General features: G+C 39.7%; 3 protein-coding genes and 1 long non-coding RNA gene across 6 annotated transcripts; 2 read left to right on the plus strand and 2 right to left on the minus strand.

Moving 5' to 3' along the window:
• The first annotated feature begins 3,556 nt into the window (after positions 1–3,556).
• On the plus strand, positions 3,557–13,615 carry LOC147309795 (uncharacterized). Its single transcript, XM_086269553.1, has 3 exons — positions 3,557–4,172; positions 8,126–8,179; positions 12,246–13,615. The coding sequence occupies exons 1-3, from the start codon at positions 3,758–3,760 to the stop codon at positions 12,467–12,469; spliced, it is 693 nt and encodes a 230-aa protein (XP_086125679.1). The 5' UTR covers positions 3,557–3,757; the 3' UTR covers positions 12,470–13,615.
• A 6,874-nt stretch (positions 13,616–20,489) lies between these two features.
• rhpn1 (rhophilin, Rho GTPase binding protein 1) lies at positions 20,490–41,306 on the plus strand. 3 transcript variants are annotated; one of them, XR_015125631.1, is made up of 17 exons: positions 20,638–20,861; positions 21,052–21,151; positions 23,882–23,997; positions 28,569–28,697; positions 29,263–29,338; positions 29,713–29,790; positions 29,963–30,087; positions 30,548–30,714; positions 33,324–33,511; positions 33,594–33,750; positions 34,296–34,421; positions 34,572–34,766; positions 34,850–34,926; positions 35,019–35,165; positions 35,633–35,785; positions 36,263–36,570; positions 36,779–41,306. XR_015125631.1 is itself a non-coding variant. In XM_086268606.1 (16 exons), the coding sequence occupies exons 2-16, from the start codon at positions 21,062–21,064 to the stop codon at positions 36,473–36,475; spliced, it is 2,037 nt and encodes a 678-aa protein (XP_086124732.1). In that variant the 5' UTR covers positions 20,490–20,629; positions 21,052–21,061; the 3' UTR covers positions 36,476–41,306. The 3 variants fall into 3 exon arrangements, 2 of the variants coding, with proteins under 2 accessions (XP_086124732.1, XP_086124731.1); XM_086268606.1 differs by lacking the exon at positions 20,638–20,861 and adding an exon at positions 20,490–20,629 and having other exon boundaries at positions 36,263–41,306; XM_086268605.1 differs by having other exon boundaries at positions 36,263–41,306.
• Positions 41,307–41,836: 530 nt separating this feature from the next.
• Positions 41,837–47,264, minus strand: atpaf1 (ATP synthase mitochondrial F1 complex assembly factor 1). Its single transcript, XM_086268607.1, has 10 exons — positions 47,156–47,264; positions 46,280–46,537; positions 45,551–45,659; positions 45,289–45,351; positions 44,861–44,923; positions 44,716–44,766; positions 43,404–43,451; positions 42,963–43,058; positions 42,539–42,646; positions 41,837–42,395 (listed from the first exon to the last, which is right to left on the minus strand). The coding sequence occupies exons 2-10, from the start codon at positions 46,492–46,494 to the stop codon at positions 42,213–42,215; spliced, it is 936 nt and encodes a 311-aa protein (XP_086124733.1). The 5' UTR covers positions 46,495–46,537; positions 47,156–47,264; the 3' UTR covers positions 41,837–42,212.
• A 4,296-nt stretch (positions 47,265–51,560) lies between these two features.
• On the minus strand, positions 51,561–53,160 carry LOC147309798 (uncharacterized). The gene is made up of 3 exons (XR_015125743.1): positions 52,935–53,160; positions 52,364–52,678; positions 51,561–52,219 (listed from the first exon to the last, which is right to left on the minus strand). It is a non-coding gene; the product is annotated as an uncharacterized LOC147309798 (long non-coding RNA).
• Between the last annotated feature and the right edge of the window lie 18,704 nt (positions 53,161–71,864).

Here is a 71,864-nt window from a genome sequence, read left to right on the forward strand (position 1 = left end):
AGTGAGCATCTTGGATTTACAGAAGTTGAGAAGTTCTCTTGTAGCAAAACAACAGCAGATTCAAAGGTCATTAGTTTAAACAACTGTTCATAAATATAAGTTATTCTGATGCGTACATTTAAAAGGTCTGAAAGAAGACCCAAACTGTCACCCTCAGATGAGAGTAAATTAGGAACCATCAATGCTCGAGCCTGGCATGAATTGGAAACTGTTGGAAACCCAGTGTCACTGTCCACAGGGAGTTTTACTTTACTAAGACAGTGTACCACTGTACCAGTGGTAGAACAATTTGCTGTTGGCTTTGTTTCCCTTCCACCCGGACTCCTCTGTGCACAATATCTCTCTCTCTCTCTTTACCAGTCATAGTCCCTATGTACAGTCCCTACTCTTACATTGACATTCTTGCTTTTTCTTCTCTCTCGCTGCCTCCTAAATCACCTTCCCCCTTACCTCTTCTTTCACTTTCAGTCAACAGTATCACACTTTCCACCATATCCTGTTGGTCAATAGGGTCCAGTTTGGAAATCTCATTCTTAATTATCCGCAAGTTTGATTTGGCAAAGATCTTGTTAATGTCAGCTATCAAGTATGGTGGTGGTACTTTAATGCTCTGTGGCTGTCTTGCTGATATGATACTGAGAGATTGTGAATAGAATTTAATGAGGAAAGAAATGTTCAACTTCACCTCAAATCAACAGCTAAATAGTTAAAACCTGGACACATTTGTGTGTTCCACCAGGAAAATGATCCCAAACACAAATAGCTAGTTTTGGAATGGATGAAGCAGTCTAACACTAAACCTCTGGAATGGCCTTCTCGAAGCCCCAACTCAAACCCCATTGAAAATGTGTGCACTGCACTTAAAAGTAGCTAGTGATTGCTTGTGTTGGGACACTTGTTAGTCAAAGCAGTTACACTCTTAAGTGGATGAGAAAATGCAGTTTTTGTCACTTCCACATTGTTCTTTGAGCCCTGGAGATGGCCAATAACAGCAGGAATCTAAGATAAAAAATTTTTTATCTTGTGTGATCTTGGTTCATGGTATTTTAAAATGCATCTTTGCTCTAGTTTTCTATTATTTTGTTATTATATTGACTTGCTTGATTCTACATTGCACACATCACATTTAAAAGCTTCACTACAGGCAAAGTTAAAAGAAAATGACCTACTTTCTGAGACTGATGATGCTTGATGTTAAAAATCTTAAAGGAAATGTCACGCTCATTTGTGACAGCTGAACCTTTGAAGGCCACAGTGGCTTCGTCAGTGCCTCACTGGACATCATGATTGATTTAAGGGTCAGTGAGTCCAATACATTTCATCTGAGCTGATCTCTGAAGAACTGATGTGATCTTAATTGAGTCTGTTACATCTTCCCAGGAAAAGAGAAGGAAGGGACAAATACACAGGCCTCAGAGGTATAAGGAACATCACAGAGATAATTGATGCTCACAGTATTACATTGTTCCCTTCTGGTTCCAAACAACAGCACTGTTGTTTGACTATATCCAATTTGTTAAAATGTTGCAGTAGCATGACAACTGATGTATTTGATACCTGTATGTATGTATGTAACTATTGTGATACACAATATATTATATAATTACAGGTACACAAAGTCATCAGCTTGGTCTAGAACAGATACAGAGGTATGATAACAAGGTTCTGCAACTCTGTTCATAGAAAAACCTTTCGTGGTTTAAATATGCCAGATCTTTTTAATAAAGTAGTTTTCCTGTACACCCCTGGACCGCTTTCAGCACATCTGCTTTTTTTTTTTTAGATCACTTCACAGAATTTCCACATGTACAGTTTCATCACAGGCCTTACACATGAGTAGAGTGCAAAACATCAACCTCTATGTATGTCAGGTCAACCCTGCCTTCATGTCCAGAATGAACACTGGTGAATGCCAAACATGAGAACAGGAGTTTTCAGTGCTAGAGTCCATAGTGTTTAAAGCGGAAGACAGTGTTCAAGTTACAGATGCAGTTAGTGTCCTTTTTTTTTTTAATTTTTGCATTATACCAGCTCAGGGTGCCAGTGCTGACTTTTCACTGTCTCTGTGTGAGGAAGAACTTTGCAGCAAACAAATCATGGTGTGATATAGGCTATGATGCCATAGTGCCTTTATAAACCAGCAAGTTGTCAGGGGTACAGGAGAAGGTCCCACCATGTAAATTTCTGTTGCACTGATGTGACACAATTTGGGGGAGCAGCGGGGCACATAGTTGGATTAAATTTGGATACTAAGTGAAGAAATAGTTAGTAACTTCAGTAATGTTCAATGAATCTACTTCAGTTCCTCTAGTGAATGATTATGTTTTTTAGTTTGTATTATAGCGCATCCTCCACTCACTCTGAAAATAGTGCATTATTTCTGGGAATGTATTTCTCTCTTCCTGAATGGGAATGACAGTATCTGCATCACTGGAGTGTTATCATTCTTGAACTTCTCTACATTTGCTACTGGTCATAGGCAGTATATTGTTATAGACTTACATGCTATCTGTCCTAAATAAACTTTAATACGATTTACAAAGGCTTTAATGACACCCTAACTTTCCCTGTGCCACCATGTTTTAATTTTGTGTGAAATGTTTCCTACTTTTTTGAATAGACTGCAATCAAATTTAGTCCAGATTTGCATTTTGCTATCACAATGACTTGTAATCAACCCCATATCAATCGGAAGTATTGTTAAATGCTTTCATTTAGGGTATAAGCAGATCAAGTATATTTTCATTTGCCCTAACTCTCCTGTCTTTAATCAGTAAATATTAATATGCTAACAAGCTAAATATAGATGGTGAACATAATTCCTGTCTCCCACTTCCATCTCATGTAAATTAATATGACTTAAACTAATTTGACAACAAATCCTTCATCCTCAAAGCAAAGATAGACCATGTTTATTGTTTCTGGTTGCTATCTACCGTGAATGGTAATACCGGTACAATGGTAGTTAATCATCCACTTGCCCAGGGGCTATACAAGCCCCTTTTCTTCTTTCTGAAATAAGAAATACATGAAGGAATAGTTCTCACATCTTACTAACATCAGCAGTTATCACTGGATTTGTTGAATACTGAGTTAAACCTAGTAGTGAACAAAGATCTGAAACGCCAGATTGAGGAAGAATAAGGAAACTGGTATGAACTTACTTCTAGTTGTGGCTTCTGTAGAGAATCGCTCCATCCGGAGTCTGGAGGAAGAACGGACAAGTGCTCTGACACCAGCTGTAGGGCTACTGTTTATTTCAGATCCGAGAGAGGTGAAGAAGTGTCCTGCTGGCACCGTGCAGTCGTCCTTGCCGTACATAACGCAGGTGCAGGACGGGCTTTTAGTGTGTAACTGTCACCATCTGCGCACGTGAGAGGCACAGGGACGTGGATTGCTGACTGCGGACACTCTCTGTTCCTTTACTTGACGATGACTCTGCAGGCTGGTGCGCTCTGCTACTGCACTCTTTTTGTTTTACTTTAGCAAACAAACCAAAGATCGAATGCACTAAATTCCTTCTTTCGTGCGTAATAGCCGCGCGGTAAGGCTACGGTGACGCGTTTTGCCTTTCATCATTGAGAGCGGGGCAAGTTTTCAAAGGCACCGATGAGCTACTGTCGGAGTGAGACTTTGGCATCTGAGGGTACCTGTTGGAATTAAAAAAATATATATACAAACGTTACTTTAAAGGGAAACTGGATCGGTCCGTGTTCAGTGGATTTTTTGCGCCTTGGTGACCCTCTTGTGGTGTGGTATGACGGTGGAAACGATGTTTTCATGCAATACGAGTGCCATAAAGGACTGGAGCTACTTTCTGTCTCAGATATTGCCTTTGATGAATAAAACTACAGCCTCCGCTTTGTCGATGGTCAACATCGACAAGGCGGAGGCTGTGACGACCACTGTGGTGACATCCTTGCAGCCGGACGGCGCCATGAGCGCGAGTAATCCCCCTATCGACTCCAACCATACCTCGGGCATGGAGCACGTCTTTCAGTACTCGTACTCGGAGAGTGACCTGCTGTACACGGACTATCGGACACCGGAGAGAGATCCCATGCCTCTTCCCAAAGCGGTGCTCTATCTGGTCATGGCAGCGCTGGTAGTAGTGGCAGTGGCGTATGCAATAGTTGGACACCTGGTCAAAGATGTGGTGAATGACTTCGTCGGTATGTGGCACCTACTGTGCTTATATGTGTGTGTTGAGTGTACATTCAGTGCCAATGGGTTTACTATAAAGAGCGTAAAGCATGGAAAGGTGGTAAAAACGTTCATGTGTAATATCATTAGGGGAGACCGGGAATAGTTGTAACATTTTTCACATTTCTGTCTGTAAATTGGAGCTCTTTTAAGGTAGTGGATTCAAAATGTAATGCAAAGTATTTACATGTCTCTGCTATTAAATAGTGCAGCTATTTTCTCTGCAGCACAATTACCCATTGCCTGGTATGGCCTCAAACACAAAGAGTGAAATGTTACAATTAACCCCATAGTCTGGGTTAGTTGTAACATATCCTGGGGTGAAATGTAACACAATGAAATAAGGGTACTAACAAAACATTAACATGTAATCTTTGTTTATTCAACACATGAATGCACTTACATCCATTTATGTAGCTGTGTGTGTGTGTGTGTGTGTGTGTGTGTGTGTGTGTGTGTGTGTGTGTGTGTGTGTGTGTGTGTGTGACAGAATGCAGAAATCTAACTTTGAACATATTCCAACCCCCCAAAAAAGACAAATTATAAAATTTTCTGAAACTGAATATTTCATTAATTTTGGTTGGTCTTCCTCGAGTTTGGCCTCATTGGCTCAGTGGGCATTATAACCTACAACTCTTGCACCAATTTTGAACATAACAATGAAGCTGAAAAAATGTAGTTGTTCACCAGCATCGCAATTCCATTACTTTTTATCATGGCTTACCTTGGTGAGGTTTGCAGAGTGCTTCAGAAAGATGAGGAAATCTGTTTCTTGCACCCATCCTGATTTATTTCCACTACCAGTACTTCCTACTGGTCCATCTCTGACACAGAGGTCTGCATAATGTATGTGTGGGAACACAAACAGTGAAGTAATTGTGTTGCCAATGGCATTAACCGCATATACAAATGCGACCAGTGAACCTCTCTCTGCTGATGTCGTTGCCCCAACTTGTTTAATATAAGTTAAAGTAATAGTGTGGTAACATCTGCATTATTGTTACAACTGACCCAGACTCCTATAGCCATGAACTAGCTAACATTACAGCCAACGGCTAAAACACTAGCACTAAAGACTTACACAGAATATATCCCCATAGACATACAAATAACATAATTTGAGTTTGATGAGTTTAGCTGCAAAGCAGATAATGCTATTAGAAATTGAAATAAAGTAGAAAAACTTACTTTTTGGCATACAAATTACTTTTTTTCGTGTTAAATTGTCTGTGTTTGACGAAATGTGCTGATTTTTCACATGTGATAGCAGAACTGAGTTGGGCATGCACAGGATGAGTCACATCATTTGAAACTTAGCCCTGATTGGAGAAATTGGAAGTGTTACAACTGACCCACATTACAACTATCCCCGGTCTCCCCTACATGAATTTGTAAAAATAAATAAGTAAATAAATAAATAAGTGAGACTAAATTATCTCTAAATGTCAGTAAGACCACTAGAAGCCTTAAAGGACTGTCCCTTGAGCCCCCTTTGAGAGTCACTTTTCCTTATTCTAGAAGAACTGCTGCTTGAAAGTGACACAGCAGCACAGAAGAATCAAAATATCTTAAGGAATGCATGAAGGAAGTGACTTGGGGACTACCTGAAATAGCAAAAGTAACATTGTTTATTAAAGGAATATCTACAGGAGCTTTAGTGAGAGCACCCCCTGACACACACACACACACACACACACACACACACACACACACACACACACACACACACACACACACACACACACACACACACACCCCAACCCCCCAAAAACAAAAAATCCTAAATGATTGTAATGCAGATGTACAGTAGCTCTGCTCTCCTAGCCATTGACCTTGTGGAGGACAAACCACTGTCTGACAACTCAAAGCTGCTGTGTTTTTGGTTTTTTTTTTCTATTTTTGAGGAGCTTCCTGTGACTGATACATAATATATGAAAGAATGAAACAATGAGTCTATTTTTAGGGCACAGACACTCAGTGCTGTCTTGATCTGATAGTCAGCTTCTTCCATTAAATTGTTTAAAGAAAAATGCACTTAGTAACTAAGTGATCAGGACAGAGGAGGATATTAATCAAGCAGCAATAGGGGGCCCTAAGGGGAGTATAAAACACACACACACGCACACACAAGTGTGTGTGTGTATATATATATATATATATATATGTATATATATATATATATATATATATATATATATATATATATATATATATATATATATATATATATATATGTATATGTATATATATATATATATATATATATATATATATGTATATATATATATATATATATATATATATAAAAACACCCAGCACGCCCCTGCGGGCGGTTTATCCTTCAAGCTCGGGTCCTCTACCAGAGGCCTGGGAGCTTGAGGGTCCTGCGCAGTATCTTAGCTGTTCCCAGGACTGCGCTCTTCTGGACAGAGATCTCCGATGTTGTTCCCGGGATCTGCTGGAGCCACTCGCCTAGCTTGGGAGTCACCGCACCTAGTGCTCCGATTACCACGGGGACCACCGTTACCTTCACCCTCCACATCCTCTCGAGCTCTTCTCTGAGCCCTTGGTATTTCTCCAGCTTCTCGTGTTCCTTCTTCCTGATATTGCTGTCATTCGGAACCGCTACATCGATCACTACGGCCGTCTTCTGTTTGTCTACCACCACTATGTCCGGTTGGTTAGCCACCACCATTTTGTCCGTCTGTATCTGGAAGTCCCACAGGATCTTAGCTCGGTCATTCTCCACCACCCTTGGGGGCATCTCCCATTTTGACCTCGGGACTTCCAGGTTATACTCGGCACAGATGTTCCTGTACACTATGCCGGCCACTTGGTTATGGCGTTCCATGTATGCCTTGCCTGCTAGCATCTTGCACCCTGCTGTTATGTGCTGGATTGTCTCTGGGGCATCTTTACACAGCCTGCACCTGGGGTCTTGCCTGGTGTGATAGACCCCAGCCTCTATGGATCTTGTACTCAGAGCTTGTTCTTGTGCTGCCATGATTAGTGCCTCTGTGCTTTCTTTTCAGTCCAGCTTTGTCCAGCCACTGGTAGGATTTCTGGATATCAGCCACCTCCTCTATCTGCCGGTGGTACATACCGTGCAGGGGCCTGTCCTTGCATGATGACATATATATATATATATATATATATTTGGCCTGGGTATGTATGGCTAGTGAAGCTGAACTCAGCTTCCAAAAAAATCTGAATAATCACAGTTAATTCATGATTTAATGTCTGTGTACAGTTCCTAGGGCCAGATAGTTTGGGTAGCTTTATTTCCATTAACTAATGAAGTCATAATTTAAAAACAGCATATAAAAATTATTTATGATATAATCTGGATATTATTTCTTTCATAATCTGAATGCTAACATAATTATAATATTAACAATAATATGTATCGAAAACCTTTGACTTTTGGGTTAAGCGTGTATGCTTAATTTCTTTCATTAATATGGTAATATTTCTTCTAGAAAAATGAGCACAACTACTCTTTTCTTGTGATAATTTGTCTTGCTGTAAGGAAAATAGTTTGCAAATGTATATTAAATTCATATCTATACACTATAGCTATCACTTTCTTTTGTCACAACACAAAACATGCATCACCATATATTACTATTTTTATGTACTTTTTGTTCTGGTATTTCCCATCACAAATAAAACAGGTATTATTCAACATTTATCACTTTTTTCTTTGCATCCTTTGTATGCATTTTAAGTGTCACGAATTATACTCAGTAGTACAGCAGAACTGTACTGGTCTTCAGCACCACAGTGGCCATGTTGGTGTGTTTTCATTACCTTTTATTATACCTGTTGTGTTCATATGATTTCTGTCTTTATCATTTCATAACACTCAGAAGGTAGTGTGCGCCAAATCTTACACATTTGTTCTGTTGCTCACTGTTTGCAGGTGGAGGCAGGTCGATTGTTGGGGAAGGTGACGGTACAGACACCAGTGAACCAGGTAAAAAAAATGTCCACATGGGTCACACGCTGCAGCACTTAGATTTGCCACAGAGACACGCTGCCCCTCCTCTCTGTCTCCTTCACCTCACCTGAACTGTTCACCTTCACATGAACATTCAAACTGACACACGTGCACTAACACAAACAGAGTGTTTGGCCTCCTGGGTATTTTGCTGAGGTGTAAATGTGGAGAATCTGTGTTGTGCAGACATTTTCCTTCTCACCACAGGAAGGTTAAAAAGACTACAAAGCCTCACAGATGCTCTCAAATTTGTCCCATTTCACATCAAGCCCATCATAGCATGCAATTACCTGTTCCACGGACAGCACAGCTCTTGTCCAGAGTCAAGGAGGAATGTCAAATTTGTTCTCTTTTTTTTTTAACTAAAGCTCCAGATTTGCAAATTTGCCTGGAGAAGCGCACATTTTAAATGCTTTTTCATATTAGTATGGTAGAGTCCAGCTTGGTAAAAAAAAAGAAGAAGAGTCTTTTATGCTTTTGTAGCTAGCAGAGGCAGTGATACCTGCTCTCCATCGGTAAAGTTCATGTATTACTCTGCGTATTTAGTTTCAGAATGGTGTTTCAAATTGTAAATTGTTAAATGTGTTCTTCATTAAGCACATGGCTTTACCCCTGACTTCAGTAAATAAGTACTTAGCTGTCAATCTCTTGTTAAAAACTCGTCGTTGTGCATCAGTCTTACTTTTTTTAATATGACATCTTTTGGTGCTAGCAAGCACACCAGCACCAAAAAAAATAAAAAATGGTGGGTTAGTGATATTGGGCTAGCTAATATAAAATGTGTGCTACCTGGTGGCTAGCTAAAGAACATAAAAACAGCTACAGAGCATAAAAACAATTCAGGAATTGAATTGAAAAATTGAATTGAAAATTCTAATTTAACGGGAACATTTAGGATGAGCGTTAAATTGCTCTCAAAAAAAGTGCATATTGAGGGTCATGAGCAGAGATAAACACCATCATATAAGATAAGCATTAAGAAGCCTACAAAAACACACTAGAATTTAATCAAGAGAACATTTAAGATGCTGTGGGGTTTGGATTACTCACTATGAAAAAGATTTAATCCTTAGTTTAATGACTACACTAAAATCTTAGTCAAGCTGACAGACTCTTTTCTGAAGTGTTCAAATATTTGCTGTTATGCTATGAGCTGTAGTGTACACTATGGGTTTTTATTCAATCTTTGCTTAAAGACATGCTGCACACAAATTTTGATTGTGAAGTCACATTCTTACTGACTAGTGACTTGTGATTGATACCAGGTTAGTCAATGAGCTACAGATATTTCTCCATGGTATGACCAAGATTTATAAAACATATTTAATGTTTTATTCAGAATGCCCCAAAATTCACCATGTGGTGGTTTTAGGATAAAATGAAGGTTTAAAGCACTCCTGCTTGTGACTTTATTTTTCTGACCTGGAAGCTACGTCCATATTTTATACCGTCTCTGGTTCACTTTTGAGAATTCAAATACATTTCACTTACTTTGTCAGGTTTTAGTTGTCTGACATTTCAGCAGTTAATAGTACATAGTATGATGGGTTAAATTTGCATTTTCGAATTACAAACAAAAGTAACCCATTAAATAAAAGTTTTCCAATAAAATACTTTTTAATGGAAAATGCATCAAAATAGTAAAGGTCTTGTTGAATTTCAATATATAATCAAGATAATATTTACAAGGCCAAAAGGTCTTTTTTTTTCTACAAGTCTCACACAACTTGATTCACAAGCTTGAACACGACAACTCAATAAAGAGAGGGAAATGTCTTAAAAATATGAAATAAATATTTCCTCTCCTGTGATAAAACTTGTCTCTAGAGCTCCATCAGTCGAGATTTGACTCAAAGAAACATACTTTACAGTATCTGTATTCCTCTTCTCAGGTTCATGACACTCTGAAGTCTCCTTTCTACAGTTCCACATCTCTGCTCAGCTGGGATTTAAAGTGATGATGTATATCATGCTAAAACACTTTTATCTAACCACATATTGCGATGGATGCAGGATGGAGGTTTCAGTATCATTTGTGCAAATTCTTTGACATATGAATAGGAGGAGCTGGGGATAGATCCACTGACCTGATTGGTAGATGACCCACTCTACCACCTGGTCCACAGCTACCCTGCTGGCTGCTAAAAATGCAGGGCTTCCAAATAACACCTAAACTGCATCAGTTCAAAAATAGGCTTAGAATTTATTCATGATCAGATCAGATGAATCTAAATGTGAATTTTTAGTGTAGCATGCTGTTGGCTCACTTTCAGTTTTTCTCTGTCACTTTGCAGCAGAGTCTGAAATGCATGATTTAACAGGGGAATCTATGGGTCTGAGGAATCCCGCCCTGCCTTCTTTCTGTTCCTCACACTCACGACTGTCAGCTATAATCTCAGATCCTAATCTGACAGAACAATGATTGATGGGTTCCAATTCAAAAAGGCTCCACCACACATGATGGGGCTGCTGTGCAGTAGACATCTACCCCCAGAAACAATTTTATGGTGCTTTGCCTCTAATGGAATTACAGAGGCTGAACCCATCACGACTTTTTGTTAGATGAAGTTTACAGCCTTGTTCAGTGCACATTATAAATGCTCAGCATGCTTGTTTTTGCCCCGTTGCAGAATGTATGGGTCTGCAGTTTATGCTTCCCTTCCACAAAGCATCATCTGTGATGGTTTATCATAAACTAACCATGGCATGAAAAGTGCTTATTAGCTTCACTTACATGGAGAGTTCAAGTTTCACACCTCTTCCTGTGAAATTCCTGAAATTGGGTTTTGAAATTACAATAATAAACACAGCTGTATTTCCAGGATTATTTAAGTGGGATGACATACAGCAAGCCGTGGGGAGGGGATAGCAATTTGAGGTTGGAATTTGGGGATGGGTCGAGGAAATAAACTACCTAAAAAATGAAAATGAAAGACCTTGTGAGTTTTTATTGTTAACATTGAAGTGTCAGATTGAATAAACTCACCTTGAAGGGTAAAGGACTTAAGGAATGGTAGGTGGTTAGGCATAAGAGTGGGAATTATTTAACACTTAGCTTAGGAAAATTATTATGATATTATGTTGATTAATATATTCTAATTACATCCAAGAAAGTTTGTGTAAGGGTCTGTAAAAAACAACCATTGATATAAAGTATACCCGATGCATCTGTGGCTTGTAGAACCACCTTTAGCAATATTAACTTCCATCTCTCACATCATTGTAGGGGAATTTTGGTCTGCTCTTCTTCACAGCGTTGCTTCACTTCGTTGAGCTTGTTTTTACACGACTCTCTTGAGGTCCCACCTCTTTCTGTCCCTTTTCTTTATCTTTTCCTCTTATTCCTTCTCTTTTTTGCCTCCCCTTTCTTTTTCTAACCTGTCACTTCTCCCCATTTGCTCCAACCTTGTATGACGCCACAGATACTAATGTGAATAATAAAAGAAAGAGAAAAGGGAAAAGACTTAGAAGAGAAGCCTGTAGAGAGCCTATAGACCTCCTCTTGGCAAAGCAAATGTGTATGCCACAGCAGGCCATTAAGACCATGATTCTGCTTGCTAAAACTGCCAGACATAAGAGGTTTATTAAAACAAACAAAGAAAAAAACAGAGAATATGTTTATATTGAAAGGTTAGTATACATTTTTTAACTGAGTATTTATCTTTTATTTGTATTTAGTTAATTGCAATTCTGAGCTTTTTTTTGGCTTGCAAAGAGATTATATTCGGGAACTGGGTATATTTTTTAGATTCTCTTACTGTGTGCTCAATTAATTCATGGATCTTCCAGGAATAGTGGTGATTGAAGGGACTGTTCAGTAGGCGGTGGTTTTGCATGTGAACATTATCTTCTTCGGGGAATGTTAGGTCAGTAGCCTAAGTGACAGTATGACGTACTAACAAGTACAAGTGAGCCAATTTGAAAAATGCTGAAAATATTACCTGAAGTTAGATCAGTAAGATCCCTAATCCTTCCTTGTAGTACAGGTATCTGCTTTGAACTGATGCCTATCAAAGCAACACTATGACTGTCTCTATTTCAGACTGGGTGTTTGGCTCTCGCCGTGCTGCCAACCGCAACAAGACCGAGGTTAACTCAATCACCAACACCATGAATGAGATGAGTGAGAGGCCCCCGCTGGTGGAAATGAGCTACATATCCCTGAACCACACCAACCATCTGAGCTCCAACAGACAGGAGGAGGTAGTGGTCACCATAGATGAGACACTACAGCAGCAACCTCCAAACACTCCCTCTGGGACTTAACTGCAACCTTCTGATCTTCACTGAGAGAAATCAAGCAGCATCTTTGCTTGCTTTTTGTGTTAAAGTGGATTTACAAGTCTGACACAAATGGAAGCTTTATCCACTGTTTCTTCACCTGCAGGTGGCTGTGTAATGTTGGGCCAGAAGGTACTTGGAGGCATGAGATGCTGATGTTTGTATGTGACTTGATTCTTTTTGGCTGAAATGACAGATGAGGGCAGCTACAGCTTGTTTGGACAAGCAGCCGGAGAGACAACTGTTATTTTTTCATGCTTAGTCCTCATCGTGCCAACCCTTTTATTTCTCTAAGTTACCCCTCATCCATTTAAAACGAAAACACCAATGCAAACAATATTTAATCGCTCTAGATATACAACACATGGTGGTCAGTGCTTATTGTAACATTTCTGATAGCAAAGTGAAAAACTTCACCCTCATGAGAACAGTTAGATTAACACTTTTGTCATTTTCGCTGAGGCTGCGAGATGAGGTTTTGCATAATCTATATAAATTTGTATCTCTTTCTATATGATGATACTGTAATTACCAAAGGCAAGTCTATCCCTAAAGATTAAATAAAATCATTTGGTAGTTTCATGGTATTAGCTTGATGTAAGAGGAAACAAGTGCTAAGTCACCTTCAAGAGCTCTGATTATACCTGCTGTCAACTCTCAAAAAATGTGCATTGCTTTTAATGTCATTATTGGTTACATGTCACATGGAATGGCTTTTGTCAAAGCCTTTATTTACCTTTATTACCTCACTGTTAAGGGCTACATACTGCTGCTGATGACACTGCTCACAGACACAAATAATGGGGCTTATTTCTCCTTTGCATGTGGTCCTTATCCTCTGCACACATGGATCTACTATAAACAGTATCTTTGAAGGGTCTGTTCTACCTGAAAGTACTGATGTTAGAACTCCAATTTTCTCTCTCATTTATAATAGGTTTGAATAAAAGGTTCGAGGAACAGGCGTCTGGTTCACATCAACAAGATCTTAGTTTGTCCCTTCCCCAATCTGCAAGACTTTTTTTTTAAGAGTCTTGTTCCTCAAATATGTTAATCACACTGATCTGTGAGTGTAAAAGTGGAAAACAGTCTGCAAAAAAAAAAAGCAATAAAGCAAACAAACAAATAAAAACCCATGCTCTTTCATTTTTTACCATGCTGTTAATCGCTGTATTCCTTTCGGATCATTGAATAAATAATCATTGGTAAAAGTATTTGTTTTGGGTTTTGTGCTTCTTTAATATTTAATATTTAAGATAATAAAAAAATCTTTTTGTTATATAACAAAGACAAGTATCATATTATGAGTGAACATCCATATACATGCACTCATACAGTGGGGCAAAAAAGTATTTAGTCAGCCACCGATTGTGCAAGTTCCCCCACTTAAAATGATGACAGAGGTCAGTAATTTGCACCAGAGGTACACTTCAACTGTGAGAGACAGAATGTGAAAGAAAAATCCATGAATTCACATGGTAGGATTTGTAAAGAATTTATTTGTAAATTAGGGTGGAAAATAAGTATTTGGTCACCTCAAACAAGGAAAATCTCTGGCTCTCACAGACCTGTAACGTCTTCTGTAAGAAGCTTTTCTGTCCCCCACTCGTTACCTGTATGAATGGCACCTGTTTGAACTCATCATCTGTATAAAAGACACCTGTCCACAGCCTCAAACAGTCAGACTCCAAACTCCGCCATGGCCAAGACCAAAGAGCTTTCGAAGGACACCAGGAAAAGTATTGTAGACCTGCACCAGACTGGGAAGAGTGAATCTACAATAGGCAAGCAGCTTGGTGTGAAAAAATCAACTGTGGGAGCAATCATCAGAAAATGGAAGACATACAAGACCACTGATAATCTCCCTCGATCTGGGGCTCCACGCAAGATCTCATCCCGTGGGGTCAAAATGATCATGAGAACGGTGAGCAAAGATCCCAGAACCACACGGGGGGACCTGGTGAATGACCTGCAGAGAGCTGGGACCAAAGTAACAAAGGTCACCATCAGTAACACACTACAACGGCAGGGAATCAAATCCCGCAGTGCCAGACGTGTTCCGCTCCTGAAGCCAGTGCATGTCCAGGCCCGTCTGAAGTTTGCCAGAGAGCACATGGATGATACAGCAGAGGATTGGGAGAATGTCATGTGGTCAGATGAAACCAAAGTAGAACTTTTTGGTATAAACTCAACTCGTCGTGTTTGGAGGAAGAAGAATACTGAGTTGCATCCCAAGAACACCATACCTACTGTGAAGCATGGGGGTGGAAACATCATGCTATGGGGCTGTTTTCCTGCCAAGGGGACAGGACGACTGATCCGTGTTAAGGACAGAATGAATGGGGCCATGTATCGTGAGATTTTGAGCCAAAACCTCCTTCCATCAGTGAGAACTTTGAAGATGAAACGAGGCTGGGTCTTCCAACATGACAGTGATCCAAAACACACCGCCCGGGCAACAAAGGAGTGGCTCCGTAAGAAGCATTTGAAAGTCCTGGAGTGGCCTAGCCAGTCTCCAGACCTCAACCCCATAGAAAATCTGTGGCGGGAGTTGAAAGTCCGTGTTGCTCGGCGACAGCCCCAAAACATCACTGCTCTCGAGAAGATCTGCATGGAGGAATGGGCCAAAATACCAGCTACTGTGTGTGCAAACCTGGTAAAGACCTATAGTAAACGTTTGACCTCTGTTATTGCCAACAAAGGTTATGTTACAAAGTATTGAGTTGTATTTTTGTTATTGACCAAATACTTATTTTCCACCCTGATTTACGAATAAATTCTTTACAAATCCTACCATGTGGATTCATGGATTTTTTTTTCACATTCTGTCTCTCACAGTTGAAGTGTACCTCTGGTGCAAATTACTGACCTCTGTCATCATTTTAGGTGGGGGAACTTGCACAATCTATCTATCTATCTATCTATCTATCTATCTATCTATCTATCTATCTATCTATCTATCTATCTATCTATCTATCTATCTATCTATCTATCTATCTATCTATCTATCTATCTATCTATCTATCTATCTATCTATCTATCTACATGCGTGTGGAGTTTATATAAGCAGCTGACCGTGCTGCTTATATCAGCAGCCTGCTAATTGCTGCTACATATTCTGTTGCTCATGTTATACCTGAAATAAATAAACACCTGATAGAAAATCAGTGTCTCTTTATTGTATTATTTAAATTCACACATTTATTGCTAGACAAGATTAAAAAAAATCTTCCTCTAAAAGAAGCTAATTATTTGATCTGATTTGACAGCTCACACATCACAGACTACCCCGGTCTGAATTTTTCATCACCCCAAAGCACCTTCTAAGTTTGAAGTATTACAGTCTTCATGTGTGCAGAGGACAATCCAGCTTTGTACTCATAATGCTGCTGAGTGTAGCTGTTGTCAGGGGCCACCCCCATTAAAAGACTGGATGACACGCAAGCTAATGAAAGGGCAGCAAGGCCTGCCAGGCACCCTGCCCGCTCAGGTAACCTTCTGTTACAAAAAACTGCCCCCTAGCTTGCTCTGTGGGACCTCCTGTCACCTCAGTGGCTTTGTCTTAAGAGCTGTCACCTTGCTTCATTAGTACCACTTCCCAGTGAAGTGCTTTCAACCTCACAACCAGCACCCCTGAATGTGCTACCTTTAGTGTCCCTTTCCTTAGAGAAGACTAAAGTTTGTATGCAGTACCTTGTACAATTCTTGAGTCACCCCTCAGTGGTTTAAATTTTGCCATAAAAATGGTAAATAGGTGCAGTAATTTATGTGCAAAGAAGAATGGAAATACAGTATAACTGGCAAAACCAGAGTTTGTCAGATTCTAATGGCCTAGAAAGTCAATATCTGGTATGACCACCTTTATACTTCAACACAACAGGAACTCTTTCAGGTAAGCTTTCTTGTAATTTCTTTAAGGCATCATCAAGAACAGTGCTCTGGGCTTTTTGAATGAAATTCACAGCTCTACTTTGGATATTGGCTGCTTGTTTGTTCTGTTCTTTGTCAAGGTGATCCCACACTGCTTCACTAATGCTTATGTCCATGGCTGTGGGGAGAGCAGTCCACAACTCACAGTGTATATTATTCCATCCAGGCATGTTTTGTACCTCATTGGCACTGTGTTTTGAATCACTGTCACACTGAAAAGGGAAGCCTTTCTAGTTGGCAATACATGGTGGATCCTAATCTGATGGTACTTTTCTGCATTCGTAACTCCATTAAGCTCCTCAACACCACTGGCTAAAATGCAGCACCAAACAATGACAGAGCCACCACCATTCTTTTTTTTTTTTTTTTTTTTACAGATAATGGACTGATTCTTATATTCAACCATCCTTCCATTAAGACCACTTCTGGTGAGGCTTTGACGAACAGTACTGTAGATGGATTGGCTGAATTGTCAAAAGCATTTCTCAGGTCCTGTCTCAGGTCTTTTCCGGATTTTTCCCTATTGCTTAAGGACATGTCTTCTGATACTGTTCATCTGCTGTAGATTATTTTTAAGGGTTGCCGCTTTTTCTTTTGCCCTCCACTTTTCCAGTTTCCTCAGTGACACCCTGCACACCAACCAAATATATGCCAAGTTTTTGGTTCATAGCTCTTTTGGAAACATGTTGCTGGTGCAAAATTACTATTTTATGCCGGTCTGTGTTATTGGTGGCATTTAACTAAAGAAATGAGAACAAAAAGTTTATTTTTGCAGCAGGTCACTGCTAACAAATTGCTTAAAGCTACAATTTAAAATGTTCTTTTCTAAGTTGTCTGTTATGTGTGGACACATCACTGGTCCATCACTTAAGTTAGGTATCTTTTTATGCTTGAGTGATGCAGAGAACAAACAAACATACAAACAAAAATAATAAGGTACAAGGACCCGACTAATAGTGAATGAAAAAGCAGCTAAAGTCCACAAAAAGACCTTCAGGAAGCCTGTTGAACTACTGCTCAAGACCACTTAAAAATGTCCAAAAAGTCTGGTGGAACATTTGCACAGTACCTTTTTTTCTTTTCAGCTCAATTCCATTTAGCTTTATTCATATACCTCTTATTCACAACGACAGCCACCTCAAGGTGGTGTCTGAAATGACAGTTGTTCTGCCCTAATCCATTTCGGCCTGCACAGAATGTCCATTTCCCCCCTGCATGTGAGGACGAAGACATTTTTCACATCGACAGCAGGTCCTCCTCATTGTTTGCTGTGAAGGAGAGAACAACACTAAATTATTGACAGTGTGAAAATGTCACAGACGTTCCTATATTACTTGGCCATTGTGAGCAGAAAAATTTTTATTTCTACAAACTTTGTAAAGAACAGTGTACATGAATGAGCTTCATCACAGTGGTTTGAAGCATTTCTAAATTTGAATTGGCAGCTATTCAAAGAGTAAAAAGGTGCAAACTGAGCACAAAAGGTCAAATCTACAGATGGCAGGTTGTGTTCTGGATCCACAGGTGGACAGAAATTACTACCTTTATGTGTTGGCATTTGGATTTACTGAATGCAACAACATCACCAGCCCCCAACCCCACCACAGTGTAGTAACTGTAAAAATGTACATAGTTTGAACCATAGATACCTCCATACAAATAATCACAGAGCGCACAGAAAAGAGAAGTGTTTGCAGGATAGTATTTTACTGGCTAAAAGGGGAAAAAACTGCCCCCAAGTGACCAAAGTGGTACAAAGCAAGGAGAAGGGAAAATCTGATCAATCAAAAAAATCAAAGACAGACAGTGGAATACTTTAAAAAAGTAACCAACTATTGTATTAGAGCTTTTGATTTAGATTATTTATTTTTATTTATATTTATTTAGGTTTTTATTTCATTCCATGTAATAACAATTCACCACAATTAATGGAAAATCTGTTGTTTTTTTTGGTTATTTATTGGAGTTTGTTGTATATACGTAGCTTCTTCCTCACACCAATCATTTTCCCCTTTTTGTTAAAAAGTTTCTTAAAGCTGCATCATATCCATTGATGAAGTGGTAGTTCTCTATACTTTCTTGAATTCTCATGTGCATATATTGTCTACTGTTTACAAGAGCCTTTTAAATATGAGCTATGGAGACTACCATCACCTGTCAAGGCAAACAATTTGATTGGGGTAAAGTATATCCAGTAAATGGCAATATAACCACTATAGCTCTTTCACATTGTCCCACAAAAAGCCAGAGGGTTGGATTTGAGAAGCAAAGTGTGCATAGTCTTTTCACACTGTGTAAAAGCTCTATTCTGTTGCCCCAATGCTCTCAGCTACAGATTTTACAGCACCACTGGAGGTTGATGTAAATGTTACTGGAGCTGGAGCTCTCTTGGTTCAGGAAGAATGTCTTAATGTCTTATATACTCATATAAAAAGTTATCTGCTGACCAGTGTTATAGCTAAAATAAATAAATAAAATGCATCTAGCATGTCATTGTTTTGCTTATGTGTGTGTCTTTTTGTTTTTTTGTTTTGTTTTTGCCTTTGTGTTGTAGGTACTGTCCCTGATTCTGCATTTCATTTGTGCACTATACAGCTGGTATGAATGTGGAATTCAGTGAATGAATTTGAACATCATCAGCTTAACTTCAAATTCATCTCTGCTACCCTTTATGTAACAAACTCTGACCATGACTACAGCCACTGTGCGCTAGTCACACACTGTTCTTTGGTTTAAATCCATGCTGTTTTTGTTTGTTTTTTTGCAGCATGTTTCACAACTTGAAAAACACAATCGCACATATACAGACCCAGTATTTAAATACATGAGTACTTAAATATAAGCTTTACATTTCCAGTTTATCAAACACCACTGAGCAGTCCTTACCTTTAAGTCTAACCTCTCTTCTTCCTTTCTAGTTCTGGCTTTCTTACCTTGCTCCATGTCTAAGTAAATTTAACTCTATTTCTTTTCTCTCCCTGTGAAATACATGTCCTGACACAAAATAATTACACACTTATGCTCACTCTTCTTCTGCATGGCTAGCTAGATGCTGAAGTACCACAACTTATGGACACCCACAGTCATTCCAATGTAGTAGCAAAACAAACAAACAAAACAAATAAATAAAAACATGCCCACTTTAACCTCTGACTATGGCACACAATTTTGCCCCTTTCATCTGTTTTTATGTGACATCCTCTCGTGACTAATAAACAAACAAGATTGCCTTTCATGTGTTACTGCTTATTAAAAGCATTATTATTACGATTATTACTATTACTATTATTACCATTATTATTATTAAGCATTATTATTAAAATTATGTTTGTTCTTTCATTTTTGTATAAACCAATAACAGACAGAACAGTTATATTTAAAAAGCCTATTTCACTGATACACTTTGGTTGGTAACAATCTTTTAAAAAGACATCCGCTGGACGATGGTTTTAAGAAAAATTTATTTTGCCTTACGGCAAATCTGTGAAGGGTAAAGACCCCTCAAGGCCATAAACCCACCAGGAAAGTGCTGAAAAGCCTCGGTTTCCCGTAGACTACTACCCATCGAGAGGATTTGCCCCCTGCTGACTATTAGGAGGGATGCATGTTTAAGCCACCTTAGCACTGGCTTACCTTCCTTCCTGCATGTTTTGTTACATGCAAGTATTGAGCTTTTTACCCACTTCTTCTCTGCCGTGGCTTCTTCAGATATAGACTTAGCATATAAAACAAAAACTCTATCACCATTTACAGAATGAAACCCAACTTATTACATCATATTCAATATTTTTTTTATTTGTAACCTTGTTGTAACCTATGTTGTAACCTGTTTATTAGTGTTTCCTGTTGATGAACTTTACATACATTCTAAGTTAAAAAGTTTTTAAAAAGGCAAAAAACGCTGCCATATGACAACAGCAGAACAGAGCACGGAGACAATGAATAACAGAATAAGTGATCTAATGTGGAAAATTGTTTTCAGTCCTAGGTTGAGGCGGAGCTTCTGTAATCTTTCCGAGGCCCACACACAGAAGCCAAAGCCCTGCCGTTACCATAGAAACGACTCGCGGAGTATGGGAGATGCCACGAGCGACTCGCAATTGGTCACCTCGGATCGTTGTTCCGTCCCAACCTCCCCTATGATTTGTTTCATGTATTGCCCGTCTTAGAAGCTGCAACATGATTGGCTACCTTCTACATTCGCGGCCCGCCTCTGTGAGTAAGCGCTCCCAGCTGCACACACGTCGGGAAGAGTCGTGCGGACGACGTTGTACATTAAAGCGAAAGCTTAGTTGTTTTCAGGAGTAAAAAAGTTAATCTGCGGTTGACTGTTTTTGGAGTAGTACGCTTACTTGGAAATTCACAAAGTGGTGGGAAAGTTGGGAGACATGTAGAGACTTTTTGATCGCCGGTATTGTAGCTTGACGATGGAGGAGCCAGCGATAAGGCAAGGATTAATGTTAGCCAAATTAACGCTTTTTGGGGAGGATATTTTTGTTTTGTTTACGTTGGGATAAAACTTACGTTTTAAAATGGCGAGTTAAGCTAAGAGTCTTGTTCCAAGAGTGCGGTGGTGTATGAGAAGTGCGTCTAAACGTGCCTGAGTGTAATAAAAATGCTGACATGAATCTTTGCAGAGAGTTTGAGATGTCCCTGTCAGACGGTCCCTCTGACGACGACGACGAATTCCCGTCGACTTTACCCACAGATGGCAGCCACAGTGGGAGCATCCGCAAGGTCAGACACCCACACTCTTACATTCATTTCAAATAAAAAAAAAAATACTGGATAAGTAAAATTAGAATACAGTCCACGAGATGATGCTGTGTGGCTTCACATGGGGATCTTATTGGACCTGTAATTAAAACTAAAGAACATGAAACCTGAATGTCATCGATAATCATGTAAATTGGCAAATGTAAACTTTAACTTAGGGAACAAAGAAAGTTAGCAGCAGGGATAATACCCACATTATTGGGAAAAAGAGCACATGTTTTCGCTGACCACATTTTCTGAGTTTTGACATAGTGACCATCCCAATACATCAGAGAAGGGCTGAACTGATCTAGCTCTATATTTACATATACCTTGGTTTCGTGTAGATGTTCACAGAGTGCTGATCGTATACCACTGTTAAATTATTAGTCTGTAATTTATTTATTTTTATGAGACTGTGTGACATCAGGATCCCCTGAAACATTGCTTTCCTGACATTGTTAAATAAAATGTAACAAATAAGTAAATCACAGAATATACATTTACCAAACTGTTAGTTATCACTTTTACCAATAAAAAAATAATAGATGATATATAATCTATGCATGCTGTATTAACAGCAGTGTGTAGTTACTTTGCTTACTGTATGTATATAATAGTGTGTTGTACCAAAAACCTCTTGGTGGTTGCTTTAGTCATTAGCTGGGTGCCACGGTTGCAAGTAGTGTACCTGGAGGATTGTGACATGTCTGCAAACAATTCCAAACTACTTGCCAAGTTGTCTGTGAAAAGCAAGAAGCAAAATGAGTGAGCATTTGCCTTCCAAAAAAATTGCAATTTTTAAAAATGTGTTTCTTTCAGCAGTCAGGCAGAAGTTTCACTGTTGAAGGCGAATGTTCTTTGCCTCCTGTTGGCAGTTTTTCACATTTTCACAAGTTTCTCTAACGCTTGGAGAGTAAACAGCAAGTGTTTACAGACAGTCAGCATCTTCCGTGCACCAGTCTGTTAGTGACCAAAGCAATCAGAAGTACGATTTTCAGTCTTTGTAACCTGCCCTGTCGTGGGAGATCAGTTCAGTTCACTGGAGGGTTACTTGATGTGCGCATGTTAAACAAACTCCTTTACTGGGAGGTAAAGAGATATATGAAGAAAAAGAGAGAGACAAACATAACAACTATATACTGTTGAGATTCCTGGAAGAGGGATAGAGAAGAAGATGGAAGGAGCAGTAGGGCATAAGAAAAAGGGAGTATTCAGCTTGTTTACAGTACAGCTCCGCCATCTGTCATGTAACTGTACATTTGTTTACCTCAGAGTGTGAAAGTGTGCTGTACTGTATGACACATGTCTGGTTTTAGTGAGCACACAAATTACCAGCTGTGAGGCAGTTCTTAAAGTATTGTGAGCAAATTGCCTCTGTTGAAGCAAGATTTTAAAAAGCTGTTAAATCTTCAAACACATGTACAGATCCTGTTAAAGTTTTTTATCTTCTGAGAGAATGTATGTCCTCTGCTTTGTTGTGGCACAGTATTATCATGTTAAGCAGTCACAATGACCTTCACGTGTTGTCACGTCCATCATCTCTATGCTATACTGGGTTTGTAGTGCGAAGTAATTCTTTCAGACTGCTCTCCACTGGCAGTAATGACATGCCATGGTGCCATGGTAAAACTGGGGTTAGTGTCATGTGAAAACAGGAAGGCTTAAAAAAAGTAATTTCTCACTGCGCCGCAGTCTGTTTGAGATTTATTTTCGATATATCAAATCTTATCCCCACTGTGGCTGTGTCTCTTACGGTTTCTTTTTTTTTTTGGACAGGATAATTTCCATCGGGGAAAACATTAGTTAGCTGGTTGTAAGTCTGCCATGCTGCTTCCAGTACTTCTTACTCAGATCATACAGCATGAAGTAATGTTGTCACATTTGCACAGCTGTTCTGTGTTTTCTTGGGCAGACTGCCAAAATATATTAACAGCCACCAAGTATATTTGGTAGTCTAGTGTAGCTGTCTTTTTTTTAAGTTTTAGGTTTTTCAGCAGCTTCCATGATGGATTTACTGGTACTACATCAGTTTGCTCCGGTTTTGCAAATTCATTAACTCAACCAGCCCTGACCCTTCCACTTTGTGTTTCTCTAAGGCTCGATATCATTCAGCTTCCTCTCCAGACTCCAGTGTTTCTCATACAGGGACTTGATAACGATATAAGTGGAAGTTCACATGCCCTTACCATCGTGTTTCTTTACAGTCTGGTCCACTTGCCAGTTTCTTTTGTTGCTATCTTTGATATTAGTCAGCTGCTTGAGTTTCTCATCCTGTAGTCAACTGGATGGTTTTAAACTGGTGTCTGGAAGTATCTGTGTTGTTCTTAGAGCAGCAGTCCCCAACTTTTTTGCGCCACGGACCGGTTTATGTAAGACAATATTTTCATGGACCGGCCTTTAAGGTGTCGCGGATAAATATAACAAAAATAAAACCAGTACTGGTACCAAAAAAATAGAAGATTTAATCATAAAACATAATTGAAAGACCCAGGGAAACCGAGTTACCGATAAAAACGATAACCCCATAACCTTTACACCCTTATAACATACAGCATCATTTACGCTATTGCTTGGAAAAGGGTTTGCTTTCTTGCCGGTGAGTAGATTAATTAAGATAGTCTAATTCTGTGGGAAATGCAACTTTTGTAGTTGGTCATTCAGTAATTCAGTAATTCTTTTACCTCCTCCATTTCTTTATTTCATCTGCAGGGCTGTGATCCTTTGGCTCAGACTCAGCGCAGTAAGCTGCAGCATCGACGGGCTCGCATCAACCAGCAGATCAACAAGGAGATGCGTATGAGAACTGGAGCGGAGAACCTGTTCAGGTGAGACATTGCGACGGATCAGAACATTGCACGCACAATTTTTATTTTATTTTTAATTACTTTTCTGTTGTAATGTTACACGAGGGCAGCACGGTGGTGCAGTGGTTAGCACTGCTGCCTCACAGCAAGAAGGACCTGAGTTTGAATCTATCGTGTGTGTGGAGTTTGCATGTTCTCTCCAGGAACTTTAGCTTACTCCCATAGGTAGGGTGGTTGCAACCTGATATCACAATAGAACTTGAAATAGACACAGCAGTCCACGGTGTCCATTTCACGTACATGCGCACAGAAGTTGCAGTAACGGCAGAGGAAGATATTTTATTTCAAGCCAACATGAACATAATCGTGGAAAAGCATTTTAACAGACATTATTAACATTAACAGTTATATGTATATACATATTAGCTGCCTAGCTTAATCAATTTTGATGATTAAGGACCCTGGAATGTACTTCATACATTTTTCTCACTACCGAATTCGTGGCTTTAAATAGATTATTTCCTCCTTCTAGTAATGCAACATCTGCATGCGTGTCTGTTTCACAGTTTGGAGAGGCAAAAATGGACACGAATCTTCTTGGAAATAAGTGATGCAGTGCTGTAGTGTTGAGCTGCTTTTCCAATCCCATGGGTAAAAAATAGTGAAGCTTTGTGTTTGTCAGCTGTATCACAGTTGCTTTAAATATAATGTATATTCACTCATCACACAGCAACTTTTTCTGTTTGATTTTGTGAGAAATGCCATTCAGGTGCCATCTGTGTTGTCGTCTTTGTTAGTTGCCTCACATTTTTGGTTCAGTCGGTTGATGGGAAAAGGTCAGAGATCACTCCCATCCTAAAGAAACACACACACCAGCACCACCCAGTTTTACAGCTCTGTTTGTGTTCACTGTGTGTGAATATGGCTGTTTATGTGCTTGTGCTGGTTTATCTCCTCCCTGTTGTGCAAATATTTGCTTTTTTTGTATTAATGCTTTTTTCAAACAAAACAGTGAGTGAACACTGCATACTTTGGCAGCATGAGCACCACTGAAGCTAATCTCCCAACTCTCTGAACTGCTGGCCCTGTGTCTTGAAGCAGCCAGTTGTCATTCACACAAACCAGAGAGTTTTACTGGTGAGGAAAGTGAACGAAGTTAAAAATGAAATGTTCACATAGCATCAAGGTCTTGTCTCCGAGGACATTGGCATCATCTTTGTCCAGTGTCTCTCCATGGCTCTCCTCTATATTCTGTCTCCTCAACTCATTCTCAACACGTCCATGTTTATTGCCCACTCAGAGGTAAATTAGTACAGAGCCTCAGAGTATATGCATGAAGTATGTGGATACATTTGCTCTAAACCTCTGCCGTGGCAGTTTTAGAATGTTTAAAGTATGAGCAGACCACTGTGCAAAAGTCTCTGGAAAGACATGGGACATGCTGCTGCTCCAGGACTATTCGGGAGGAGGAGGAGGAGGAGCCACTTAATTAAAGCAAAGAGCTCCTTTCTGCTTCCTCAGTGGTGCCGCATTAAAATCTAATCTAATCAAAATAACCATGTTTTTAATTTAAGACAGACACTGTTGTCTCAGGACTTGTTTTTGCAACAACTGGTAAAGTTGAAAAAAAGCTTTCTTCTTTCTTTTTTATTTACTCTGTACTCTGTATTATTTTATTGTATTATTACGATGCTTCAAAATGCTCCCATAAGTTTAGTTAGTGTAGAAAACCACAGCTGGTATGAGATTAATAAATTACTCTTTTGATGCCCTATCTGTCGTTCTATTTGCAAATTCTTATTTCATAGTCAAGCCAGTTTGAGTGGCCTGACTGCAGTGGCTGTTGCTGTTTTGTTTTCTAAATGTTTCAAATGATGAAACAGTCCTTAAAGTAATTACTGTGTAACAGGGTGTTAATTTATTTTTATTTGTCTTTTCAATGTTTCCCTAGCTCCACATTTGACCTATTTAGGCTCTTATCCCGAAAGGTGATGACTCAGTTTACTGGATATAAAACAAGCACTCTCTCCCGTTCTATTGGGACGCCCGGTCACATAGACAAAGACCCCCACACAACCCGTCAGCCTGTAATCAGCTAGCTTTGTGTCTGCCCCCGTCCTGTTCCCATGCAGAGATTCCCAGCGGTGCTCTGGCAAGCTCATCCCCCACTTATTTGTCTGGTGCTGTCAGACCTTTTTTTTTCTGTCCTTCTTTTTCCAGTCAAGTGGAACACATAGACACATGAACACACACATACACAAAAACATGTAGCTTTCACTTGCACTTCACTTGTTGTGAAACTGTTGTGGAACTGTGTCATGGTATTAGTGCTGGTGTGTGGGAGTCGATGTTTGTGTGTGTTTGTATGTAGGGGGGTTTGGGATGCTAATTAAATACAGGGGAGGGGGTGTCACTAATCAGGGTTTGTGATTGGCTAATGAAGACGTCATGTTTTGTGCTGCATGTAGGAGCTCAGCTGAGGGGCTGTAATGTTGTTTAAACATCATCCCAGTGACAGGGGTCCATGCAGACCCCAGAGGTCTGCAAAATATCTCTGCATGTGAGATATTTTTCTTATCTCACAGGTGCTTTATATAATTTATTTCATTTATTTATTTAGAAAGAGGGGCAATAGATATTAATGAACATTTAAACAAATGTAAATATGCCAGATTATAGCCTTGTGCTAATTTCCATCTGCAGACCCTCTGGCAGGTTGGTGTTAAACACAAGTTAGTAAAAACATACAGAGACACTATTTACAGGTCATGTGACAAGGACTATTGCTCAGTTTTTTAATGACTTTGTCGATCAGTTTGTTCTTAATGATATCAAAACATTGTTTTCTGTTTCTGCTTTGGTTAGTGCTTTTAAAATAATTAAAATGTGTTATGGCGACAGGAAAAAAAACTTCTAACATTTAAACTTCTCTGATTCTTCATCTCATAAGCAAGAAATACTTGTGTTACCCTTCCGGAGCTGCAGCATGTTGTGTGTGTAAGTGGATGTGTGTGAAGGGGATATTTGGCAGCCTTTTTAATGCTGACTAATCAGATTGGCCCTGGCTTGATCCTACATATCGGCGTTTGTGTGTGTGAGACTGGGAGAGGCAGTGACAGATGAGGAGAGAGGTGAAGCTGAAGTGGTCTAACTGGAAAGCTTAACCTGATTTAAAAAGTCCTCAAAAGTGAGCTTCAGTTGTGTGTTTGAACTGAGATTGGTCATGTGTTAAAGGATAACATGGAAAAAATGCCACAAATTTTTCAAATTCAAAGTGATGTGAGTGTTCTGGTAACAGGTATATGCAACTGAAGCTGAAGTGCTATTTCAAGATAAACACTCAAACATATGTTTTTTTTTAGCTCTTTACCGCTCAGCCATAAAAGGCTGATGGGGTGTTGTAGTCATCCCTCCAGATGGGCAGCTGGGCAGGCTGGACACCTAAGTTTGTGATAACTCAAGAAGGAAGTCACCTAGGATTTTCAAATGCCATAGGTGCATCTACCAAAAACCTCGGATGAGTTTGAGTCTTAGTGACCTCAACCTAAAGGTCAAAGGTGAGGGGTAGTTTTCTGAAAAGCTTGTGAATGTGATAACTCAACAACAAGGCGACGTAGGAGCTACAAATTGATATCATCGATGTATCTCCTAGAAATATCTGAGGATTTTGAATCCTCAAAGTCGAGGTCAGAGGTTTAGTTTTCTGAATTTTTTTTGAATATGATAACTCCAGAATGCGACAGTGTATTCATATTCATACCACAGGTGCATCTACTGAAAATCTTGGATGAGTTCGAATCTCAGTGACCTCACTCTCAAAGTCAGAGTAAGTTTTCTGAAAGTCTTGTGAAATCGATAACTTGAAAACAAGGCGACGTGGAGTTTGTAGAAACATCTCCAAAACTGACACCAGATTTCCCGCTAAAACAAGATACAGAATAGATGGGGTGGATAGATGGGCCAGAGGAAATGTAAGTAAATTTGATGTTGCAGGCCTTTATTTTTTCAGTTCATCTAAACTCAACCATTTCTTCTACATTTCTGTGAATTTGACACAGTGCCCATTTTGATGCATTTCTCTCCTTCATGGATAGAATGTCTTTATGACTGCAAAGTCCCAATAATTTTGTGCACTGTTTAGGACCAATAATGGAGGAATTCTCTACCACTTTTCTAAACAACAACATTGTAAACTAGAGATGCTTCAGATTTCTGGGAACATTGTGTACCCCATAGAAGTATGAGCTGGCATTAGTCATCGACCCTCTCATTGTTTTTGGGGGGTGAACCGGAGAAAGTGGTTGACAGAGGGAGGAGAAGGTGGAGAGAGCTGCATAAATTAAAGAGAGGCTTTTTTTTTGCCTTCACCCCATCCTGAATTTATGTTCTCAGAAAAGTTTGCTGCATCCACTAATACTGAATGAAAGTAGCAAGTCAGTTTTTAGCTGTGTTGTTCTAATTGTGATACTGGGCTCTACGACAAAGCAGATTAGGAATCAGCCCAAGTACTGTTTTTAGAAAGCCCACAAAGAAGTATTGAGAACTGAAAAACAAAACAAAACACCTGGACGTCTTTGTGTTTTATTCTGCAGGGCGACAACCAACAACAAGGTGAAGGAGACGGTGGCTCTAGAGCTCAGCTTTGTCAACTCCAACCTGCAGCTGCTCAAAGAGGAGCTGGAGGAACTTAACAGCAGCATGGACGTCTACCAGACAGACAGGTGCACAAATGCATGCGTATTTGTCCCATTAATTCCAGGCCGTGCTTATTAGACTAATGATCATTATAATTGGGGAAAACAAGCATCCATTATATTTTTGTAGTGACGCTGGCACTGGGTGTATAACCTCCTTGTACTTGGATATTTGTGATGACCAGTCCTTAGAAATGTTATCTTTGTTTTTTAATAATAGGATGGGGTTTAAGTCAAAGTTGGGTTTCAGTCACTTTTATTTAAACAGACTAAAGGAAAAAAGCATCCACATGTGTGTCATGCATTCTGTCACAGCCATAAGATTTTTGCCTCCACGGCTCCGTATCGTGTGAGGGAAAAATCCCCTGATTAGAGTATAGTCAATAACCCTGTGGTGGCAGTGTGCACATTTGTTGTTATTGTGAATGGCAGTAGGTAACTGTGGGGGGTGACAGGCTTACTGCTTGGCTTTAGCTTTTCTGATTAGCAGGATGAAGCACTGAGAATAGTGCTCGCTGGTTTTGAAAACAAGCAGATGGCAGCAGCAGTCATTGCCGAAACCTACACTACCTCTGTTAATTTCTTTTTGTAGTGAGGCTGTCAATGTTCCAATGATCCCACTTGGCTTAAAAGAAACCAAAGAGGTGGATGTCACTGTTGCTATCAAGGTGAAGTCAGCATCTATCTACCTCCTTCTCTTTATTTATCCAGTTTGTTGTTCTTTTCAAGAAAAACTTGTGTTTGAGTAAAAGATTATTGCAATAAATGTATCCTAATAAAAGTTACTGAATCAATGTTTTTAAGCTTATTTTACAAGCAGTGTTTATATTTTTATGCTAATTTACATTAGTTGGCCTGACTTCTTTTCATTACTTGTTCATTACTAAACATTTGACACAGATGGGTAGTTTGATGAAATATCATATTTTTGTGCTTATTTGCTTTCCTTTTTCCAGATAGTATGGAAGAATAACCAAAATCATCTTCATGTGGACACGTGAAGATAATTCTTTTGTCACCGTGTCTCTGTCTGCCTTCACAGGACTTCATATGTGAGCACTACGGGGAGGACAGCTTTCTCTATGACAAGGAAATCAAAGAGCTTATGGAACTTAGACAGGTTAATAAATTCACCCATACAGTTTGATCCAGAGTAAACATTCTGCTCATCATGGGTAGAAAAACAAGTGGAATGAAAAGTATTGATTTATTTAAAGTTGATGTCTCTTTTAGGCTGTCTGTAGCTGACATTAAATGAGTGTTAACATTTAGTTTATTGATTATTCAATCAGGCCATGCGTACACCCAGTCGAAACCAGGCCGGTCTGGAGCTGCTAATGGAGTACTACAATCAGCTGTACTACCTGGATCAACGCTTCTTCTCTGCTCAGAAGAATCTGGGTGTTCATTTCCACTGGTATTATATGATAGCATAATTTAAATACTGAAGGGTTATCATAATCATTAACATGCATTTTACAGTATGTGCAATATGCAGTAAAATAAAAATGGGCAAAGGAACAGTTTTTTAAATGTGCACTTTAGCCGTGTTGTTACTACATCCTGGTGCCTTACTGCTGCTCTCTCTTTCAGGAGAAAATCGAAGCATTCAATAGTTGTTTTCCAGGGACAGATTTATGTAATGTGACTATAAAACCATTTTTCCAGAATTAAAATCTCATTTATGTTTCTAAGTGGTTGGCTACAAATTTTAGTTGAGCTTGAAGGTGCTAATTATGAAGCAGAGCATGGATGGCAGTGTCTCATTCCATGACTGTAAAAAAAAAAACTTAAGCTTAATAGAAACTTTTGTTCCAGCAGCTTAAACTCTGGAGGGGCTTTGCTCATTGGTGGTTCCCTTTTCGTTTGTCATTCAGGTATGACTCTTTGACTGGCGTTCCATCGTGTCAGCGTGCGCTGGCCTTCGAGAAGGGAAGTGTGTTGTTCAACATCGGAGCCCTGTACACGCAGATCGGAGCACGACAGGACCGCTCTGCAACAGCTGGCATAGACCGAGCTATAGATGCTTTTCAGCGTGCTGCAGGTAGCACAATGGCAAAATCATACATCAAAATACTTGATTTCTCGTTTTGTGAGCCTTCAAATACGAGGGGCTTGTTTTTTACACAAAACAGCACAAGGCAATATAGTCCTAGTGCTGGTCCCAAGTCCAGATAAATAGGGAGGGTTGCATCAGGAAGTGCAGCTGATGTAAAATCTTGACCAGATCAAAGATGCAGATCATAAAAAATGAATTTTTCATTCTGAATTTGTCGGGTCTGGGTTAACAATGACTGCATACTAACCCTTATGCCGCATGTGCAAACTGCAAGATAAAGGAGACTGCAAGGCAGTGTTCTGTAGATTGTAGCTAAGCATGAGCAGAGAGGGATAAAGGTGGTGAGCCATACAGTAGGGCAAAAAAGTATTTAGTCAGCCACCGATTGTGCAAGTTCCCCCACTTAAAATGATGAGAGAGGTCAGTAATTTGCACCAGAGGTACACTTCAACTGTGAGAGACAGAATGTGAAAAAAAAAATCCATGAATTCACATGGTAGGATTTGTAAAGAATTTATTCGTAAATTAGGGTGGAAAATAAGTATTTGGTCACCTCAAACAAGGAAAATCTCTGGCTCTCACAGACCTGTAACGTCTTCTGTAAGAAGCTTTTCTGTCCCCCACTCGTTACCTGTATGAATGGCACCTGTTTGAACTCATCATCTGTATAAAAGACACCTGTCCACAGCCTCAAACAGTCAGACTCCAAACTCCGCCATGGCCAAGACCAAAGAGCTCTCGAAGGACACCAGGAAAAGTATTGTAGACCTGCACCAGACTGGGAAGAGTGAATCTACAATAGGCAAGCAGCTTGGTGTGAAAAAATCAACTGTGGGAGCAATCATCAGAAAATGGAAGACATACAAGACCACTGATAATCTCCCTCGATCTGGGGCTCCACGCAAGATCTCATCCCGTGGGGTCAAAATGATCATGAGAACGGTGAGCAAAGATCCCAGAACCACACGGGGGGACCTGGTGAATGACCTGCAGAGAGCTGGGACCAAAGTAACAAAGGTCACCATCAGTAACACACTACAACGGCAGGGAATCAAATCCCGCAGTGCCAGACGTGTTCCGCTGCTGAAGCCAGTGCATGTCCAGGCCCGTCTGAAGTTTGCCAGAGAGCACATGGATGATACAGCAGAGGATTGGGAGAATGTCATGTGGTCAGATGAAACCAAAGTAGAACTTTTTGGTATAAACTCAACTCGTCGTGTTTGGAGGAAGAAGAATACTGAGTTGCATCCCAAGAACACCATACCTACTGTGAAGCATGGGGGTGGAAACATCATGCTATGAGGCTGTTTTTCTGCCAAGGGGACAGGACGACTGATCCGTGTTAAGGACAGAATGAATGGGGCCATGTATCGTGAGATTTTGAGCCAAAACCTCCTTCCATCAGTGAGAACTTTGAAGATGAAACGAGGCTGGGTCTTCCAACATGACAATGATCCAAAACACACCGCCCGGGCAACAAAGGAGTGGCTCCGTAAGAAGCATTTGAAAGTCCTGGAGTGGCCTAGCCAGTCTCCAGACCTCAACCCCATAGAAAATCTGTGGCGGGAGTTGAAAGTCCGTGTTGCTCGGCAACAGCCCCAAAACATCACTGCTCTCGAGAAGATCTGCATGGAGGAATGGGCCAAAATACCAGCTACTGTGTGTGCAAACCTGGTAAAGACCTATAGTAAACGTTTGACCTCTGTTATTGCCAACAAAGGTTATGTTACAAAGTATTGAGTTGTATTTTTGTTATTGACCAAATACTTATTTTCCACCCTGATTTACGAATAAATTCTTTACAAATCCTACCATGTGAATTCATGGATTTTTTTTTTCACATTCTGTCTCTCACAGTTGAAGTGTACCTCTGGTGCAAATTACTGACCTCTGTCATCATTTTAGGTGGGGCAACTTGCACAATCGGTGGCTGACTAAATACTTTTTTGCCCCACTGTACATGAAGCTAAGGGAAAGAGTTGTGGAAGCTAGGTTAAGAAGAGGTTTGATCAGCGAGCAGCAGTCTGGCTTCGTGGCAAGAACTACACATGCAATGTTTGCTTTGAGAGTATTGATGGAGGTCAGAAAGAGCTTCACTGTTGTCTTTTTGAATCTAGAGAACGCATGTGTTAGGGTACCAAGAATAGGAAATATTGATATTGCATGAGTAAGTCAGGAGTGACAGAGAAGAATGCAACATGTAAAGAGGAGGGATAGTGGATATATTGTGTAAAGGATGTTGAAGATGAAGCTTCCAGGCAGAAGGAAAAGAAGAAGACCTCAGAGGAGCAAAGGAGGACGTGCAGAGGGTTGCTGTGACAGAAGACAATGCTAGGGATAGGGCGAGATAGAGGCAGATGATTCACTGTGGCAATCCCTAAAAGGAGCAGCCAAAACAAGAAGATTGCCATTAATATAACAGATTTTGTTGTTGTTTATAATCAGCTATTGATGATTTTGAGGTACCCAATCCTGTAAATTTAAAGCTTTTGTTCAGTTGTTTTTATTATATACTTTTGATATAATAAACATTGATATCAGGATGTTTGAATTCACATGGCTAATTGGTAATTAATTTATTTTTTAATGTGTAGGTGCATTTAATTATCTTAAAGAGAATTTTTCCAACGCTCCAAGTCTGGACATGAGTAGTCCATCACTCTGCATGTTGGTGCGGCTCATGCTTGCCCAGGTACAGGAGTGTGTGTTTGAGCGCATCACCCTGACCACACAGGACACGCACTTTACCTCCCAGCTCCGGCTGGCACAGGAGGCTGCACGGGTGAGTAAATACATATGTGCTTTGTTTGTGTTATTACCCTTAATGCCCTATGTTTAACTGTATGCATGTGTGTTTTTTGTAGGTGTCAGATGTTTACTTGTTAGTGCAGCAGACTATGACACAGCCTTTGATGAAGGACTACGTGCCATTTTCATGGGTGTCCATGGTTCAGGTAAAATCTGAACACTTCCGCGCTCTCTCCCACTACTACGCTGCTGTTGCACTCTGCGACCACATGTGTAAGTACAAAATTTACTCACATGTTCATTAGGGAGAGTTCATACTTCTTGTTTTGTAGATAACCTTCTGCCTTGGCTATATTTAATTTTGAATTAAAGCAGTACACTTGTGTCTTTAAAAAGTCTTAAAATCAAGTTGAAGCTTGTTACATACGTAAGACACTTTTTGCTGCTAATTTATAAACAGACTGTAATGTAATATTTTTTATCAAAGACTGACATTCTTGGTGGTGTGAGAGTGGTGTCAGACTGATCCAGCGGGCAGTGTGCGACGTTATCTTGTCTGTGCTTGTCATCTTGTCAGCAGTCTGTTAATGCCTAATGAGGCAAATTCATCAACAAAGCTGTTTTCCTCTGTCACCTATGGAGTACACCTCTGTCCTGTGTATCACCTATGCAGCATCAAAAGCACTGTGTTTTGAAGAAGAAAACTGACATTTCTAGTGATTTACCCAATAAACCTAACTATTGTATTCTTTTCCAGAGATAATGCTCACCTAATTAGCATTTCTAAACAGATCTTAGCTGTATATATTTTTCCATAGTGTTGGCAGGAGGGGAGGAAGAGGAGGAGGAAGCTGAGAAGGCCTTCCTTCAGTGCCATGCCAGTGTTCCTGCTGGGCCACAACTCAGCCAGGTTCTTCAAGATCCTGAAAAAAGACGAAAACTTGGTGAGTTTGTATTCATCACGTAGCTGCTATGAGCTGCGTTGTGCAAGCATCTTGAAAATGAACCAAAATGCTCATGTTATAACTTGAATAGTTATATTCCCATTCTTTGAAACCTTTATTTTTTTAATAATAATTTCTGCTTACATGAAGGTAAGGCCCACCTGCGGCGTGCTGTAATCAGACATGAGGAGGCCATGCGTGTCCACAGTCTGTGCAAGATCCTGAGAAAGATGGATATCCTGCAGGATGTGCTCTCTGTCACACACAAACGTTCCCTGGACAAATATTCAGAGCTCGACCGAGAGGACGACTTTGATGAAATTGCAGAGGCCCCAGAGATACAGTGTGAGTGTCATGTATAATCGTAAAGTCAGTGATTACATTTTCTGTTTGATTAAATCATAGTGACTAACTGGCTTCTTTACCAGCTCATAGCCACCAGAAACCAGACGTCATTCCACCCAACTTCTCCACAGTCAAGGTTACTGATATCTTCCAAAGACTGGTAAGTCCCACAGGGAAGAAATAATACACACTTGGCAGATACCTACCCAGGTTAGGTAACCATTAAAATTGTTTCCTGTTCTTATGCTCTAGGGTCCACTGTCAGTGTTCTGTGCGAGGGCTCGCTGGGGCCCGATGCGTGTGATCTGCCTGAATAAGAGAGAAGGAGGACTGGGGCTCACGCTCAGAGGAGACTCTCCTGTCCTGGTGGCTGGAGTGGTGCCTGGAGGCTGGGCAGAGGTGAGATATACCCTGCACATCTAGAGAAGATTCTGTGAGAAGAAAAGATCTTCTCTTGTATTCTTGTAGTCTTATTTCTATTCTATTTTTATCCTCTCAAAAGGAATTGATTTGCAGTTTGATTCTAAGATTTAAATATTTTAAGACCTGCTTTCCTGTCTACTTATTGTATTATTATGGGGTCTACCTTACAATATAAAGTGCCTTGAGGTGACTGTTGTGATTTGGCGCTGCATAAATACAGTTGAATTGAACTTGATTAAGTAGTTAACTGCAAAAAAGAGCCATTCATTTGTTATTTAGAAAAGAGTTGTGATGGACATGAAGGAGACAAAATGCAATACACTTCCTTCTTTTGTCTCCTTCTTCATTGTGGGAATATATTGCGGGCCTGCATACTTGCATGAAAAAAATGAGGTCAAAACATGTAATTAAGATGAACTAATGATGTTACATGATGTGTTCAGGAGGCTGGACTGAGGGAAGGAGACTACATAGTAGCAGTAGATGGAAAGGACTGTAAGTGGGCCAAACATGGTGAGGTGGTCCACATGCTGAAGAGTTGCAGTGACAGAGGGGTGGAGATCAGTGTGGTCACATTACACTCACATGATACACAGGTAAATATGTGTATGAGCTATGTAGGGTATTCATAAGCATGTAGATTTCAGATAAACTTCCTTCGTAGAGACGTAGAGAACAATAAATTGTTGCAAAGCTTTTTGGTGGCATTTATTTTTTGTTGTTTTCCATGGATGTCTAGCCCTTTTCCAGCATAAGCAGCATGAAAAGGCCGTGCTCAGTGACCTTTTTTCAGAATTTACCCTTCTGTCTCTCTGATGGATGCTTTTTACCCCTCACCTGTAAAATGCTGAAACAAGGGAATATGAGTGTTTGTCATTTGATTACATTTGAGCCATCTTTATACTAACCTAGTATTAGCCTGAAGGCTCAGGTCAATGCAATACTTTATTTTCAAACCTTTGAATCAAAACTGAAAGTCTCTTCTTTGATTCCTTAAATTGTGGAAATATCTGTGGGGTTTGGCTGCTGTTTCAGTGGTTGTGTACCTGTGTGTATGCTTTTTTGTTTCTTAGCAGGTGGAGAGGAGGGCAGTTATGCTGTCGCTGTGCAGCGACAAAGAAAACACTCGGCATCGTCTGCTGTCTGGGGCTAAAGGCCAGAGCTCCGCCTCTTTGCTGAACTGGAACAGGAAGAAAAAGAGGGAAGGCAGCACGATCACAAAAAGACTTGGAAGCGCTTTCAGTTTGTCGTTCGGAAGCATCCGAGACACTGAGGCCATGTACTAAGAGACGACTTCAGAAGAATCACTCAGGGAATAGCAGCGGAGCACACGGTACAAGTACAGCAGACACAAAGAAACAGCCTCTCCTGAGTTGAGGAGGTAGGTGATGATGCAAAGCTGGGACAAAGGAAAAGAAAAAACATGTATAGTCAAGGAAGACGTGCTGTGCCAGGTTCTTCTTGCACACTCCAGCATATCTGACATCTTCGTCAGTTAATCATTGAAATGTGATGTTTATTACTTTTACCCATTGTACAAAAGTGAATTTGAAGTATCACAGAATTGTGTCCTGGCATCTTTCTAACAGAGACTGCGCAGTAGGGAAGTCGATAGTGGAAATATGTCTGTAATTTCTCACCTGAAGTCACTACTATGAAGGATCTGTTTGCAAATGAGCAGCACAATATGGCACTGCCCACATCCAAGATACCATGGCTTCACTTTTTGGGACTGTCTACATTGTACAGGCCTTGAACAGTGTCCCCAGTTCCTACACTGGGGTAACCTGACTTTGAATTTAAATTGCATGTTTAGGAAGAATGTGGTGGCAATGTATATAAAGTCAGTAAGTGTGTGAGTAAATAGATGCAAATTTTCCACAGGGCCTAGCAAAGTTACATTTGTAGAATTTCAATGAGCTTTATGTCATATAAGTGCAGTAGCTACAAAAATAAAAGCACAAAAGTATAAAGGGAGCAAAATAACAGAACTGAGGCTTCTTCTTAATTAATTTCAAGGCTTTACAAACATACATGCTTGCTGTGTTGAAGCTGACAGCTGTACAGTACCCTTCTTTATGGACACACTTTAAGTGTTCAAGCACTGTACAATTCTGCCTGATACAGCTGGCAAAGTTATTTGGTAAGAATAAAGAAAAAAAAAAAACAGCTTCTGTCAGAGTGTAGTGGTTTACACAAATTACTTTGGGGTTGCGTCAGAAGAGATATCTGGTGTAAAAACCTGCCAATGTGGTGCTACCCACTGTGATGATCCCTTGTAAATACAGCTGAAAGTAGCTTCTCTAAATGTTAATAATCGTTGAAGAAGATAGAGCAGAATTAGCAAGGAAGCACAAAATTTCTTGTACTGTATTCTTGATGGGACCGAATAGACCAGCAGTCACCTGTGATTAACCACTGAAGGCCTCCAACGGTTAATCTGTTCACTTCTGACAGAAAGCACATTCAGTTTTTAATAGATTAGGATTAATTCAGACAGTCAGTTCAACCTGGATTTATTACTAAAAGTGTCATGTTGGAATTAATCCTTAGATCATTTTTTTATGTTTAGTTTTATCATTTCTAGGTGACTAAAGCACTTGAACTTTGCTCTGTTTTCTAATGTAGTTTTAGTATTTTGAATGCACTGTGACAAATATTTTGTAAATGTAGTTTCAGGTTTTACAATAATGCCTATGATGTACTCACATTGAGAGGATGTGTGTTTGGATGTCAAATGTGATAGAGAGCGATCATGTAGGAAAAGCATGACATGAGGTGTGATTACATCAAAGTCCACTGTGTTTAACAATGTCCAGCCACTGTACTGTATGTTAGAAACAGCCAATGTTGCATCTGTAGTTGTAAGAGCTGTATTGAGAAAATGTTTCTTTCTTTAAATCAATGCTGTTTGAACTTTTTGTAAAATTTTGATACAACTTGAAGTAGCATTTTGTTCCAGCTTAAAATGAATGTTATTTGAGTTTGTCGTGTTCACTGTGACATGACGGTCCATAGTCATGAGTGTGGAAAGCATGAGGGGACAAGAGCAAAAATTAGTGTTTATCTGAGTCTTGTTTCGTCTAGAAAATCTTAAATATAGTTTTAAAAGGTCTGACAACTTCTTTCACAATGATGATATTCACATTCCTTTGGAAATTAGCAACTTTTGTGCCACTTTTGACAGTAAGAAGACTATTGCGATGCGATACCATGATTCGTGCATCCACCAGAGTATGAATGTTAGATAGAAAGAAAAACACTTAAGCATAGAAAAAATTGCTTGTATGAATAGACATGAACGAGGTACGTTGTATAAAGCACTTTGATTGCTCAGCTATAGTAGAAAAGCACTATATAACAACCAGTCCATTTAACATTTACTTTTCTCCACTTGTGTTAGCACAGAGATGCTAATTTCTTTCCTCTGTTCACTAACATCAACTACTCCAGTTTCTGGAACTGAGATAACAGTTTCATTTTCTCCATCCTGTGTTTGAACATTCTTGATAACCCGTTTTTGACCCGAGGCTGCCAGATAATCTTTCCTCCATCCTGCTTTTGAAACATTTTTTAATTCCCTGTTGAGACACTGAGTTACCAAATATGCTTCTCTACATCCTATTTTTTCCATTACATTTCAGTTCACATTGTCAGCAGGTTTCCAGATACACTTTCCCTATTCTACTTGTTATATTTGTCTGCTTAATTTGTATTTGTTGAGCATTCTCCTGTACTGTGTTTAGCCCCAATAAAATTTAGCAATTACATGTTATGAAATATAGCATGTCTGTCTTCTGAGACATGCAGCTTGTGGGGATAGGTTAATTGGATAATCCAAATTGCCACTAGGTGTGAATGTGCGAGTGAATGTGAGTGCGAATGGTTGTCTGTCCCTGTGTGTTGGCCCTGCGACAGACTGGCGACCTGTCCAGGGTGTACCCCGCCTCTCGCCCTATGACAGCTGGGATAGGCTCCAGCACCCCCCCGTGACCCTGAAAAGGATAAGCGGAAGTGAATGGATGGATGGATGTATGGGAAATATACTCACACCCCTTATCAGTTCAGGTGCTGTAGGAAACTGGTTCAAATGAAAGAACGTTGCTACAATCCAGCACCTGATTTCAGCTCTCTGTTTTCACAGCTTAAGTAAGGCCAGTGTACATCTAGGCCATGATTTTCTTCCATCTTCCTTCACTCGAAAGCTAAATCTTTGTCAGAAAGTATTACTCAGTGGTCTTATCATTGCATTTCCGTTCTCTGCAAGCATTGTTGCATGCAGTTATGTGGTCAGATGTGTTTGATCAGTAGTGCTCTGACTACAAATGGAAACCAGATGGGATTTTCTGCAGTATGAGATCTTGTTCCTTTCCTTCAGATTACACATTTATATGCAGGAAATGCAGATTGCTCCTCAAGCAGTCTACCTATTGTTGATGAACTGCTGCTGCACGGCTTTGGTTTACTTGCACACAATGTTGATAAGTTAAACTTCTGATGCTTTCAAATCCATAACACCCTGTTTCTTAGGGATCAAGCCATTTCAGACAGAAACCACTGAGAAACGTGACCACACACATCTCCACAGTTGCCCAACAGCACAATTACGTTGACACCCTTTGCCAGCTTCAATGGCAGTTTTTAGGGCCAGCTGCACTTTCAGCAAAACACTTAGCACTGCACAAATACCAATCCAGCCAGTTTTATGGCAGAATGCGGTTCTACACCAAACGACCCAAGTTCAGTCAGAAAAGTTTCTTCTAGCCAACATCAGCTGTTTTCAAATTTGTTCGGTAGTAATAGTGGCTCATCAAGAGATCCATTTTCATTCACGTAGACAACCCAACCTTGTTTGACATAACCATCTTAGACAGAAGCAACTGCTGTCTTTGACTTAACATGACTAGATTTAGAAATTTGGTTCATTTCATCCCAAACCTGCTTTTCTGAATTTTCAGTCACTCCCTATTATGTGAATTAAAATGTGTACCATCAAAGTGTCACTACTCATTACAAGCCTTCAACATTAGATTCATTTCTCTCACTGTCTACATTTAACTTCCGATCCCCGATCCTAACACGTCATTAGCATTTAGTCGGTATACAATCACAGCCACCCCGTGCAAATCCATTCTGCTTTCTTTGGGGATCTGCCAGGGCCAGAAGCCACTGCTGACTGTCGAAGAGACGCTGGCCTAACTTGTTTCGTTTGGAGTTAGTAAAAGTTGAGATTAAGTTAATAGAAATTCATTTTTTTCCTTGTCTGTACTTTTTTGTGTGATTATTAAGTAAGTCTTAAATTGGCTTTATAATTGTATTTACAGCTCCCAGCTTAAATTTAAGGTGTTGCAACCTGCAGATGCACTGCATTATTTTGCAATGACATAGATTTATGTCTGTTGACTATGTGTTTCTATCACTACAAAAACTTTATGGCATTAGAAAAATAGATTTGAACTCTTTGAAAATACTTTTTAAATCTTTTTATTGTGATTAGACCCAAATACTTTTTTTTGTTATGTCCTCTCTGGCTTTCCGTGTGTGTGTGTGTGTGTACATTTGAGTAAATGCTTGGAATTGACTGTTTTTAAGAGAAATGAATTTGTGTTTTTGCCTGAATATGTGACCATCCCTAATACTGCATTTGGGGATTTGCACAGTACTTTTTTCCTTAAATAAATACAATAAAAGTGAATAATGACCTGCTGCCATTCTTACTGTTGCATTTACTGTAACACATGCAGTAGCACGCATCATAGAACCATGATGCATTGAGCCACAGCTTTTAATCTTTGAATTCAGCTGTTTTCAGTCTCATAGGGGGTCGTGTGATTGGTGGTCTTTCCCTTAAAATATAAAGCACCTTAAAGTTACTGTTGTGAATTGAAGCTGTATCGATTAAAATTAATCTGTACATTCAAATGCATTGTTTCATACAACTCAATAAATATCAGCAAATACAAAGTGCTCCTATGCAGTGTAGCGCAGTCTGCTGAGTATTCTCTTTAGTATCACTTATCAAACTCCACCTTTACACAGCTGTATTCTGGCTGGAGGGTTTGAAACCAGCCACAAAGGCTTATGTAATATCTGCTCTTATACTACAGGGTAAAGTTGGGTACATCCACAAAGCATACCAAACCTCAGAAGCAGCAGCACAGGTTACCTGCCCACAGCTTACATGTAAAGAAAGTAAATCTAGTAAAGCTAAAACAATTTTGTACATGACTCGTTTCTACTTTCAGTTATTTCTAAATTCTGCACCAGAGCCTTTGGTGCCTCACTTGCAAAGTTCCACTTTAGGCCCAGAATATATGTTTATGTCATTTTATGCAGAGACTGCCCACCTCTGCTGCACTGTTGTTAAGGGTGTTATTATGGAAGTTTCTGATAAATCCATCAGTGTTATGTGTCAAAAGGAAGGACACACGTGAAATGTTTCCATCACTGTTAAAAAAATAAATAAAATCTGTCATAAATATTTGGTTAATGTGAACTCTAACGTACAGTAACAGTTGTATGGAATGATACCACACTGATCATTAATAAGTGGTCAGTCACAATCCAGGCTGTGAAGACTTTCCTGTTTGCCTCAGTATTGTGTTTAAAGTTTTTCTTCTGGTTAGAACGCTGACTATATAAACAGGTTACAGTTTTGAAGATGATTTATTACTTAATTGGATTCCTATGAACAATGTTCTTCTGCTTACATCACAGTCTGATATGAAAAACAAGACAAAGTGAGAACTATTTATTATAGAAGTGCTCACTTCAACATTATTTTCCCATTGAGGCAAACTGACAACACACAAGATGTGTAGTAAATATTGAGAGAAGCTGTTTGTGCTTCTTTAAGTTCTTTTTTCTGTAATTCACAGCTGCTGCTGGAGACTGCACACACAGAGCAAGAAGCAGCTATATCCCACTGGAGCGTGCTGAGCAAAGAAGCTTGGATATCTTTGCGACTGTACACGGAGACCAACAGTTCCTCAGCAGGCTGTCTGGTGGCAACTTCAGTCCATCTCAGGAACCCGTGGAAGGGTTTGCAGGCCCCAAACCGCTCTGCTCCAGCTCTGCTATGACTGACATGTGCTTGAATTCTGCAGGGTGGTGGTTAAACATCTCCACCAATCGGTAAGTCTCCTGTCTCTGGGTGCCGTAGAAGAGCTGCACCTGGTTAGCCAAACACTGAGCCTGCTGGACGGTCTGTGGAGATGAGGGACAGATGTTGAGGCCTTAAATACACATCAGGTGTGACACACTACATCCGCTGCATCGCTGTATTTGTGAATCTCTCAAGAACATAAAACCTCTGAAGTCTATTCATATAGGCTCGTATGTGGACTTACTATGAACTTGGGATCCATCTCTGCTGTCATGAGCACGATGCCCTTCTCCTCCTTCAGGTCTGGGTAGTGGTATAGGATCAGCTGACTGGGAGCATTCTCACCCAGCGTCTGCACACAGACACCATCAGGTAATTTACCGTGATAAACTCAAAGTAGAATTACGAGAGTTTGGGCAAAGTTGCTGTTACTGTAAATAGCCAAGCATGAACAGATCAACTCATTTCCAAAAAACGTAATTGCTAATTTCAAAAATGTAAAAAAACAAAATAAAGACTCTCTTTCCATCTTTTATGGTTAAAAATACCAAAGGAAAGGTGCCAGAAGGAATGACTCTGTAAAGCCTAGTTTCACAAGCTCCGGAATCCAGAGAGTAATGACCTTTCCCAGAAGCATGTCAAGGTGTTGTAAGTCTGAAGCACTTTACCTGGACGTTGATGAGGGAGGTGAAGTGGAGCTCGTGTCGGGACCACTGACCCACAAAGAACTCGTAACCCTCTTTCTGAGGCAAAGCGTAAAGGAACTGAGATGAAGGAGAAACAGAGAAAAGTCACCGAGGTGACGACTTAGAAAAAGAGGGAAAAAAATTGGGCTGCCTGAAAACAATAACAGCATCATGAAAGTCTTGATGATCAGATGGTTAATGAATAATCACAGGTATGACAATTTAAAGTTTAGTACTTTGCAGCTATTCAGCCAAACTTTGTTGCTGCTTTTGAAATACCCATCAATCACTTTCTGCAGCTTTTTTTTTTCTTATCTTCAGTATTTTTATTCCTTCGCTCCGAACTTTGGTCAGTGTTGCTGTTATTAAAGTGTTCAGAAATAACGTTGGCTTAGCTTCCATAGCTTGCTGCATTGATCTTACCATTGGGCAGGACTGTGATCTGCTGAAAATCATCTCATAGATCTGTGTCTGCAAATACAAGAGAGGAGAGAATATTAGATCATTATGAACAGTGCTTATCACAATTTAATCTGCAACTATAAATATTATCTTAATGGCATCGTTGCAGTGTTAGAGTGTTATTATCAGTCAATACCAAACTGCACAGAAAAGCCCCAAAGAAAAAAAAATCTGCAATTTAAATGTGTAGATGAGTCAAAAACAAACATTCTATGAAAGCAAGCACTTTATTTTTTTCCTGTGTTATTACTGACACCATGTCAAAGGAACTCTCTGCATCACTGCACAGCTTGTCCTTTTGCTTGTACATCATATATGAGTTAGCATTACCTAAATAGCAATGAGACCACAGACTGTATATAAAATATCATCTTGCCCTGTCAGACAGCAGATCATCTTCCTCCATCTCACCAAACATCCTTCATTACATCCATGACTCTTCTCTCTTTTCTTCCTGCTCTGCACACGTCCAAACCATCTCAGCTTTGTTTCCAAACATGATCTGTGCCTCTTATGCACTTGTTTCCAATCTTGTCCATCCTGGTCACTCCAAGTGAATCTCTGCCTCCTGTCTTTAGTTCGACCATCACAGCTGGTCTCACTCCCATCTTGTAAACCTTCCCTTGCTCATGTCCTTCTGTCACAAATCACCCCTGGCGCTCGTCTCCACCCAGTCCTGCACCACAACTCACATACTTCTCTATCACTGCTGACCACCTCATGCAGTACCATCGAATTATTATTTTTTTTTTAAGTATTTGTATAAAATATCACATCATAAAAATTAAACCCGATGCTAAATTTACAAAAACCTGCATTCTCTTGCATGGACAGCAGGGGGTGATTCCTCCTACTTGGTTTGGTTGTGAGGAAGAACATGGCCCTCAGCTTTGTCACTCTGTGACCTAAGTAAACACTTTTTTGGTCAGTCTGTGGTCTCAGCTCCTATTTACAAGTTATGCTAAATAAAGCACAAAGTTCATTTTGGAAATTGAGCTCATTATTAGAATCAGAAAGACAGAAAAATTACGCTACGTTCATTGGCCAATTAGTTAATCACAACTGTTTAGCCAATGAGCATGTTGTGTCACTTGATTTCTCTGTCACATCCGGTGTTTAAAAGCACATCTTTCCATCAAAGCTCACTGAACCATCAGATTTACTCTAAAGACTAATAGACAAAAACAAACAATCAGAAAGCCACCAAATATGAATATTATTTTCACATTTAAATCCAAGCAAAAAATAAAGGAGATAAAAACATAAAGCTCACTGGGATGATGGCGCTGACTGTATCCTTGGTAGAATAATACTTCATCCAAAGCTGAGAGAAAAACAGGAAAGGTGAAAACAGTTTCAAAAGGTTTCTGTACAGAGAGTCTGAGGCTGATGTGCACAGGCCAATCCCACACAATCACCTCTGCAATCTCCTCGCCTGTCTTGTCCTTGATCATCTCCAAGTTGAGGATGGAGCCCAAAGTCTAAAGAAAACACATCACAGTCTGAGACAACAGCAGAAGGGGAAAGTGACTTGAGAACCTCACTGTAATCACTTAAGTTGCTAACCAGCTACTGCAGTCACTCACAGCTTGCAAGGAAGATGCTAATGTGCCTGCAGACACTTGTGCCCTACATGCCAAGTGATGTAAAACAGTGGAAAGTGCGATGTAAACCAGAAACAGAGACAATTCACCTTCAAAATAAAAGCTGCAGCTTTTAAAATGCTGTTAGAGCAGTTAGACATAACTCTTAAATTGAAGGCGAACTGTCTCAGTATTCCATTTGTGTCCTATTCAAGATCCACTGCTGCCAACTGAGGCCTAAACCTCTTCTATCTTTAGCTCACCTTATTCTTTGTAAAACCTCCTGATGTTGCGTCACCAGCTGCCATCTTGTCCCTTTTTTCCAGCTGCAAAGATTTCCACAGCAAAAAGGAAATTCACTGACTACAACCAGACCATCCTAATGCAAACCAGTTACACACATCTGAATAAAATTGTCTACGCAACAACACAATTGTTAACAAGTGGTTTTTAGAAACGAAACAGTTTCTAACTAGTCCATTGTCTCATCATGTTGTTCAGTTGTGAGCCCCGCTGATACTCCACCTCCTGCTCCATAAATCGGACAAACTCTGCCTGCTTCGAGTGTCCCAGCACTTCCTTATTGGCTTCATGCCTTTTCTCCAGTCGGGTCTTGTACTCCTGCGGTTTGGCACTACAGAGGATTCAGACAAAGTCAGTGTAAAAACAAATTAACTAACTAACTATCTGTGTTTAATATCACTATTCTATCATGACTGCAACTGTACACATCATTATCATCTGATCACAGTTATTATTATCTTCAGGAACTTTTGATGAAAACATTAAAACAACCAATAAGTCAACGGTAACAGTGGAGAGTGTTTGTAGTTATACTATAATCCATTTTCGTGGCTTTATAATGATAACATAATGAAACAAGCAAACTGTTAAAAGCAGAAATTCATTCACTATCTTCCACTGGGTACTATTCCAACAACTCTCAAAGTAAACAAATGATAAAAGATTCACATTACATTTATGAAATGAATTCAATGGATATTTTTAATATTTATATATATTTCATATATACTACATGCTGGATTTCTCCTGCATTTTCATACGCCGACCCATTATAGTTTAACAATAGATATTCATATTAAAAACATATCAATAAATAATATTAGACAACTTCACTGTGGGTGAAATCTTTGAAGAGATACTCCGTATACCTCAGCGTTAATGTGAAACTGTAAACGACGGGAAACCTATCGTTTGTAAGGGGGTTGTGGTGGTGTGTGGCTGGTGGCTGACCTGCGCAGTTTCTGGATCTTGTCCTGGTACTTGCTGTAGTACGGATTCTCCTCTAGCTCGGGCTCCTTCCGCACCGAGAAGGCTCGGAACTGGACCGGGACCAGCCCGGGGATCAGCGTCCTGATGCCAGTGGCCCTGACCGCTAACATCCCCCGGTACAAACATGACATTTGCACCATTGCGGCCACCATCTTTCCATCGTTCCCGTCCCACATCTATAATACTCCGGCGGAGAGAACGGTTTACATATTGGTTCCGCTAAAAAAACAAAAACAAAAAAACAACAAACAGTTATCGCAAATAAAGTATCGACTTGTTTTAACATGTTTGTACTTGGACTACCCATTTACACCACAATAACAAAGTCATGTTTTTTAGTAGCAAAATATGACTTTTTACACAGAGAGAGGGAGAGAGAGAAAATTACAACTTCGTGTTCATAAAATGTGTAAATAAAGTAAAACTAAGTAAAATTAAATGAAAAATTAATAGTTCACAACACGTAATCCTTTAAAATTCATCTTCAAATATATATAGGTATAACAATTGGGAAGATAAGATAAGATGAAGGCAATCCATGCGGGTTTGTGTACATTTTTACAATGCTTGTATCTCTAGGCAGATGATCTCAGAGATAAGTGGACGCCTGCAATTTCCATCCTTATGTTACAGCCATTCCCTTAAAAGCTGGAGGATTATTCTCGTTATGTATCTCCAAATGTATCAAACAGCAGTGGTGAAAGATGAACTGCTTTAAGTCTGATACCTGTTCTGACACACTGTAACCTGTAGAGGTCACTGTTTACTTTCAATAAAAACTTCAGTGTTTTCACTATACATCAAAGCAGCCTTTGTTATATTAATGCCCTCACTTACTGAAGACTATCAGCTATATAATAAACTGCTCCAACTCCGAAGAGTCACTTACAGCTCTGACTTTGTGTGTGTGTGTGTATTATGCTGGCTGTAAATTTAATGAGATGTGTGTTTCCATGGTGACTGTCTGAGTGCTCCTGTGTTTACTTTCCACAGCCAATCATTTTTCAATCACTAATCAATAAACAAAGCAGTTGGGAGCAGTTCACAGCAGATGATTATGGCATGCGTGGTTGTGAGGTTATGTGTTCATGTGTAGCAGATGCTGCATAACATATATAAGAGACAACACTATTAAGGAGGTTAGCTCATTTAAATAAGAGATGATGAATTCTGAAGATTTTTTTGTCAGCAGGAAAAGTTTTTATTGATTGATCCAAGATAATGTTGCTGAACGTCTTTAGGGGAAACTGTATGTATACAGTTTATGCACGCAGCACATGTGTTTAGCGCTGCTAGAAGTGAACTTGGTATGTGTTGTTGGTGTGTTGTGATTTTACAGAAAGGCAAGAAGCAGAGGTAACGATCACCACCTCCTTTAAAAGAAGAAAAATGCATGTTTGCTACTGTTTAAATACCTTATTAAAACACAATATTTAATGACTTTGCGCTATCTCTCAATATTTTATGCACTCTGCATAGACTCCTTCGCCTGAAGAATTGTAAAATATTCTTATTTCTATAGTTGTTATTAAAATCTTCACTATTATTATTTCATTAGTCAATGAAGAGTGTTGGTGGATTTAATTTTTTTCCTTTAGTAAAAGTAGCGTTGCAAGTCTATGTAAAGTCCTCAGCATGTACCCCAGCACATGTAACTTAAAGCATTAAAGGTAAAAGTACTTATTCTGCAGAAAAATGTTTCCCATTAGTCTTACACGGGTTAATATTACTGTTGCAAATGTGTAAGGATGGTCTTATTTTAAATGTTTTATATAATTTGTTTTATCTACAGTATGAATTCAATTCTATAAAATGTTATTTTTGTGGTATGGGTGACCTGTATTATGTATAAAAGTGGTGAATTAATGAATTCAGATAAACAAACCTACAAATTGATTATTAAAACATATCAATAACATTTTAAATCTACAGAATGACACATTAACTGTCAATATCTGCAGTGGGATTAAAAATATTAAAGAAAACTGATGGTGGTGTATTTGCAAAACAACTGTGCTAAACGTAATAATATTCCTCTCTACATTTCGGGCAAGGTCATTACAGAAAACGTATTTATTTAGATGATTAATCACAGAATAAGTTTGCTTGGTTACTTTTTAGCTGCTCTGTTTTCACACACATGCAATGTGCAGTCTCTCACATGCAAACTGTAGCTGATCTCAGAACAGTGAAAGCAGAATCAGGACAAGCTGCTCTTTTGCTAAACCGACAAGAGGTTTATCCACAAGAGCACGCACAAGCAACCAGAAAATGCTGCTGGCCTCTAATGAAAACGACATAGTCAAGCAGAGTCAAGCTAGCTTCTAACTGCAGCCATTAGTTACTAGAAGGAAGTCTGCAAAGAGGCAACGTGAGATGTTTTATGTGACAGAACATTGTTTGAGATGTAACATTGAGATTGATGAGATCTCTTTCAATAAAAAGGTTTTTTTATTTTTTACTTTTTTTACTTTTTTTTTACTGAGCAAGCACTGTTGTATATGAAAACTGCAATCTAGATGGCATCAAACTGTCAGGAACACACATAAAAAAACCCATCTAAAATTGCATATTGAGTTATACATGGAATATTTTCACCTCGTTAACAAGCAGCCTGCAAGTCTTTAGTGTTCTCTGCTGTGCTTTTATTCAAAGACTTAACAATAAAAGGGTTTTAAAGTAAGAACAAATCTTGGAGAAAAGGCCGTTTTTGGCAGTGTTGACTTAATTTTTTAGGTCTGTGAATAAATACAGTCACTCACTGTGCTGTCATGCACAGAGAGTGGCACTTCCTCCTTTCTCACTGACCTACTGCTCTCCTCCGCCTCCTCGTCTCTTGGTCTCTCTTGCTCTCTTTGTTATGGGGGTCCTGCATGGAAGATGTATATTTTATGTGCAGCTCTGGAGGCTTTTACCATTAATTATAGAGAAACACTAAGCTCTCCATTTGCCGGACAGATGTTATTTTTTACTTAAGGAGAGAAAGGGGACTGTTCCATAATTCAGAGGTAATCCCGCTCACCAGAGAACAAATAAATAAATGAATAAATAAAGAAAGAAAAAGCAAAAACCACAAACATTTGGTACTCTGCTCCTGCGTGCTCAACACAGCAGCATGCACAGATTTCCTCCACGGTGTTCCACCTTTAAGTGCCTTCTGCGTAATAAATATGGAACAGCTGCTCCATCATTTCATTTTTTATTCAACCTCGAAGTATTTCTGAAAATCACAAACACACACACACACACACACACATTGTTGCAACATTTTTGAGCTTCAGAACAACGGTTGGATAAAGATGCCAAAGTGGAATTATTTGTTTCAAATCCAGACAATAATATAAATAATAATAAAGCAAAAACAAACAAACAAAAACACTCAGTCAGATATGGCACTATCTGTTGTTTGATATAGCAACAGACATATAAGACAAGTTTCTGCTGTCAGAACCTGTGACACTACCACAGGTACACTGAGAAACAGAGATTATAGGCAAACGTGATAATTCAGTCTTATTTACTCGCAACAGGAACAAAACAGATGTGTAGGTCTACAGTTTGCAAAAATATACCTTTTAAATAATGGTCATTTTTTAATACCACAAAGATTTGTGAAGCGTTGGGATTTCGGCTGGTCGAACGAACATGCGACATGCGGTGTTGGACTTTTTGCTTCAGTATTTCCATCAATAGTAATTTATTTTGTCCCATTTTGTATATATGAACCTATTAACAGGCTAATTGAAAAATGCAAATGACATGATTGATGTAAGTGTTTTAAAGAACCTTATTTCCAGCAGCTCACGAGGGGGCTCAGTCATTATAAAACTAATTATTAATAAAATGCAGCTCTGTGATAGCTACATCATTAAATCAAAAGCACAATAACTGAGTTTTTCTTTTTTTAATAATACAGACTGTTTCCTCATTACAATAAAACAATATATGAGAAACAAGAGTACATTTGAATGTTTTTTAAATGCATCAACAAAATAAAAGTAAGCCAAAAAAATAAATAAATAAATAAAAATAAATAAATAACAGAAGTCAAATGTACTTTTTTTAAAAAAGTGGATCTTAAAAAAAACTACATATAACAAGAAATAGTTAAAGGGGCATTGCTTCATCAGCTGCTTGACGTGTTGCTGGGTGTCACGTTCATTTGAGCAGTTTTGCAAATATGGCACCTCATTGAGACTGAGCCTTTGCTGGATATGTGAGATCAAGAGTCTGAGACAATGTGTCCAAAGTGATCATGGGCTGGATTCACACGCTGAAGTGAGCTCACAGGCAGAATCTTGGAGTCCATGATACATGACACTGATTATTTTCCCCAATACCCTGGAATGAGCCACTACTCTGAGGCATGAAATGTGAGTCAGAAAATAAATAAATATCACCACTGCAGAAACTAAATAATAGTGTTTTTATATGATACATTTATATCATGGGTTTTTAGGCAAAAATACATCAAAAACATCTCACGTGGGGTTTTCTGGTAGTTTTGTGTAAAACGTGATGAGATGGGGTCTCCTCATTATACGAAGAGCAGTTCAGCAGACTCAGGGTTAAACAGTAGAAGAATCATTTACTGTGGGAACTTATGCATCTTTGCAGGTCATATTATCACCCCACCTCTGAGGCTGCGCTCGACCACTGGGAGCATTTTTATATATCAGAAAATATTCTGCTCATCCCCTCATTCACATAAGATACTTTCTAATCCTATCATCTCTGTCATCTGATGAGACAGGTGACAAAGATGGTTTTGCCAGGGACACCAACAGGATGTCACAGAGCAGAATGCCTAAGCTTGACCTCTTGAGAGTTGTCCAATAGAAAGCTTTTCCAGCTTTCTGCCAACTCAGTGTCAGTAATGCATAAACAAGCATGCACTCCTGTAAATAACAAATTGGTAAACAAATCTTAAAATGCTTGACTTGTGAGGCTTTCATTCAGAGAATTTTATTTCAGGCTACTCTAATGCATATTGAATTGTGTTGAAGAAGTTGCCTGATAAACACTCCTCTGTGTCAGGGGCTGATGAGATGGAGATATTATACAAATTTGGGATCAATTTGGGATTCATCAAACCGTTTAATCCCGGATTAAATCACAGGCATGAAGTACAGCTCCTGCTTTTAGCTTTTTTTACTCAGATGCTAATCCAGGCTTAAAAATGTTGCCCGTGAAACCTGAAGTATCATTGTTTGATTTAATGATGCAGAAATATTAAGGAATCATCTGAAAAAAATCTACATATACTGAACATGTGATTTTGTTATTCACTGAGACTTTCTTTATGTAAGGAAGTGTGACTTTAATTTATGGGCATCAAAAAAGACAAGCAAATAAATAAACAAAGAAAGACTGGAAAGGTCAGCAAAAAGGATGATTATTTTTTCCCCATATATTATTAAAAATGATCCAGCTGCACGTTATATTTGTGATATTTTCACGTGCACTCTTGGCGGGCGGGCTGAGTGCACAACGTGTGCGATGAGGTTTCATTTCAAACCTTAGGGTTTTCAGGGTCTTGGGACTACTCACTTACCCTCCCTCTGGAAAGCTGAAATCGCACCCCTGGGCCGGGAGATGACCCTTATCCACACCTCCTGCACACACACACACACACGCACGGTTAAGCACTCACTCACACACACTCTCAGTGAAAAAAAGGGTCGCACTTGGCAGAGGAATCCCATGGTTTTAGAGCGGGATCCCATTAAAAGTGCATGAGTGTGTCTGTCTAGGAATCAAGACACCCGCTCTGCTGCTGCTGCTCAGCCGATAGCTCTGTACCTGTGTATGTGTGTGTGTGAGTGTGTGTGTGTTATTTATTCATGTACGTGGTTATTAGAACATCTTGTGGCAGGCATCACTCAGTCGTATCGGTTGTATCTAGAATGAAGCAAAGGAGAGTAGGTAGCTGTTTTATCTCTGGGTCTCAGGTCTTCATAAGATCATTAACTCGACCTCCGACCTCTTCAAGCACAGTCTGCACAACTTCAAGTCAGGTTCCAGGACAGGAAACAATATACTCACGCTTGGAGGTGAGGAGCTTAGTGCATGAGTTTCATGTCGCGTTTCTGTCGCACTGACTGGTTTTCGCTGTCAGACTGTAGCTTTGTTGACCTCGAAACCTGAAATGCAACATTTTGTAATTTTGTGAAATGTGTAACAGAAACAGAGACATGGGAGGAACATTTAAAGAACAAGAGATCTGAAAAAGAGATTTCCCACCAAGATTCTAACAGAACATTTTGTCAGGTTTAGTTCGGTTTCTTGTTCCTACCTGTAATGCTGTCGTCCTTCACTTACCTAACCAAGGCTGGATACACACTGTCCATTTATTTGGTTCTGAAAGTGAGTTTAAACATGACGTCATATAAGTAATTATATTCACTGACATGACATTTGATACAATGATGATCCAGTAAAGTGAACATAAGAAATAATATGTGCACAAAATTATGAAAACATGCATAATTATGTGTATAAATGAAGATAAAAAAAATTGAATTATTTCAGCACAGATTAAGTCAGAAGCTCTCCTTTTTCAAGAACGATGCAAATATTACTTTTTGTGCACGTGGACATGTTGAACTTATATTACCTTCATTCACATCAGCCATAAAATGCAGATAAGTTTGTTTTCTCTTCCCGCTCCCCCTGATTTCCAGCTCTCCTTTGCGGGAGTTTTGCAGCCCTTGCGATTAAAACACACACACACACACACACACACACACACACACACACACACACACACACACACACACACACACACACACACACACACACACGCGTGAACAGCAAAAGTCACGCTCACAGTCCGGCTTTGTTTGTCTCCTCTAGACGTTCAGTCTGTCTTCTCTCGCACCTTCGCGCTCGCTCTGAGCACAGCGCTGCGCTGATGCTCGTAGGAGCGCCGAGCAGAAGCTGCTGCAGGCTGCTGCGCTCCCAGCCAGCAGGCGGCGCTGCTCGCACGTTAAACAGGAGCAGCTGCGAGCCCACAGAAGAGGCCGAAGAACAGCAGCCGAGACTGGAGAGGTCAGAGTGAATGAGAAACGGACGAAGCCCAGTTTAAATTTACACCTCTATTATTATTATTATTATTATTATTATTATTATTATTATTATTATTATTATTATTATTGTAGGCCAGTGACTGGAGAAACTGCTGAGCTTCTATTAAAACCCCCCCCAAAAAAACAGTTTCACTTATTCCCCTTGTTTCAGCCCTCAGTCTTTCCTTTCCTTTTACTTCTACCCCTTTCATCTCTTTTTTCCTCCGTTCATCTGTTCTTTTGTTTTTCTTGTTTCTTTCTCTCCTTGATTTTTTACGTCCTCGCCCTTCATCCCGTTTCTATTTCCTCCTCTTGTCCCCTCTTTTTCCTTTCATTTTCTTCTTTTTAGATTTTCTTTTTATTAAAATCTAATTCTACCCAATTTATTTTACTCTTTCTTCTTGACTTATTTCTTCAGTTTGTTCTCTTGCCTTATTAAAAATATCTGCTTTCCTTTTCTCTCATTTTCTTAAATATCTTTCTTTTCCTCCTCTCCTCTCCTCTCCTCTCCTCGTTCTGGCCGAGCTCCAAGGACGGATGGAGGGGGAGCATGTGGAGTACGCTTAGTGGCGCTGACAGCTGTCACTTTGGCTGGTGCTACTGCAGATGGGCTAACCTGAAATGAGCAGGGACAGGCCTGTAGCGGAGTGCGTCACTGACCGCCTCCTTCATCCTCCTCCTCCACGTCCTCCTCCTCCTCCTTCACAGGGAGAAGGTAGCAGCAGAGTATGTGGTGAGGGCTGAGGTGCAGGGTGCTGTGGCAGGTTGGGAGAGATAAGGCAGAGGATATAAGAGGGGTCAGTGGGGTCAAGGTGTGGTTAGCACTGACAGCAGGGCTATGAAAGTGATCCAACACAGAGCCTAAAACAAGCCTGGGTGAGAAGGAGGAAAAGAGAAAGTAAAAGCAGGAGGCAGGAGCAGTGGTGGAAGAGGACAGAGGAAGATGGAAGACGGAAAGTGATAGACTGTCGTTCTTAATGTGTGTAAATAATAATAATAATAATAATAATAATAATAATAATAATAATAATAATAATAATAATAATAATAGTGTGCTGAAATATCATAATAGCATAAATATCATTGAATGTGACAAAATGACCTGTTCCTAACTAATATATAACTAATTTAAAACATTAATAAATTGCATATTGCCTGCAGATGACGACCTTTAAAATGACTAATTAATGCTCAATAAAGAACATCCTATTAAAAGTGATTGTGAGCAGATAGATTTTGAGGCAGAAATCTTTCATATCTAAGATTATTAAAGGTGCATTGTAAAAGTTTTCCACCATTAGCTGTTCTGTAGATCAATGTGAGCACACTAAATAACCGTGATTGATCTGATTAAGAAACCAAGGGATCCTGCTGTCATTGCCCCGGGTCATTTGTCCCAGTACTTCGTGATGCTTAGTGTCTTGTGTCTTGCTTTTAGTTTTCCTTTTGTTGTCTCATCCTCTGTAGTTTAGCTCAGCTGTGTCTTGTTTTTGCATCTGTCTGTAGTGCTGCCCTTCCATTAGTCCCTCACAGAGCTTTATGTTTCAGAAGTTTATAGTTTTCACTTTCCCCTTTTGCCCTTTAAGTTCTGCAAACAGTCAATAAACAGGTCGCTTTTAGTTCAGTCCACTCTGTCTCCACACGACCGCATTTGTATCCTCCACTAGCAAGGAAGAAGACGATACAGACTGCAGTGATTACCTTATTCCTAAATCTGATTTTGGAAATGTTTTGTGAGGAAGGAAATGCAGTGTACACTGCATACCAAGGATAAATAAATCAATTTTGTTACCTTTAATTGTTTTGTGACCTTTGAGACACCAGGAGAGAGAAACTTTGAGGAAAGAGAAATGGTGGAGGAATGACAAAGTGACAGTTTCTGATTCTGAGGACTCCTGCTCATGAACAGCCAGTGCCAGACTTTGTCTTTTCCTCCTGTATCTCCGTAAATGTCTGATGTGTGTGTGTCTGTGTGCGTGTCCCACTCTGTGCATATCCACAGTGCGTGCTGATTCAGCTCGTTATCTGATGGAACCGTAGACAGAATGAGTTTAAATCTCACCATTGCCGCAAGCTCTCAAAGTGCCTCATCTACTTTTTGCTCTCTCTCTCTGCACACATCAGACTTCACAGGTGCACACTTACTGTGAAGCAAGACTACACCACATATCACAAAAATATGAAGCAAAATGTTGTTTTATTAAAAGCTTTGTGTGGCTTTAAACTACTTTTAGAAGCAGCTCAGACTTAGAGTGAGAGAAGCTGGTGAAACTGAGGACTAACGTCTTGTTTCAATACCACAGGTGTCAATATGCAGATATCATCCTCTGATTTCAGACTTTCAGTAATATAGCCTTTCGTCTGCTCCTATTCACACGTTATTAAGGGTTATTGATAATTTCAGGCAATTTGGAGCTTTATGTTCAGCGTCTGGACCACGCTAAGGCTGCATGCAGTTTTATAGGCCAAAGAAAACTGGTTAATCTTAGATGGGACATGCACCAACTGTTGAAAAAAGTCACAGTCCCCGAACTACCGTTTTAACTATGGCCTATAGTTGGGTTCAAAATTAAGCAGGCTTTAGAGGCTGTCAGTGCGCCCCAGGGCAGCTGTGGCTACAATGTAGCTTGCTATCGTGTGTGTGAATGGGTGAATGACTGAATGTAGTGTAAAGCGCTTTGGGGTCCTATGGACTAGAAAAGCGCTATACAAATGCAGGCCATTTACCATTTAAATAATTAAAATCTAAAATAAAAAGGAATAATTTTACTTTGGGACACTGTATTTTTTTTTTTGAGACAATGAGAAAAATCTGGTTGTTTAGTCCAAAGGTGTCAAGCTCAGCTAGTTTGATTCCCAAGTGGGCAAGACAAGCAAAACTATTGCATGATGCCCTATACAAAAATTGTTTTTTCTTTTAGTTTAAAAATGTGCAGTGAAATTTCAGCAGAATGATTTTTTTTCTCCGCCAGTCTACTGTCATTACTGTATGGTTGGAAATCAAAATAAAAGCTGGCAAAGCTCTTTGGCTCAACCGTCTTGCTTCAGCGTGGTATGACAGGCTGTGGACAATGTCTTTGTCAGTAGGAATGCTGGAACACTTTCACACCTCACACTCAGGTGAAATAACCAATTTGGACAGCCCCTCTCATAACACATCTATTCTTAACAATCTCCAACACAATGCTTCCTTGGTGCAAAACACAGTAACAGATTCAAAAACTGCGCCTGATTTCACCTCAGTTTTCACACACTGCAAAGGCATACGGCGGACCGGTTTCGAACCTTTACCGACCAGGTTATGGCACATCGCTCGCATGATTGACAGCTTTGGCTTAGTTGGAATATTTGGTGACAAAGTAAAAAGTATTGTAAAAAAAGTGCAAAATATCCGCATGCTCTAACATGAAAATAATTTAATCAACAAACCTTCATTAGTATCATTTATAAATGATATAAATGATGATCATATAAAAGCAACTACAGCTTAAAAAATAAGGATGGCACTGCATGTAAAAGGAACTTGGTATTTAACACATCCACAGTAAAGGTTTAGGGCAATCACTCTCAAATACGGATAATCCTGAAGTAAAAACTGACAAATTTTTCATCCAACCCCTCTGGGTAATTTGAGCTCATGGTCTGTTAAATCTACACTGGTGTAATAGTCAGGATAATCTGTCTGTAATAGGTGGATTACAGTAGGTTAGGGAGTTTGGACTCTTTGGGAGAGCACCCCTTTGGATATAAAGTCTAATTCATTAATCAACTAATGCCCATTCATGGCCTGCTTAGAGACAGTCACAGCAGAGCTCTGAGAACTGATGCTTCAGCCCTCTATAATTATTATCCCCAGAAGTTAATTTCAGATGGTAAAGCTGGTGCTCTATACTTTTAATTTTCTTAGACTAAAATCGAAGAATATTAGCCCACCTTTCATTGCTTTCTGGCCTTCCTACTCTCTAGTTTTGTTTAGCAAATTTTACTTACACAGGATATGAGGATCAATCTACATTTGTTACTCTGGAGTATTTGGTCCAGCAGGACATAAAGTATGTGAGGAGTTGTAGGCCATTTAGTTCCATTCAAGTATACATGGACTCAACAGCAAGTCATGTGGAAAAATTCATGAATTTGATTGTTTTTGTCAATCACAGTCTGTCTCCCTCCCTTAACCACAATTGGGTGAGGGTTGGGGGGGAATGTTAGACAGTGGTTAGGCATAGATAAAAGTTTTGTTTGTGTGATTGGGTCAGTTAGACTTGCATTAGAAAGGCCTTTGTGTGCTTAACTGAGAAGAAATATCTATCTATCTCTATATCAGTACCATGTATGCTAAGTATGTATGCCGACTCTAATGAGTCGTCTCCAGAAACAGAAAGGATGGTATGACTAGCCACGCGAGCAATAAATTTATTAGGTTTCTTTATCTCTGAAGATTATCACAATTTGCACGATTCCTTTTGCACATTACACATCCACCTTACAAGTGAAAGCTTGTGAGAAGACACAAAACCATTTGAGGTTACAGCAGGAAGGACATCTTCTGTACAAAACCTACCAAACAGGTAGACATGTTCTACCTGCTCATGTTTTGTAGGGTATTTAAAAGTAGAATAGAAGGGAGAGCCTTCAGTTTCCAGGCCCCTCTTCTGTGGAAGCTCCCAATTTGGGTTTGGGAGATATACACCCTCTCTACTTTAAAGATTAGGCTTAAAACTTTCTTTTATGATAAACAATAGAGTTAAGGCTTGATCAGGTAACTCTGAATTTCCCCTTAGTGATGTTGCAATAGGTCTAGGCTGTGTACAGATGTATTGTGTGTTTCTTCTTCACTCTTGTCTTCCACACTGTGTTGTTTGACCTGTCTCATTCCCTTAGCCCCATCCTCACCCTCCCCAACCAGGGCCAGTCATCTGCCCCTCGCTGACCATGGTTCTGCTGGAGGCTTCATCCAGTTAAGAGGGAGTTTTTTCTTCCCACTGTCATATGGGGTCATCTGATTGTTGAGGTTTTCTTTGTATTACTATAGAGACTTTACCTGACAGTATAAAGTGACTTGTGATGATTTAACGCTATATAAATAAAACTGCAGTGAATTAAATTAGTACAATGCCTGAGTTGTTATATTCTCTTTTTACATTGCTGTTTATGGAATGTAGATATTTACTTTTGTAAATATCTACATTGGCATGTTATCACTGTCCACACAGGGACACACAGGGACAGTGATAACAAGCAAACTCCACACAGGAAGGCAGCAGCCAGGGTTTGAACCAGGAATTGTGAGGCAACAGTCCTATCCACTGTAAGACATGCATGGACTTGAACAGTTCAAGGAACAACAGAGAGGTGGTTTTATTTGTGCCAGGATGAGTTTTGGTGGTCGAATCTGTGATAGACACACAGAACCTGTGTCTCAGTCCTCCTCCTCTCATATGGGCACGTAACGCTCCCTCTGTGGGCGTCACAGGTCCGGTGTGAAATGCACGCAAACATTTAAATATTTCAGACAGTACTTTCGCTTGGCAGCCAACCAGTCAGCCAGGCAACACATGCTCTGAGAGAAGGAGAGACAGACAGCAGCGACAGTTTCATAAATAGTCGATGAGGAATGAGCGGCCCCTCCTTGCCACAACCTGTCAACAGCCCACAATGATTTATTGATTTCTACATTTGTCACATACAATGACAAACTTAGCATCTCTGTGTTTTGTCCTTCTCTTTTTCCCCTCTCTTCTTTTTCTTTCCTTATTTCTGGTCTGAAAAGCAAACAGAGAGGGCAAATTGCCATGTGAAAGCGAGTTCAGTGTCTGTAGTCAAGGATCTTCAGTTCTCTGCTTGACAGCAAATATACAGACGAGCCTTTTTTCTTTTGTCTTTCCATTCTTCTTCCTTTTATTCCTTACACTCTTTTCCTCTCTACCTATTTCTTCCTTTGTAATTTCCTTTCTTGATTCTTTCTTCCTTTACCCTCCTTTCCTAATTGTTGTTGTCTTCCTTGAGATGCCTGTGTCATCTTTAATTTTCATTCTTTAAATGTCCTTTCTTTCTTGCCCACATTTTCTGTTTCCAATCCCTCATTTTTGCTTTTTATTTCTGCCAGCAACCTCTGTTTTTTCTTTCTTGCTTTAGCCTTCTTTCCATTTTTCTAATTGTTCTTATTTTTCTACAGCTCTTCATTCATGCCTCTTTTTCCAGTCTTCTAACCTTTTCTCATCTTCTCCTTTTTCCTTTCCCTGATCTGATTTTTCAGTGCTATTCTTTCTTTCCTTTCATTTTTAATTATTTTCTTTTTCTTGATGCCTTCTTCCTGTAGCTCCATTTCCCCTACTTGATAAAGAAGTTTTTAATGAGACCCTTGGTTGAAATTTCCTTTCCTTTTGTTTCCTTTTAGTTTCTTTCCAAGGATTCCTTTCTCTTCCTCTTATTTCCACGCTTCCTTTTCTCTGCCTGTTTTTCCTTTCCATCCAACAATTTCCTTTAGCTTGTCTTCCTTCATTCAGTCCTTTTCTTTCTTTTTCCTTTTTTTTGCTTTCTTTCATTCCATTTTCTCCAAACCAAATCAAAAATAGTTGAAAATTCAAGTCAGTCGTATTTATATAACTCCAAATTACAACAGTTACCTCAAGACACTTAATTTACTTCTAATGATTTTACTGATGTGACTGCTGTTAACAATCACTTTGACATAATTTTACATCATTCTCACCACAAAGTTCTCAAATAACCAGTGCATTCCCGCCTCATAGGTGTTTCTCATTGTGTTTGTGTAAACTTTCAATGTAGTTTCGACACATATTTTTCTACTGAAGATATTTATTACTGTGTTGATGCATTTCTCATCTGAACCTCATAACTCATCAACACAGTTTGTATTTTATGTTTTTCACAGTTTGCACAGCTCTCTCACATTCCTGAATACCGTCAGTTAGTCTTTTCAATCAAATTACTTTAAACTTCTTTTGTAATCCATTATGTTACCAAAGGTATTCACTCGTCTGCCTTCACAGGCATAATATAAACTTGAGTGACATTCCATTCTTAATCCATAGTGTTAAATATGATGTTGGCCCACCCTTTGCAACTGTAACAGCTTCAAATCTTCTGGGAAGACTTTCCACAAGGTTTAGGAGTGTGTTTATGGGAATTTTCCACAATTCTTCCAGAAGTGCTTTTGTGAGGTCAGACACTGATGTTGGACACGAAGTTCTGGCTCACCGTCTCCTCTCTAATTCATCCCCAAAGTCATCTGTTTGATTTTAGGAGTCTGTGGAGGTCATAAAACTTCCACACCAAACTCACTAATCCATGTCTTTATGAACCTTGGTGTGCAGTCATATTAGAAGAGGAAGGGACCATCTCCAAACTGATCTCACTGTAACTCAAACAAGCCCACACCATAATCCCCAAACTTTAAATTTGGCACAAGGCAGTCAGATAAGAACCGTTCTCCTGGCAACCACCAAATGCAGACTCATCCATCAGAGCCCAAGTCAGAGAATCATAATTTGTCACTCCAGAGAACATGTCTCCACTACTCTAGATTCAGTGGCTACTTGCTTTACACCACCGCATCTCCAACTGCAAAGCTTTGCATTGCAGTTGGAGGCTTGAATGCAGCTGCTCAGCCATGGAAACCCATTCCATGAAGCTCTCTGCACACTGTTCTTTAGCTAATCTGAAGGCCACATGAAGTTTGGAGGGTTGTAGCAATTGATTCTCAGAAAGCTCTGTGCACTGTGCACCTCAGCATCTGCTGACCCTGATCTGTAATTTTACATGGCCTATCACTGACTTCCTGAGGTTGACCCATTCGTCCAAAAATGTTTGCAGAAGCAGTCTGCATAGGTGCTTAAGACCAAAGTGTGTAAAAACATATCCTTCACACAAACTGTCACTATGAGGCATAATGGATACATCCTTTTATGTAGTTTGTACTAATTTCTAAACTCGACCATCCAAAAGACATAGCAGAAACTGAGACTCATCTACCTGACAACAACTTCACAGCCGTCTAGTGTCCAGGTTTGGTAAGGCCATGTGAATCGTGGCCTCAGTTCTCCACTGACAGAATTGGTTCCAGATGTGGTTGTCTCCTGCTGTAACCCGTCTGCTTAAAGGCTTGATGTGTTGTGCTGTTTGTGTGATTTAAGTTACTTTTGCCTGTCTTTGAGCTTAAAACAGTCTCCTCTATCCTCTGCCATCAACAAGACATTTTTGTCAAGAGAACTCACTGAACATTTTCTCTTCCTTAAACCATTTTTGTATACCCCCAAGATGATTGTGCAGTAAAATCACAGAAGATCAACAAGTTTTTGAAATACCCAAAACAGCCCCTCTGACACCAACAACCAAAGTCAGTTAAAATCTCGCTATCTCTTTTCTACTCGGTTTGAACTTCAACCATTCCCATATGCCTAAGTACACAGACTCTCTGTGATTGGCTGATCACATATTTGTGTTAACAAGCAGTTAACCAGTGCACCTATCAAAGTGGCAGGTGAGTGTATAATTAGCACAAATTGGTACAGCAATGCATTAAAAGAAAACAATGTTTTGACAGTGAGAAGGGTTCAAACCTCTTCCTTCCCTCTTCTGCCCATAGTTGCATTAATATGACAACAACATTTTGAGAGAAACCACCTGAGATGCCAATCCAATTTGTCATTGCTCCGTATAGAAGTGTTCCTGGTCCTTTTATCTCCTACAAAAACATGTTTTCTAAAACATTATTAATCTCTCCTGAACTGTTACCAAACTCTAGTCACATGTTCTTTAGGTTTTTCTAGTCTCACATTCATTGAGTGCTCTCAGGTATACCTTACTGACTCTTATATCTTTTTTACTCACCCCCAATCTCCACCTGTACGTCTTCTCTGTCCATCCATCCCTCTACGTCCCCTGTCCCCTGCTTTTAGAGCCTCTCTGAGCGCTGGCAGCCTGTCGATGAGAAGCATTGGTTTGCAGCCGGCCCAGTCGATGACCCTGACAGTGTGCAGTTATCGTTCTAATTAAGATGCCACACTTGAGTTAAACCGTGGCATTAGGATTTGATGGGGAATTGATCAGGGTGTCAGAGGCGGAGTGAGACAGAGATAGAGGGGGGGACGGGGGAGACATGGTGAGAGAGAAAGAGATGGTGGGGGGATGTAAGACATAAGGAGGGTGGGGGGTAAGCTGATAAATGGATAAGCAGATGTACTTTATCCACTCCTGCCATGTCTTTATAGCTGAGGAATGAAGCTCAGATTAGATAATATTACATATTACAGTGTGAGAATGTCAGTGCCAGCTTTGATCTCCCATAGTTCTCCCTGTGATGGAGTATCCTGTATGTTTGTGGAGTCAAGAGGAGGAGCAGGGCGAAGGTTAAGATAATCCTTGATAACACTTGATTGCCCAGTCAATATCTTCAATGACAGGAGCTGAGTGTGTCTGTGTGTGTGTTTGCAACCTCTGAAAGCTTTGGCAGGGTCTTACTGCTTCTCCCTCTCGACTTTTCAGCTGAACCACCACACACTCGTGGCTTCACAGTGAACGTCAACAGTAAGAATGCAAGCTGTTTGCAAACACAACATGCGGTGGCACTTCCCGTGCTGCTTCACATTAGAAACGGTGAGTGTATGATTACCTGCAGTGGAACAGCTGCGGGCCAGCATGCATGCATGTGCCGCAGATAAATATGAATGAGCCGCAGATAGGCTTCATGCATTAAAGTGGGTGCGGCCATGCATATTCACTTGGCTCACTGCACACATTCACATGCATTTTAGACACATTCTCACACAGGACTTTACAAACAACTCTGCATGCACTACACAGCGGGCAGGAGAGAGCGGTCGCCGGGCAAATTAGAGGTCGGCTCAAAAGTTTTTGTACATGTCAGAGCTGCGAGAATACGTTTACCTGCAAGCATCAGGCAAGTTTGTTAAGAAAGCACGTCAAACACATATGCAAGAAGAACAAAAACCAAACAAGCAAAAAAAAAACACGCAAGTTATATTTAAAGGAGCAGTCTCCTGAGAAATGAAGCCAATGCGGTTGCTGTTCCTCTAATATGAGCAGATTTGGGTATTTTAGACTCATGCATTAAAAAGCATGTTAAGAAGCAAGAGCTTAATAATAATAAAGATTAAATACAAAACTGCATTAATGCTTAGTGAATCAAAAGAGGTGTGTCATGTGTCATTTTGGCCCTGCCTCAGATTTATATAGTTTGTTTCTTTTGATACACTCATGTAGTGAACTGAAAGTATAAAGGTATCATAAATCAATGTGACTATAAGAGTCAGTTGCAGCAGCAGTGGTATCATGGTTATCAGAAAGAAATTCGTGTGATTGAGCCACATTTATCCCTCAGCTGTATTATCATGGCTCTGGGTGCGAGTGTGTGGGTGTGTGTTCACTTGTGTTTGTGTCAGGTCCGGTTAATCACACGTCTTTTTCTGAGCAGCTGTTAGAAGCAGACAGCACTCTGAGGTCAGCCGTGTGTCAGGTGTCATTCATGCTTTTTGTCACTGACTGAGGACTTCGTCCTTCAAGTGCTTCATGTCACTCTCCCATTTCCACTCAGACACGAGCGTCATCAGGACAGTCATAAGGTAAAGCTCACAACACAGTCCAGTCCAGATGTGGACTGACACCTCACAGGCAAGCAATGCTTCCTAGTGTATTTTTCCTGCTCTTGTGTTCTCATACCATGTACTGAGCTAAAAGCAAACTTACCTTTCATTTGATATTGAATAGTGGGTAGTTTGTTGTGATGTGATTTACTTTCAGCGTGTTCTGCAGGCACAGAGGCTACTCTTTTCTATCATTCTACTCTTCATCAGCACTCTTAGCATCTAAAATAGGACCAAACTTCCAACTTAGTCCTCTTAAAAGTCTGCAGAGTGTTGCATCAACTCACTTTGCTTATATGCTCATTTGTTGTTGGTATTATTGTAGGATCTTTATTCTACAATATAAAGTTGTTGTGATTTGGTGCTATATAAATCAGAATGAATATAATTAAACTGAACAGCAAAGAAAATGCCTTTTGTAAAAGTTTGACAATAATTCAAAAATTCAATAATTCATTTCCAGCTTGTTGCCTTTACAGTTGGAAAGAGTCCTTGTTTCACTTCCATTGTTGACTTTAGAAGTTTGATCGATTATTAAACACCACAGATGGTCCTGTCCATGGCAATGGCACACATAAAGGCAGCATCCTGTGGCCACAGGACAGGAAAAAAAAATCAGCAAATGCTGAAAGAATATGAAAAAAAGTCCAAGGAGTTGATCAGGCCTCCAAGGTAACCAGTCACCAATATTATCAAGTGTCCTCAGTATGACTGATTAAAAAATGCCCTGTCCATATTCCAGAGGACAGAAAGAGTTCGCTACCACAGTCCTGGTCTTAGACACCTTTTTAACAGATAAATATTTCAAAGAATGATACCAGAAAAATGCATTAGAAAGTCATGACTTGTTTTTCTTTTTTGAGAGCTGATGTTCATTTTAAATGGACTTTGATCCAGGTAGATTTTCAATTGCTCTCCTGGAAGCTGGAAGCTAATCTCAGCTCACACCCTCGTTGTGTCACCACCAGTTATTTGACCTTTATGGTCACTGAGACAATATTAGACAGCCAGCAGAGACTTCATGAAAGTGTGTGGCCAACTAGCAGTCTGGCACATAGACTGTGAAACTGCAAGACAGCTTTACAGAGGGTAAAGATGGAGTAACAATGTGACCTCTCATCTTGTCTACAAGGCTTTTATAACCAACCTGACAAAGAAATGCTGTTTAGATTGAAAATGTTCTCAATAACATTTAAGAACCTCAAGGCTATTCCATTCATTGATTACCACTGACAATGATCATTTACATAAGTATGGGAATGTTCAAGGTTAGTTCATGCTAAAATGATTTTCTGAGACCGTTTCAGGTAGTCTTCAAGAAAATAATGCATTTCCTATACAGAATCAAGGTCCATGCATGCTCGTCTCCATGCTCTCCTCCCCTCTCTCTCTGATGACAGAAAAAAAGCTATTGACTAACCATCAAATCTCCTATCTGCACGGTAGGCCATTTTTCCTTGTCTCAGCACTCCACACCTCCTCCATTATAGCTCATAATCTCATCTGAACAGGCAAATGACCCTCTGAGACATACAGAGCAAGAGAGAGGCAAGAAGAGAGTGTGAGGGTAAGAGAGAATGAGCAAAATATAAGCATACACTCTAAAAAGTAATTCAGAGGCTTAGTAAATATCACAATAAATATAAGTTAGATGAGCCTGATAAAATCTATGGATATGCTTTTAGTAATTATTTGAGTTTGATAAGTTGAAATAAATGTCTAAAATGTTAACGTATGTGTTCGTGTTAAATTAAGGTATTTATTTACATTTATCTCAGACAAAAAAAATTCAGTATGTGGTTCACAGAATACCTTCTTTGCATGTACTTAATATTTTTTGTTTAAAATTGAATCAAAATATTTGAGAAATAGGTATCTATACTCATCAGTATCTTGTACTATCATTAATTATCCACATCAATATTATTTATTGTCAGCAACTACAACTGAAAAGTGTAAGTAAAACACGATAACGTAGAGTAATTGACTACCGTGAGCCTTTTCCATTGTTTTGTTCATTTTGTTTTTTAAATACTCTGAGCTTTTGTGTTTGCTCATGTTTAACATGTGGTTATTTTTCATACATGTATTATGAAACACACAACTACATATTAGTTTGTTTGGTTTTTCAGACTTAGACTACCAGTGAAATACAATAACATTCATATCTGAATTCTAGGGGGCGATCGTGGCTCAAGAGTTGGCAGCTTGTCTTGTAATCGGAAGGTTGCTGGTTTGAGCTCCGACAGTCTTGGTCGCCTACTGGTTGCCTACTGCCCACCTACTGGTGGTCAGAGGGCCTGGTAGCGCCAGTGTCCGGCAGCCTCGCCTCTGTCTGTGCGCCACGCTGCCAGGCAATGTTATTCAATTGATCACTGTGGCAATGTAGCATGCCATCACCAATGTGTGTGTGAATGACTGAATGATTCACACACACATTCAGGATGATTGAATGTAGTGTAAAGCACTTTGGGGTCCATAGGGACTAAGTAAAGCGCTATACAAATACAGGCCATTTATCATATTTAATATTAAGTACAATTTTGATTACATTCAGTTTACAATATTAAGTAAATGGAACAAAATTTTGGATTAACTGACCATCTATAATTCAGTTACATTGACCAAGCATGTCAGTGTTATTTACTCAATTTTTTCATGTTTGTGTAACAACTACAATTATTAATTTCAACTTAATATGTTTAAGCTTAAGTTATTCAATTGATCAAGTATATTGAACAGATTTGACTGGTTTCCAATCTACTCAATATTTTTAAGTGTAAAAGTGTTGCCTCAAAAATTTTAAGTAAATGTCAGTTTTAGTTTTTGGAGTGTAGCCCGGTTTAAATAACACCCACCTTCCTGACAGAAGCCAGGTCGGAAGGATAAAAAGACATGGAACATAACTAAGAGGGGAGTGTGTCTGTCCCTCTCGAAGAAAGTACGGATTTGTGAAAAAATTGCAAATATTTCTTTAATTAAAGCAATATTTAAATTTAAAATGTTTGAACTATGATTTGAAGGATAAACCTGGGGTCATCAGTGACAGCAGATATGCCATTAATAAGTCAGATACATTATCGGGAGGAGCTGATGTGGAGGTGGGCTGTATAGTGGCTTGCAAACACACAGCAACAGTGGGTAGGCTAAAGATGCTTAAATAGGGTACTATTTTCGATGATGGTGATTTTCTTATTCTTCAGAGAAGCCCTTCAAAAAACAAAAAAAGAGACACAAATCTCAGGACTTTTTATTTTATCTGTTGTACAGTGTCCTTGGGTGCTTTGAAAGGCGCTATTTAAATAAAATGTATTATTATTATTATTATTATTATTAAAGATGCTTAAATAGGGTACTATATATGAACTTTATCAGTTTGTGCCAAGCAAGTACCAGCATACCCATGGTATCTGTGGCTAAGAAAGTAAAACGGGTCATCTACTAATCAGAAGGTTGGTGGTTTGATCCCTGGCTGCTCCAGTCTACATGCCCAAATTATCCTTGGCAAGATAGTGAACCATGAGTGGCTTGTTTCAATGTTAAAAAGAAATTACTTGGACATAAAAAAAGTACTTGAATGGGTGGATGAGATATATTGTGTAAAGTGATTTTAGTGCTCAAATTGAGTAGAAATGCGGCATATAAGATCCAGTCTATTTACCATTAGCACGCCAGATAATGCGGCTGGCATTAAGATGAGCTCTTCTGCCTTCCCTGTGCTCGGTCTGCCTGAACTCAGACTCTGCTGCCATATGATCAACACTAAACGTGTCCAGTCACACTTCTGTAGCTACACATTGACAAAAATGGCAACATCTAGGCGTACTTACAGAAACCCTAACCAAAAATCTGACCTTAACCTAAACATTACCTCTACAATTGTTTGAAGCATCAGTAATACCCCCCTGAGAACAACTATATTTCTCTAACCACATAAACTAAAAGTATTGGTAACTAGATAGCAGTGTTAGGGTATTTGTGTGCATCACTAGAAAGGAGTTTATGAATGCATTACCCAGAGTTTTATTCTCAGCAGCTGCTTTGACATCTTTTAGACTTCTAGTCCTAAAACAATCTGGCTTTCCCACATTTGTTTTTTTTTTTCCACTTTTCCTTTCTGGACTGTATCACTGCTACCTCAGTTAAAACAATCTACCTGCCACTCTCCATGTTTCTCTCATTGGGTGGCTAACCACTGCTACCGCCCTCTCTGCCTCAGCTGACCATTGATCATTAGTGACAGTGATGTCTCTACCGCACTCACTGTGATGTCCTGGCTGCTGTCCACCCAGGACTGTTCCTGACCCCGACGGCATCAGTGCCCACCAGTTACCGTGACAATTACATCCCGAGCTTGTCATTGGTCCGGTCTGCCTGCCTGCTCTGACTCGCCTTCTGGTGGCAGCCATAACTCCTGCCAAACGAGCCTTATGATCCCTTGCCTCCTACGCCCTTTATGGGTGCTTGGGGAGACAATGGGGCGATACAGACTCCCCCTCACCCCCCCAGTCTCTCTGAACTGTATTTCTCTTGTCACCCCTACCACCCCTCTTTCCTTTCATCACACATATATATGGCTGAAAGTGGTATGTCACCCCCATACCACCCACCCCCCGTTCTCAGCTGCTCAGTGATGGATGGAGAGACTGAGGAATTAACCTTGGCTTTATGGGGACTCCTGTGCCACTCTCCACTGCTGTCTGAGATCCCCGTTTGCCTCTTTGCCTCTTTCCTCTCGATCACGTTCTTTCTGTCTTCCTGTGCGTGCATGTGAAGGGTTTCTCCCGGCAAACGTCCCATGAACAGGGCAAATGATGCATTCTGAGAATTGCCTCCAAATGAGCAGTGATTTGTCTCCCCTCAACTGGAAGCAGTTAGTTAAACAGAGAGAGAGTCTCAAATATACGTTTAACATGAGACAATGAGGCACAAATGTGACCGCGATCATAAATTTGCAAATTGGGAAAAAAATTTTTCCATCGGTTGTCTCAAAAACAAGATTTGTGCCTTTCCTTCACTACTCCCACCACACAAACAGCTGACACATGATAATGAAAAAATAAATACGTTAGTGAAAATCAATACAATTTTTCATCCTGTCTGAAAACATACAGGAAACCACCGTGTCTGACAACTATCTGTTGGAAATTTTGCTGTTTGTTTGTGTTACGGGTCCCAAGGATGAAGACCACGATGACAAATATGTTACCTGTAAAAGCAGGTGAAGAGCAGAGTAAGGAAGACACGATGCATCTTTGTTTTCCTCTAGAACGTGTCTGAGGAAGCAGCGGAAGGTGGGCTCCACTTACTGCACCCTGAAACCCTGGAGCAACCACCAACGTTCCGCCCTCACTGCTTTCTAACATAAAATGACTCCCTTTTTATGGGTTTCTATTCTTTTAAAGTAACTGAAAAGGAGTACATATAGTAAGGAAAACTGTCCCATAACACCGGTTTTACACCAAATAATATTAATTTGGTCATTCCCTCACAGGGATGCCACATTTGTGTTGATTAAGTTATGCTGATGTGAAAGTTGTCTGTCAAACTAAACAACTAGATGACTGTAGCTGATAAGGTTTGTCTCACTTTGTCATGGAAATGGGAGCAAAGCAATTTAAGAGAGTAGATACTGATGTAACTTCGACTGCTATTAAAACAACAAACTAAAAAAAAATGCAGTTGTACAACATTTTTAATGATGGCTTCACATTTTTACAGCCTGTCATTCCTCTGAAAACACCCGCATAGGTTCACCCAATAGATTTCGTTGTGCAAGCTGTTTTTCTTACCAAACGTTAAATTTCACATTTAAGCAACCTCCACAGTCTCGTATGTAAAATGCAAGCCTCTATACCCTGGAAATCTTGAATAGAGCTTTGTAATTAGTTTAATGTTGTAGAAGAATATATTCACTATAGCCTGTACGGTACAGAACATTTTCCTGGTGCCTTTTTGGGCTTCAGTCTTTGATTTTGTAAATTACTTCCCCTATTACAGTCCAGATTGATAAAGCGTTTATGCACTGACTTGAATGACAAGTCACTACGATACGAGCATGCAATTGATTTGGTTTTGCAATCAAATCTAGATCAAGGCTTCAAACACAGAAGCCTGTAACCCAGTGGGAGATCTATGAGTGACTTCTTCCATGTTTTATATACAGACTATAATTTAAACTCAAACAGCTATTTTTTTCCTTCACCCTAACAATATACAACAGTTTTTGTCACCAAACCTTATTGAATAGTGATAGCAAGAAAATGTGAACATCCCCTGACTTTCTCCCGAGGACCAGTCGTGATAAAATGTGATGTATTGAGCTTTCTCACTCACTATGTGTTAATAGACCTCTCTGCATTGAATCATTACTTGTTATTAATCTCTGACTCTCTCTCCTTCACAGCATGTCTCTTGTCCTGATTGTTGGGTTTTCCTCTGTATGTATTATTGTAGGGTCGACGTTAATATATGAAGCTCCTTGAGGCAACTGATGTCTGAACTACGCTGTACTAAACCATGTTTTGATGCAGTCAGTTTTCCCAGAACATCATCATCACCACAGTTGGATATGCCTTTAACACCAACAGGGTGACATATCACACAAAGCCACTGACCCCGCTCTTAACCCCACTCTTTTGCCCCTCTGATGTCCCTCTCACCAACACCTCACCCCCAGCCAATTCCAGGTAGTGATGGGGGGGGCGAAAGGGGGGCAGAGTGGAGAATGACAGGAGAGAGAAAGTGAGGGAGGCGGGGTTGATGGAGGTTAATAGTGCATCTCTCTTTACCGGCTGTAAAGTGTCCAGACACTCTGTTACTGCTCTGGAACCAGGTCAATCGTGTACGTCCCTTTGTATTAAAGCTCAGAGGTGACAGACAGCCAGAGAGGCAGGGTGAGGAGGAGGGAGGCAACTGCCCTGGTAGTTCAGTCCCAATACAACAAATGGTAGAAATTCTTAGCTAATCAAGAAAAAGACATCTGGTTAAGTAAGTGTGTATAAGTAAAACTTATTAAAAAAACCCCCACAAAATTCTAATGGTGTTAAAAATGTTTGAATAGTGCATCAATATCTGTAGCGTATCATCTACGTGTGTGTGTATGTGTGTGTATGTGTGTTTCTGTGCTTCTGTTGCAAATACACGTTTGCGTACAATATACTCTTGAGTTCCAGTTAAAGCCTCTGTCTCAGTGCAAATTCTGTCATATAAGGATTCATACAATGAACTATATCTGGACGCAAAGAAATTGGATTTTGCTCAAATTGCTCTCAGATCATAAAAAAACAGACATGTCAGCATTCGCATTGGCCTCTTATGGGAATCATGCATACCCTGGACACACTCGGGCGTTCTAGTGCAGAAAAAATGAAGATAAATGTAAAGCAGATACAATCGGAACTAAATGAAAGTACAGTTACATGAAATTCAAAATCAAGACCGCTGAACTCTCTCAGACCTCTGAAGACCTCAAATTCATTATGCAAGTTTTAATCAATAGGAGTATCGACTTTCCTTCCCACTGTCATATGTTTGGAGACAGCTTCTCATTTAATGGTTTTTCTTTATTTTCATGACTGTTTATGATGTAGATTCTCACTGAAGGCAACAAAACTATGAATGAACACATATTGAATTATGTAGTAAAGAAAAGAGTGTGAAATAACTCAAAACATGTTTTATTTTTATACAGTGTTGAAGCAGTTCCCAGAGATGCTGAGCACTTGTTGGCCCTTTTGACTTCACTCTGCGGTCCATCTCATCCCAAACCATCTCGATTGGGCTTAGGTCAGGTGACTGTGGAGGCCAGACCATCTGGTGCAGCACTCCATCACTCTCCTTCTTGGTCAAATA

Source organism: Aulonocara sp. 'chitande type north' Nkhata Bay, linkage group LG17, assembly GCF_057382095.1.
Source record: "Aulonocara sp. 'chitande type north' Nkhata Bay isolate Kocher_YH1m ecotype deep benthic linkage group LG17, A_spYH_male_GT1.1, whole genome shotgun sequence".
Taxonomy (NCBI): Eukaryota; Metazoa; Chordata; class Actinopteri; order Cichliformes; family Cichlidae; genus Aulonocara; species Aulonocara sp. 'chitande type north' Nkhata Bay.

Excerpts from the sequence above, each read along its gene's own strand:
- LOC147309795 (XM_086269553.1), top strand. The coding sequence starts at position 3,758 with ATGACGGTGGAAACGATGTTTTCATGCAATACGAGTGCCATAAAGGAC. Across the intron at positions 4,173-8,125 it reads TGTGGTGAATGACTTCGTCG|GTGGAGGCAGGTCGATTGTT; the intron begins GTATGTGGCACC and ends CACTGTTTGCAG. Across the intron at positions 8,180-12,245 it reads TACAGACACCAGTGAACCAG|ACTGGGTGTTTGGCTCTCGC; the intron begins GTAAAAAAAATG and ends TCTCTATTTCAG.
- atpaf1 (XM_086268607.1), bottom strand. The coding sequence starts at position 46,494 with ATGTGGGACGGGAACGATGGAAAGATGGTGGCCGCAATGGTGCAAATG. Across the intron at positions 45,660-46,279 it reads AAGATCCAGAAACTGCGCAG|TGCCAAACCGCAGGAGTACA; the intron begins GTCAGCCACCAG and ends AATCCTCTGTAG. Across the intron at positions 44,767-44,860 it reads CAGGCGAGGAGATTGCAGAG|CTTTGGATGAAGTATTATTC; the intron begins GTGATTGTGTGG and ends TTTTTCTCTCAG.
- rhpn1 (XM_086268605.1), top strand. The coding sequence starts at position 20,842 with ATGGAGGAGCCAGCGATAAG. Across the intron at positions 29,339-29,712 it reads ATGTCACTGTTGCTATCAAG|GACTTCATATGTGAGCACTA; the intron begins GTGAAGTCAGCA and ends CTGCCTTCACAG. Across the intron at positions 35,166-35,632 it reads TGCCTGGAGGCTGGGCAGAG|GAGGCTGGACTGAGGGAAGG; the intron begins GTGAGATATACC and ends TGATGTGTTCAG.